This window comes from Indicator indicator, chromosome 1, assembly GCF_027791375.1.
Source record: "Indicator indicator isolate 239-I01 chromosome 1, UM_Iind_1.1, whole genome shotgun sequence".
In the NCBI taxonomy this organism is placed as follows: domain Eukaryota; kingdom Metazoa; phylum Chordata; class Aves; order Piciformes; family Indicatoridae; genus Indicator; species Indicator indicator.
The window spans coordinates 98696256-98768344 of record NC_072010.1 but is presented as its reverse complement, the minus strand read 5'-3'; the positions used below and the strand labels follow the sequence as shown (position 1 = coordinate 98768344).

The 72089-nt window shown below is 42.4% G+C and overlaps 3 protein-coding genes across 3 annotated transcripts; 1 reads left to right on the top strand and 2 right to left on the bottom strand.

The window, feature by feature from the left end:
- Positions 1–31269: 31269 nt before the first annotated feature.
- Positions 31270–39383, top strand: PDZK1 (PDZ domain containing 1). The gene is made up of 8 exons (XM_054387331.1): positions 31270–31479; positions 31780–32032; positions 32963–33099; positions 34384–34579; positions 34833–35029; positions 35540–35734; positions 36536–36835; positions 39309–39383. Exons 1-8 carry the CDS (start codon positions 31270–31272, stop codon positions 39381–39383), a joined length of 1563 nt encoding a protein of 520 aa, XP_054243306.1.
- A 1772-nt stretch (positions 39384–41155) lies between these two features.
- Positions 41156–59339, bottom strand: GPR89B (G protein-coupled receptor 89B). Its single transcript, XM_054383804.1, has 14 exons — positions 59298–59339; positions 56374–56433; positions 55470–55573; positions 53842–53948; positions 53340–53441; positions 50138–50258; positions 49820–49900; positions 46000–46109; positions 44603–44691; positions 44125–44217; positions 43682–43777; positions 42763–42852; positions 41501–41566; positions 41156–41362 (listed from the first exon to the last, which is right to left on the bottom strand). The coding sequence occupies exons 1-14, from the start codon at positions 59337–59339 to the stop codon at positions 41156–41158; spliced, it is 1368 nt and encodes a 455-aa protein (XP_054239779.1).
- An 8491-nt stretch (positions 59340–67830) lies between these two features.
- Positions 67831–69033, bottom strand: GJA8 (gap junction protein alpha 8). Its single transcript, XM_054400701.1, has one exon. The coding sequence runs from the start codon at positions 69031–69033 to the stop codon at positions 67831–67833; it is 1203 nt and encodes a 400-aa protein (XP_054256676.1).
- Between the last annotated feature and the right edge of the window lie 3056 nt (positions 69034–72089).

Below are 72089 nucleotides of genomic sequence, written 5' to 3'. Positions count from 1 at the left end.
GCAAAACTACAATCTATGATAAAACACAATGAATATGTGCAAATATACGCTATTCACAACATTTACAAATATGCACAATCAAGAGAAAAACACAACAAACACCTCTGGCCCCCCAGAGGGGCTGTGCTTTTCCCCCCACCTCCCTCATCCCCCCCTTTCCCAGAGCAGGCGAAAGGGAAGAAAGCCAAGAATCAGAGGGGTTTGCTAAACTTAGCTTGTCAAGGTCAGTATGCCAGTACGTTATCTGCAGAAAAGCAGCGCAGGACAGACAGACTGAGAGAGACTGCCCCTACTTTGTTCTGAGTACTGACTCTTAAACATTTCTATCCCTCCAATGGAAGTGTTTAGAATAATCATTATTTTGCTTTCTTACACCCAATTGTGATTTATTTACATTCTTTCACTTTTCTGTTCGAACTTTGTGAGAAAAAATTAAAGGTATAGCCCTAAAACTATCACACCTGTTCCATAATCTTGCCTGGCACTGAGGTCAGGCTGACAGGCCTGGAATTCCCTGGCTCCTACTTCCAGCTCTTCTTGTGGATGAGCATCACACTGGCCAGCTTCCAGTCATCTGGGACCTCTCCAGTGAGCCAGGACTGTTGAAAAGTGATGGAGAGTGGCTTGGTGAGCTCATCTGCCAGTTCCCTCATTACCCTAGGATGGATCCCATCGGGTCCCATAGACTTGTGGGGATCCAGGTGGCTCAGCAAATCTCTAACTGCTTCCTCCTGGATTACAGGGGTACTATACTGCTCGCTGTCTCCACCTGCCAGCTCAGACATGCTTAAAATGCATGTAAAACATCTCAGTTTGCTAAAAGTGTCTGTGCTGCAGCTGTGTCTATGTATGCATATTGCTACTTTTGTATATATCTATAAAAGTCAATGTATAGAGATACAACATTACAGAATCATAAAAGTTGGAAAAGACCTTTAAGATCATCGAGTCCAACCATAACCCAACTACCATGACCACTAAACTGTATCCTGAAGCATCACATGTACATGCTTCTCAAATGCGTCCAGGGATGGTGACTCCACCATCCCCCTGGGTAGCCTGTTCCAGTGCCTCACCACTCTCTCAGTAAAGAGGTTTTTCCTAAAGACCAGTCTAAATCTCCCCTGACACAACTTAAAACTATTTCCTCTCATTCTATTGCTAGTTGTCTGGGAGAAGAAACCAACACTGGCCTTACTACAACCTCCTTTCAGGTAGTTGTAGAGAGCAATAACATCTCTTCCCCTTAGCTTAAACAACCTTAGATCCCTCAGTCTCTTCTCATATGACATACCCTTCAAGCCTCTCACCAGACTCATTTCTTTTCTCTGAACATGCTCCAGGACCTCAATATCTTTCCCATATTGTGGCACCCAGAACTGAATACAGTACTCAAGCTGTGTCCTCACCTGGGCTGAGTACAAGGGCAGAATCACTTCCCTACTCCCACTGGACACACTGGTTTTGATACAGGCGAGGGTCCCATTGGCCTTCTTGGCCACCTGGGCATACTGCTGGCTCATGTTCAGCTGGCAGTCCCCAGATCCTTTACCACTGGGCTGCTTTCCAGCCACTCTTCCCCAAGTCTGTAGTGTTGCTTAGGGTTGTGACCAAAGTGCAGGGCAAGTAGGAAGGTGAGGCAGGCCAGGAAGGAAGTCACCTGCCTCCCCAAGCAGGGAGCTTTTTACACTCCCCGTCTTTTAGGTATTTTCCAACTGTCTGGTGGCAGGAGACAAATCTCCATCTGCCTTTGCCTCAGGCTGTGGCTCCACCAGTCTATTTCTCTGTCATACTCCCTGATATTCCTCAACTCTCTTCCAGCTCTGCCACCTGGCTGAGCAGATCATTGACCTGCTCAAGCTGCACACAGGCATCCTCTCTGCTGTCCTCTGGTACCAGAGGACGTTCCCTGCAACTGGACACTTGGATAGCTATATGTTTGGGGCAAACTCTGTTTGGGTCCCCACATTCCTCCTAGCAATGGCTTTTACCCATTGGGTCTTATTCTGGGAAGAGACCAATTACAATCAACTGATCTCAATTCTGTGCTCAGTTGCTGCCCTCCCTGAGGCTGTGGTTGTTTACGTCTCATTTAGCTGTGCCACCAGGGGGTGCTGGCTCCCATGCCACCTGAGCAGCCTGCTCACAAGGTGCCAGCACTTAGCAGAGGTGTGCCACTTTCCCAGCTTCAAAAAGCCCCCAAAAGAGCCCCTTCTTGGCCCTTTTCACTGCAATTCCCTCTCCTAGTGTGGCCACACCTTGAGTACTGTGTCCAGTTCTGGGCCCCTCAATTCAAGAGAGGTGTTGACGTACCGGAACGTGTCCAGAGAAGGGCAACAAAGCTGGTGAGGGGCCTGGAACACAAACCCTATGAGGAGAGGTTGAGGGAGCTGGGGTTGTTTAGCCTGGAGAAGAGGAGGCTCAGGGGTAACCTCATTGCTGTCTACAACTACATGAAGGGAGATTGTAGCCAGGTGGGGGTTGGTCTCTTCTCCCAGGTAACCAGCAGCAGAACAAGGGGACACAGCCTCATGTTGTGCCAGGGGAGGTATAGGCTGGAGATTAGGAGGAAGTTCTTCACAGAAAGAGTGATTGCCCATTGGAATGGGCTGCCCAGGGAGGTGGTGGAGTTGCTGTCCCTGGAGATGTTCAAGAAAAGACTGGATGAGGCACTTAGTGCCATGGTCTAGTTGACTGGATAGGGCCGGGTGATGGGTTGGACTGGATGATCTTGGAGGTCTCTTCCAACCTGGTTGATTCTATGATTTAGCTACACTGGAGCTGGTCTCCTCATCAAGACCAGCACACACTTTTAGAGCTGTTGCCCTTTAGTGATACAGTATCTAGAGATGCTCAGCTAATGAGTTTGTATCACTGATTCTATTCCATGTCCTGTATATATCTCTTGTTATAGCAGGCCTTTTCAGTAGAACAGCTGCCAGGGGTACCACTCCCCAAAAGTGCATCTTGCACAGGCAGAGGCAGCACTCCCTCACCACTGGCAGACCCCTACATATCATACAGTAGCAGGCAGCCACCAAAAAGTCATCACACGGCAGGGCATCCAGCCCCATGGTGTGGCCCAAGCTCAAATCCTCCACTGTTTTCCTGCCCTGTGGAAGAGTGGTTGGCTCCATTCCTGGGGCCCAGAGTCTAACTTTCTTCAAAATAGAGACAGAAGAGCAAAAGTGTGCTAGCAGTGTTACCTCACCAGTTTTCCTCACCTCTTTTTCTCCTCAGCTCCGTGCTTGGAGAGCCAAGAGCTGCATATCTCACAGCCCTCCTGCACAACAGGAAATGTTATTTGGCCTGTTTGCAAAATCTGCATCACTAGAAATTTGGGTTGCATATTGCTTTTACATGGTTTATTGTCAGAGGCAGTTTGTTACTTCTGTACTGAGAAATAGCTAGTGGATAAAGGAGTTTAAAAAATGCATTCAAAGGGACACACCAGAGGCATATTTGAAGTATCTAGGCTTCCAACAAGCCCCTTTCAATAGGATGATTCTCCTGAGTGAAGCAATGTGTCATGTAAAATAAGTTGACACTGACTGCAGCTTACATGGGAGTCCTTGCAACTGAACAACAAAGAAAACAACCTTGTTCTAAGTCCAGATTTAATACTTCAGAGTCCAGCACCTCTACTCAAGCAGGCTTATGGACATCTGCTACAACACCTCTACAAACCAGCTTTAGTGCAGTTCACAGGGCCATAAGGAACAGTGTGATCTCATTACACCCAGAAGGGATCCTGGATGAATGCATACTTGGACAGGTAGTTTGAAAATCAGTTTTCACTGGAAAAAAACAAACAAACAAACAAACATTATCATCTGGAAGTGCTGGATTAGCAGTCTGTCTTTCTCTATAGTGAAATACACATTTCTAGAATCCATCTGCTCAAACCTGACCTTTTTGTGTTCACAGAGGGCAGTACTGAGATGGCTACCAAACAGATTTTTGATCTTTCACCTGAAATATGTGGATGATGTTGACTTGGAAAAGAACAAGAATCAAGCACTATAGGTTTCTGATCAGCTCCTGGAAGAAAATGTAGTTCTGGCTACACTGCTGCCAAAGACAGAGAGGTCATTCTGACTTCTGAAAGAGATTTTCATTTGGAAAAATTAACATTTTTTTATTAATGAAAGGCACTTACCTCACAGAATGTCTACAGACATCCTCCATAACAGTATGTACCTCTGTAACAACTGCTGACCTTAATAGAGAGAATATACAGACATTTTAGAAACTGGAGCTTCACTAGATGTATTCATGTCCCCAGTTACCATAGATATGCATTCATGCTCTGTCTCTCAATATAAAATATCTAGTGTTTTACTACTTATAGTCCTGCTGCAGGTACCTTGTATTTATGACCCTTCAGCTCAAGCACTCATTTTCACAGCAATTACAAAGCTAATTTGTTTGAAAACAGCTTATATGCTTATATGTAGCATAGGATACTGATCTTTGAAGAGTTCAAATTCTCTTCAAGCTTAACAGAAATGCCTCTTTAAAATTCCTGCTTCATCTTCTAGTGCCTCGCAAAAATAAAACCAGAATTCTCTTTAGTCTTTTTTCAGCTATTCCTTATAGTTGCCAGGAGATGGAAACATAGCTACACCAACTTACAAGAGAAGCACAGCATCATATTGATGTGTACAGCATGTTGCCTGCTGAAGAATAGTGCTAAAAATATCTGCAATCTGAATTGGCTCAGTGGAGCCCAAAACATAGGATCATACAATGCTCTTTCTGGGCCTCCACATCTCCCTCTTCCCACAGCTAGCAAGACATCTATAGTGCTTGTTACTGCTTCTCAGGATCAAGGATGTGCTTTAAGCAGCTGTTTGTCAGATGTGACATACATGTTTATTTCAACAAGAATTCAATGAAAGAATTCCATGCCACCTTTGATGGAAAGACTCATAAAGCAGCACTTGCAGCCCTTCAGATACCTGACAAAGTGATGAGGAGATAAATGATCAATTGACTTATTTAGAAGATGTACATCTGCTTTGGCATTCAAAACCATTATACACATGCCAAAGTCCTGGTAGGGTCTCATGAGAACACAGCAGAGGGAGAGAATCACCTACCTTATCCTGCTGGTCACACTTCTTTTGACGCATCCCAGGACACAGTTGGCCTTCTGGGCTGCAAGAGCACATTGCTGGCTCATATTGAGTTTTTCATCAACTGACACTCCCAAGTCCTTCTCCTCAAGACTGCTCTCAAACCACTCCTCACCCTACCTATATTTGTGATTGGGATTGCCTCAACCCAGGTGCAGGACCTTGCACTAGGCCTTGTTAAACTTCATGAAGTTGACACAGGCCCATCTCTCCAGCCTGTCCAAATCCCTCTGGATGGCATCCCTTCCCTCCAATGTGTCAGCTGGGCCACACAGCTTGGTGTCATCCACAAACTTGCTGAGGGTGCACTCAATTCCACTGTCCATATTGCCAACAAATAGGTTACACAGCACTGGTCCCAGTACTCACCCTTGAGGGATGCCACTCTTCAAGATGTAACCATCTTCCCTTTGTCTTTTGGTACCAAATTTTAAGTCTCAAGAGAGAGCCCCTTACACAATAGGCAATTTTACATAAACACTTGGAAAAGGTGAGAGAGACATAATACTGTTAAAAGATAATGTAACCTTTCAAAATATCCCACAGGTAGGATAAAACACTGTGCCTGGTTTTGGTTCCTGTATGCAGAAACCAAAGTTTGACAAGTTTGACACTTGTCTTCATTTCTGCTTCCTGTGCATCCCCCCACTTGAGCTCATTCTGCTGATATGAATAAGGCCCTCAGATTTTCTCAGAGCAAACTGAAGAGTGCAGAGGATAGAGTAGAAATGCATTAGAAGATGTTTCAGAGGAGAGAAGAACCTAGGAGCTTCCTCTTTGCATAGAGAGCTGTAGCAGAAAGAGAAGACTTCCCTGCATGAGAAGCAGGTCTCAGAAAGTGCAGCTGGAAAAAAAAACCATCTCTTCATTTCAAAGAGCGCAATGATAAGAAATCTGGTGCCTTAGTATAGGCAAAACATGGAAGAGCTGACTTTGGATGCAAGGGAATTTCAATTCCAGGACTAGAAGAGGTGTGAAGAAATTGTTCTTCTCTGATTAGGAGGTAGATTTGGTCAACAGGTTAAGTGAATAATCCCAATGAACAGTACCAAGAAATCCAGAATAATTCTACCAAAAACTTGAGTAGTGCCATGAAACACAAAGTGAATCCCGCACATTCATCATGTGCAATAAAATGAAGTTGTTCTTACATCATCTCAGGAATATTATCTTGTTTAAGCAATGTAGCTCTGATTTCAATTTCTTCATGATACAAGTAACTGGATAGAAAAAAAGACACATACACAGAAAGGAAATCATCTACTGGTGTTTAGGAACAAAATGTATCAATCCAAATTAGCAAAACACAAGATTATTTAAAAGTGACTAATGCAAGATCACATCTCAGAGGTTATATTGAAGGATCATCTGGCAAAGAAGAGACTTTCACATATCTAAATCAACTGCCTGAGCTCAGGCTCAGTGTCTAATAATTTGCAAGATGCCTTATCCCACATTAGTAGACAACTACATATTCCCAAAACACTATAGAGGAGGCATCTGACATCCATAAAACAATGGTCTTGTGCTTATACAGTGCACTGTGCTTTGGCACAACCAGGAATTGGACAATGAACCAGGTGATTTCTGTGGATATTGGCCAGAAGCCAGCTCAGCTGCACCTTCTGCAAAATCACTCAAAACCAAACCCATTGTGAGCTAGTTGTGTTCATTTCACCTCCCTGCCTGGGAAATTTTAACCCACTAATCTCTAAGGGATTATTACAGTGGAAAAGGAGGAGTCATTAAATATGAGGGTCATGTCAGAAATCCACCTGTGAGGCTTGTGATTTTATTAAATTAACTGCAAGCTCCATCGACAGAAAAGATATGTATGGATTTTTTTTTCCTTTCATTTGACATACAGAATTAACCAGCATATCATGACCACAGCCCACATCTTCTCCAGCTCAGAATCCACTCTCATAGCTTTGTTCTCTTCCAGGTCCCCCTCTGTCTTCCCTGTGGTATAGACAAGGCTCACACCTAATAAAACAATGACCAACATGCAAATAAAAGTCTGCAGACTGCATCTTTCCTTCCTAGTGACAGAAAGGTGACTGAAGGTGTAATTTTTATTTTATTGTTAATCAAAATATGTTGGAGAAAACTTTAAGAGGTAAAAGATTCATATAATCACTACATCTTAACAAATCTCTGAGAACAGCTTAGAAAGAATACAAACTGGTTTCTCAGCCTGCCTCAGATCAGAACCCAACATGACAAAGCTCACCACAACCATCAGATGAGAGCTCTGGCTGGTTAGGCCAAACATGTACTTCCTTCTGCTGCAGTCTTGGAGATGGGGTCACTTGGCAGAGGTAGAGGACACCTTACCATACAATCAGTTAAAACCTTTAAATAATTTGATATACATGATTGCACAGGGGCATTGTCACCACATGTTTCAGCCCTCCCAGGCTTTACAGACATTTTTTTTCTACTTTTAAGTAGTGAAGCAAGAAAGAAAGAAATTCCACCACAATAAGAACAAAATCATTCACAGTGGTGGCTGCTGTATCTCAAGTCCCACTCTCTCTAAGCACCAATCCTCCCCGAAGTCTACATACACTACACAATGAATTCAAGAAGCAATAAGGCTCAGTGGTTTGTATAGACAAAGGTCTCCATCTAAGACAATGCATAGATCTCCATTTTAGAGAAAATAAGTTTACCACCTGTGAATATAGCTATGGCTATAAACCCAGAACAGGTTCTAGGTAAACTGGGATATACCTGTACCCAACACACAATTTTTCACACTGCTTTTTCCACCCAATTCCATTTGGCTCTGTCAATTGTGCTCAGAGTAGGATTCCTATGGGGAAATAGTCTCATTAGCTCAGAGAGATCCACAGTCAATCATCTAAAACAAATCTCCAACATTTTTCACATCACCTTTAGTATACACAGACAGAGGAGTATGAAACTTACTCCGTATGCCACAGTGTAGCAGCAATCTTTTTTAGTTTTACATTGTAGGAGGAGAGGATATTTCTTCATGAACACAGGTTCTGTAATGCAGAAATTTTGCTTCAGAGACAACCATGTGATCACCCAACTTCCTCTGCAAGAAAACTCCTGGAAACAAAGAGTTTACCTGCTACAGTCACTACTGCCCACATTAGTTAGGACAGTATTCTTTGTTTTGACCCTGCATTGATAGTGGCCACTGGTTGACTTTCTGAATTTTCAGAAGCAGAGAGGACATGACTTTCACCCTGAGGTCTGAGTTCTGTGAGGAGTGCAAGCTTTCCATCTCTTCTCCAAACCCAGTCTCATTTTTGCTTCTTTGCATTTTCATACCAGTGAGCCTGCATTTGTGATGACTGATCCTGTTGGTGGCTGATGAGGCAATTCAAATTCAGGGTCTCTCCTTCTTCCAGTTATTTTGTGGCAGGTACATAAATGATTTACAGCATACTGTGTTCTGTGGTGGAAGAGAGCAGACATTAACTGAACTGACCTTCGTGCCAGGCCAGCTCCCCCTCCCTTACAATACTTCTCCAGGGACCATCTTATGATCCAGATGTGCATGGAACACCCAGGATAACAGGTACCACAATAAAAACAAGACCTTTTCCCTTACGTGAGGGGAAGAAAAATCTCTGCTTCCTATTGCAGATCTTGCAGCCAAGGTATTATGTGAACAGAATATTTTCTATAAACTTTGCTGCTTTCATAAAAACAGAAGATGAGAAGAATATCCTTTCTTCAACAAGAAAACAAAAGTGTCAGGGGACAGGGATATTGGAGGGGGGATTGTTTGGATTTTTTTTTTCTCTTCAGCTTAAAGCTTTTTGCTTTCATCAAATATTGAACCATTCCATGGAAAGATAATATAAAAATACTGATTGGTTCAAAATACTGCTCTTTTGGGATCAGGTTTCACTTCCTAGCACCCTGGGCAAAATTTAACAGGCAGAAAACAGAAGTATGAAAACCAGCTGTCCTAGTTTTGAGCCACGAGCTGCCCAGGGCAAAAGGATGGAAAAGATATTTTACACTTTCCCAAGGAGTAAAATAAAAATGCTTCACACTGGATCAGAAGTTTAAATGGAAATTCTATTTACAAATATATGCAAAAGGTATCCGGGCAATACATTCAGAAATTAAGCTCGGTTCTTCACCTGGGCCTGCCAGGCCAAAACCTTCCAGAGCCTTCCAAAAACCTCCACCCCACTCAGCCTCAGCAGGCCCAAGAGCAGCCAAGCTGCCCCTTCCCCACCCTCCCTTGACCCAGACCTACCACAGGCTTCAACCGGCCCCGTGGCATAGCTGAAAATTTGCTGCCAGCCAAGGCCAGGAGAAAGCCTCTCCCCCCCAAACCATAAAGGTAACAGCAGGCACACATCCTGAGATGGAGAGGAGAGCGAGAAAATTGGCTGTACACTCCCTTAAAGAGAGATATACAGGAAAACTGCATAGAATAACAGATTACAATATCCTGGGACAAACTGCCCATCCCCCTGGGACTCTCTAGCCTCTGGAGGACTTTTCTTTATGGTTATATCAATTACCTCTTGATTTCCCTTAACCTACAACAACATCACACAGAGCATGTCCCACTAGAGGCTTACTGCAATAGATGTACTTTCTCCTTGTGCTCCAGAGCTGGATGTAGTGCTCCAGGTGGTGTCTCACAAGGGACAAGCAGAGGGGCAGAATCGCCTCCTTTGTCCTGCTAGCCATGCATCTTTTGATGCAGCCCAGGCTGCATCACTGGCTTTTGGGGCTGCCAGTGCACATTGCTGCACCCCCAAGGCCTTCTCTGCAGAGCTGTCCTCAATCCACTCATCACCCAGCCTGTGTTTGCACTTGGCATTGCCCTGATCCAGCTGCAGGACCCTGCACTTGGCCTTGTTGAACTTCATGAGATTGGCTTGGGTCCACCTTTCCAGGTCCTTCTGGATGCCATCCCTTCCCTCCAGTGTGTCAGCTGGGCCACACAGCTTGGTGTCATCTGCAAACTTGCTGAGGGTGTGCTCAATTCCATTGTCCGTATCACCAACAAATATGTTCAACAGCACTGGTCCCAGTACCAGTATCTGAGGGACTCCACTCATCACAGGTCTCCACTGGGACATTCTCTTTGAGAATGGTCATCTAGCCAATTCCTTATCCACTGAGTGGTCCATCCATCAAATCCATGTCCTTCCAATTTAGAGTCCAGAATGGCATGCGAGACGGTGTTGAATGCTTGACACAAGTCCAGGAAGGTGATGTCAATTGCTCTTCCCTTATCCACTAATGCTGTGACCCCATAATAAAAAGCCACCAAATTTGTCAAGCAGGATTTTCCCTGGTGAAGCCATGTTGGTTGCCACTAACCACCTCCTTGTTTTCCATATGCCATAGCAGAGTCTTCAGGAGGATCTGCTCCATTATCTTCCTGGGCATTGAGACTGACTGGCCTGTAGTTCCCCAGGTCTTCCTTATCTCCCATTTTGAAAATGGGTGTTATTTTTTCCCCTTTTCCAATCAGTGGGAACTTCACCCAACCACCATGACTTTTCAAACACAATGAAAAATGGCTTTCCAACTTCATCTACTAGTTGTCAGGTCTCATGGACTTATAGACCTTCAGGTTCATCACATGATCTCAAACCTGGTCATCTTCTGCAGTCTTCTGGACTGCTGATGCCTTGATGTTCTATCTAACTGATATCAGGGTGATTGACATCCCTCATGAGGAACAGGTCTTGTGCCTATTCATCCATAGAGGGCCTCATCCACTTGGTGTTCCTGATCAGGTGGCCTGTAGCAGACCCCACTGTGATAATACCTGCCTTCCCTTTGACCGTGACCCATAAACTCTCAGACAGTTCCTCATTCCCTCTACCTTGATGTAGAGGGTGACACTCCCTCCACTTCTTCTCTGCCTGTCTTTCCTAAAGAGCTTGTATCCATCCGTTCCCATGCTCCAGGCATAGGACCCATTCCACCATGTTTCAGTGATGCTGGTAGTGTCATAGCCATGTAGGCACACGTCTCTGACTCCTGTTTCTTTCCCATATTACATACATTAATATAGAGGCTTTTAAGTTTGACCCCCCCATTTTAAGTTGACTTACTGGCTCAGATTCCATTCTCATGATCTGCTACTGCTCTGTGATCCTTCTCCAGGCCCAGGGCATCTATTACTGGAACTGGCCTCAGAGTGGTGGCAGTGGGATGGATTGAAGATCCAGTCAACTATAATTTAAAGCTCTCCTTACTAAATTAGCAAGCTTGTGACCAAAGATACCCTGCCCCTTCTCTGAGAGGTGTGCTCCGTCAGCCCCCAGGAGACCAGGTTTCTCAAAGTAACCAAAGCCCTGGCTGTGGCATCACTCCATTTATTGATTTTCCAGATTTGACCAGCGCTTTCTTTCCCCCTACCTTTGACTGGGAGGACTGATGAAAAGACTACCTGTGCTCCAGAGTCCTTCACCACTTCTCCCAGTGCTTTGTAATCTTTCTTAATCATAGAATCAGTCAGGGTTGGAAGGGACCACAAGGATCATCTAGTTCCAACCCCACTGCCATGGGCAGGGACACCTCACACAAGATCAGGCTGGCCAGAGCCTCATCCAGCCTGGCCTTAAACACCTCCAGGGATGGGGCCCCAACCACCTCCCTGGACAACCCATTCCAGGCTCTCACCACTCTCATGGGGAAGAACAACTTCCTCATGTCCAGCCTGAATCTCCCCACTTCCAGCTTTATTCCATTCCTCCTAGTCCTGTCACTACCTGATATCCTAAAAAGTCCCTCCCCAGCTTTCTTGTAGGCCCCCTTCAGATATTGAAAGGCCACAATAAGGTCACCTCAGAGCCTTCTCTTCTCCAGACTGAACAGCCCCAACTCTTTCAGTCTGTCCTCACAGGAGAGGTGCTCCAGCCCTCTGATCATCCTGGTGGCCCTTCTCTGGACACGTTCCAGCATGTCCATATCCCTCTTGTAATAGGGGCTCCAGAACTGGACACAGTACTCCAGGTGGGGTCTCACCAGAGCTGAGTAGAGGGGGAGAATCACCTCCCTTGACCTGCTGGCCACACTTCTCTTGATGCAGCCCAGGATCTGGTTGGCTTTCTGGGCTGCAAGTGCACATTGACAGCTCATGTTGAGCTTCTTGTCCACTAGCCCCCCAGGTCCCTCTCCTCATGGCTGCTCTCCAGCCAATCACTGCCCAGCCTGGATTTGTGCTTGGGGTTGCCTACATTGGTGCCAGATGCAGGACCCTGCACTTGGTCTTGTTGAACCTCATGAGGTTGGCTTGTGCCCACCTCTCCAGCCTGTCAAGGTCCCTCTGGGTGGCATCCCTTCCCTCCAGCATGTCTGCTGCACCGCACAGCTTGGTGTCATCAGCAAACTTGCTGAGGGTGCACTCAATGCCTCTGTCCATGTCACCAATAGTCTTGATAGTCTTCAGATTGCTAGGAGGGCAGTGAGTCACTTGAACAAGTTGCCCATAGAAGTTGTGGACCCTTCATCCCTGTGAGTGTTTAAGTCCAGGCTGGGTGAGGCTTTGAGCAACCTGGTCAAGTGGGAGGTGTCCTTGCCCATTGCAGGGGAGCTGAAACCAGATAATCTCTATTTGAGTTGGAAAGTTCCTTCCAACTCAAGCCATTCTACATTCCTGTGATTCTTTCCCATAACCCAGGCAGCATCTCTTGGCCACAACACGTTACTCCTGGACAGTATTTTAAAAACGCCAACATCATGCTTTTCCTTCCCAGGGCTCCTCCTTACCTGATACCATCAGAGCTGCCATTTGCAACACTAGAACAGGGCTGCTTCCTCCAGCTCTAGCATGGGACACTCAATCAGTCATTTTCTGCACTAACAAAAGAAAGAGAAGAAAAAGATAGGCATTTATTCGTGAGTTCTTCTGATGGTACAGAGTTAGCATCACTTAACCTGGTACTGCAAGGTGGTCCTAGCACCTACAGAGCAGTGAAAAGTGCACAGACCTTCCCCTCACATAATGAACTTGAAAATTACAAATTTTCTCCACTTAAATAAGGTAGAGGCATGAAAGCACAAACAAAACAAATCCAAAGAAACAGCAAACCAACAAGAGGACAAGATGCCACAAACCAGAACACCCACACACACTACTATATGTAAACTCAACTTGCAAGCAACAGTCTTACTGCGGCTCAGTTAAAACAGCCAAAAGCTAGGACTTGAACCACAATCACACACTTACTGCTGCAGACTGCAATGAATTGAACTGTCAACAAATTCCTACAAGCTAGCAGAATTCCTCTGTAATTGTTTCTCCTCAAGAGGGCACCTGCATCAAGTTATTTATCTAGTACAGGCTCCCAGCAAACTGTCTAAGAACATGAAAAAAAATCACAGAATCATAGAATCAACCAGGTTGGAAGAGACTTCCAAGATCATCCAGTCCAACCTATCACCCAGCCCTATCCAATCAACTTAGACCATGGCACTAAGTGCCTCATTCAGTCTTCTCTTGAACATTTCCAGGGACAGTGACTCCACCACCTCCCTGGGCAGCCCATTCCAATGGGCAAATCACTCTCTCTATGAAGAACTTCCTCCTCACCTCCAGCCTATACCTCCCCTGGCACAACTTGAGACTGTGTCCCCTTGTTCTGCTGCTGGTTACCTGGGAGAAGAGATCAACCCCCTCCTGGCTACAACCTCCCTTTAGGTAGTTGCAGACAGAGCCTCTAGTACAGAACAAGAGGCTACTGGCACCCTTTTTTGCAATAAATTAAAAAAAAAAAAAAGCTTGCTATTACATTACTGTACTTGTATTCTAAGTAAGAGAAATTTGATGTGGGTATCAGGATAAAAGAGGGAGATTCTGAAGTTAAAAAAATAAATAAGTAAACGCTTACCACAACATCCTCTTCCAGACTACTGTTAAGAGGCAAGAGAGCTTCTTTCTGTACCTCAGAAGATAGATTTCCCTTTTCCTTAGAAAAACAAAGCTGTCTTTTGGAAATGTCTCTAAGTGCCAGACCAGTAAGTCAAACTTGGCATACTGCTGGGAGGGACAAAAGTTAGAGAGGTTGGTTTGGTCCCATTTGCTAAATGCCTTCAATGATTCCATAGTTAAATAAGTAACTAAAAATCAAAAGTTTTGGTTTGGTTTGCTTGGGGTTTGGGTGTTTTATTTTCTTCCCTTTCACCTACTGCCTTAGACCAAGGTATAGAAGAAAACCATGGCAGGACTTCTGGTCGTGCCCCCATTGTCCAGTGTTTGTATTCTTTGTGCTTGTGTAAATCAAATTGGTTGTTTGGGGTATGCTCTGATCTTTTTGTTGGTAGGGGAGGACAGCAAAACAGTGAAAACGACAACAAAGCATTTATCTGCATTTTTCTATACCACACAAAAATTTCTGTGTAGACTGTACTTGCAAGAAATTAAATGTCTGGTTGGATTCTGTGTTATTTTAACTACAATGTGTATTCTTCACTCATTCTGATCTTGGAGCTCTTTGTTGCCTTTCAAAAAGGGTCCCCATTCCCTTTCTGATGTCAGGCTTTCACTTATGGCTCAGCAACCCAGGCCCAGAAGATTTTACTGGCTTTTACCAGCTAAGGCTAGCTAAGTTAACATTTCCTCCTAGATGACCCTGTAATTTTTAGACACTTAAGACTCAAAAGAGGTTTCATTTTCAGAGTGCAGACAAGAGTTCAGTTTCTCTTCTAACAGCTTTTGAGATGCGTAGAGCATAGTGGTTAATGTAAGGGGAATAATCAGAGCTGCCAGTTCACATTCTCAGCAACTTATTAGAGCAGTCAAAATCCTTACTATGAGCAGAAAGTAGTTCAGTGTCCCAGACACATTTGCTGAAAATGTATGCTTTCTCTGTGGCAAAGCCATTCATTTCCAGAGTTGGTTCTAAAATTCCTTCAGAAGACACTGCATCTGTGAAAGGTGCTGACTTGAGAACTCAGACACAAACATTAGGCATTCACAAAGCATGCACGATTTGGAGAGCAAAGATTTTCCCTTTTTCCCTTCTCCTTCCACTTGCTCTTGTACCTCAAGCAATCACTTCTCCTGTGGAGCAAGCAATGTATTCTTTGAAGTCCATTCAGCTTCAGCTCTGTCAGTGGAGGTTAATCCCAGTTACTCAGCCTCCACAGGTGAGCTTGTGGACATAAATTCACAAGCAAAAAGCACTGAATGTGTCCCTGAAGGTTTCTCCTCAGAAACATGCCAGTGAACTGCTGTTTTATTTGAGATAGGACTAGAGAGGCTTTACACCAGCACTGTAAGTAATGCATCAACAGGCATCCAAGCTGAGTAACATAGGAAAATACTGCAGGTACAGTGGAATACCCCCCAGCACACCCACCCTGCTACTTTAGGACTTAAAAGTGGGGAAAAAAATCCCTATTTCAACCTTAAAAATAAAATAAAAGCCAGCAGCAAATTTCTGCTTGCTGAGTAAATCTGAATAGGTGCCTTACCTCTCCTCAGATGTCTCAGCATTAGTGAAAAATAAAGATGCTTTCAGCTCTTGTGTGTGTTTATGTTAAATCAAAAGAGAAAACCAGTGTTTAGATTTTAGCTATCCCAATACTTTCACCCTACTTTGTTTAACTGAAAAAAAGGAAAAAAGAAAAAAAAAAGGCAACATGGGAGAAATAAATAAGCTAAAAAAAAAAAAAATGTCCTGGGGCTACTTGGGACTATCACTTTCATATATATTTACCCACCATCATGAAAGAAAAATGTCCAGGATTTGTCTTAGTGGTATGCAAATCACATTAAGATAGCAAGAGAGTTTCCATTTCACCTAAATCATCTGTTATAAATCAAAACCAGTATAGTCATGAGGAAAAACATATACAGAAGATAACCATCTCAGAACAAGCAGTTCATAGCAAGTGATCTAAGAACTAGATGGCACTGTATCCTGTATTTGCAACAGAGGTTCCAAAAATGCGTTTCCAGAGGGCCTACCCAGTTTTCCTAGAATCAAAACCTGATGGCTCCAGCTCATGATTTCAGCTCTGTAAATGGGATAGTGGGAAATCCTGATTCTCATCATATCTGTAAGGAAGGATGTATCCTCTAGTGTTCTTTTACCACTTTGGACAGAAGTGTACCAGGAACAGGAATGACACAGCCACTGGATTTCTAATAGTCCTGCTTGTGATCTGTCCTAGATACATGTCTTTGCTCTGATCATATGGCAGGACTGCATTTTGGATGCCTTGATGCCAACCCAATGATGACCAAAAGGTACCCTTCTACCCTCCCACTTTATCTCCATTGAAGACCTACTTTGCTGGGTTTGTTTTTGTAGAATATCACTTCATCACTAACACATTTGTACAATGGCTGTAATTTTTACTTCCTTATATCTAGACTAAACAAACAAACACACCCATACCAAAAAATACATCAAAATCAAAAACCTCTATATTAAATTAAAACATAAGGCTTTTTTTCCATAGTAATCATTATTTTTATTAATCGTGCTGTGAAGCAATTTAGAACTAACTTTGAACAGAACACAAGACTTTACAGACTTTGTACTTCAAGCTGTTCTGCAACTGTAAAGAGAATAGGTCCAAGTATCAATTAAGGAAAAGATGCACCTTTTCATATTTTAAAAATCAAATTAATAAAATAAATAACATCAATCAATCAAAGGACATAAATGCAAGTATATGTAACTTCGCAGATGGAAGACAAGAGGTTCTGTCTGAACATGGGGAAAAACTTTGCTTTGAGGGTGATGGAGCACTGGAACAGGCTGTCCACAGAGGTTACGGAGTCTGCTCCTCTGGATAGATTCAAAACCTGCCTAGATGCAGTACTGGGCAACTTTATCTAGGTGAATCTGCCTTAGCAGAGGGGTTGGATTAGATGATTTCCAGAGGTGCCTTCCACCCCTTAGCATTCTGTGATTCTGTAATGTTACAGTGAATCAACAGGCTGACATTGTCAAGTGATCAAACTCTCAAACTAACATAACAGATATTACCAGTCACAAAGTTAGTCCTAAGAGAATTTAGACAATGACAAGATCTTCAGTTTCAACTCCCTATCTAATTTGTGCCCATTAACTAGTTTTTCCTTACATCTTACTGTCACTAAACACAATTACATAAGATTCTTATTCCATCTCATCATCTTCAAAAGGACACAGTGGGCTTTAAAGAAGGTATGACAGTTAAATCACATAGCAGCGTTCTAAAATACAGCCATTAACACGAGAGAATCTGACTCAGTGACAGGTTGTGGTTTAAGTTTAGGAAATCATTAAAGGACTCTTGGGAATCTCTCACACGCACAGACAAATGAAAACCAAGAGATAACAGAAATAACCCCCCTTCTGAAAAACCAAACGCACAGGAAAGCAGAATGAACTACTTTTGATTAACTTCTTGGGATCGTGTCATTAGTTACATGGCCTTGAATACTGTGCAGCTTACTGTCACACATACAAGTTTCATTCAGCCTTATGTTGGCTTCTCTAGTGACATGAATCTTTTAAATTCTTCCTCCTCTGGATGACATACCCAACCTATGTCTGTGGATAACAATTTTTCTTTATCCTTGTTTGGTCTTTACTTTCTGAGAAGGCATGTCCTGCTTGGTCCAGCTCACAACCCAGTTCAGCATTTCAGTTTCACTTAGTCTTTTAGGCACAGATATAATCATATCACTCAGGAAGGTCTTCAAGGTAGGCAACAAGCTAAGATGTTGATGAGTATTTGCTGGAAGATAACACTCAAACTTTCTATCTGAAATCAGAGACATAAGATCTGCTATCACCAAAAGCAGTTTTGCTCTTACAACCAAGCCAACCCTAGTTCTATGTATGCATTTTGGGGAGATTGATTCTGTCCTTAGGCATGGATTTCTGGTAGGATTTGTTGTTTCTTTGGGGGGAAGAGGGGATTTTAAACAAATAAATATAAGCTCATAACGAACTCTACTGGATTTTATACATATTAAAATATTTTTCTTCATATTAAAATTAATCAGATAGTGTCTAGATTTATATCCCTCCCAATAACAATGGTTTTCAATAGATACCCAGGAAAAAGGCTGCATTCTGCATTTCTGCAATGCCAAGCATAGCAGTAGCCATTTTCTTTTTGTGATAACAGATAGCAAGCTTTTCAAAGCCACAAAGGGACAGGAACTAATAAAGAGCAGGCATTACCCACCCCCACATTTCTATTAACAGTTCTATAAGCATCATATAAACCTCATCAGAGCAGAACACAAACATTCCCCAAATACAAAAGCAAATATACAGTGACCAAGAAGATGGAAACCTCTACAGGAAGTTTGTATTTCTCTTTGCCTTCAAGGCTACATTCAGAGTTTCCATTATGATTATGGAATTCAGAAAGATAAGTAAATGAATGCTGTTCCAATTTTAAACCTTCTTGTAGCAAGAGTGGGTACACCCAGTAAGAAACAGAAACGTAAAGGAAAAGTTAAGCCCTGAGCATACAGAAAAGAGTTAAAATCATTCTACTGGATTACATGAAGCAACATCATTTATATTTGCTGAGGCTAATGCACCTTATCCCTCCAGACATCAAGTTCAGCCTGAGCTTAGGCTAAGGAGATCTCAGAACAGTATCATTACTGAGTAAGTGAAATCAGATACTCGATAATATAGAGGTTAATAAAGAAATCAGGGACATTCCTTGGATGGGTTACAGACTTGGCAGGGGATGGGACAAGACAGAATACAGGCAGCAAGAAGGAGAATGAAAGATGGGAAAAGAAAGAGGTTTACACTTGCTGCTGTCAAAGCCTTGGGCCTGGATACTTCCTGTCTCAGAGATGTACTTTTGGAGTAAGAGTATATGCTTTCTATAGTGACTGTATGAACATCTCTTCCTTGTGCTCCTTGAGGAAAATAGTGAAGTAGACATAGTACTTACTATTTATACATTTCAAAAATTTAAAAGACAAGGAACAGTCAAATTCAGAAATGCATCTCCAGAGGGCAAAAAAATGCACCTCCAGAGGGCAAAAAAATGCACATGTAACTGACATCTAAGTAACTTTGTTCCTTAATAGATCAAGGGCAAAAAAAAACCAAACCAGTTTCATAAGAGTACATACCCTAGGAAAAAGAAAGCTCAATCTGCTGAATGAGAAAAGCCAGAGTAGTAGATTTATAACATTATATTTTATGTCTCAGCATCTTGCATGTCCAAAGGCTACCAAATGATGCAGCAATGAAAAGTCAGAACTCAAGAAACACATATCCAGAAAATGCCCAACAGAAGGAGCTGGGAAGAAAAGTCTTCCCACAAGTTCTGAGTGCCAGAGGAAAGATGAGCTTTCCAAAGATGCTGCCATTTAAGCAGCATTAATTAAACCAACTTAAGGTGCTGCTATCCAAACAGTCCTGCAGACAGCCTGGTTGCTGCGTGTGCTTGTGTGTATATATGCATACAGCCATTTACTGTGAACAAACACATAGCTCCACTGAAAAGCCTCCTTGGCTCACATAATTCCTCATTTTCAAAATTCTGCTACCAAAGCAATTTCCAGTTTTGAACATTGATTTCTCCCTGACATGACATCAAAAGAAGCTGCACAGACACGCCTCGCTGTTAACTCAGTAAAAAATACTGCTCCTAAAAGCCCAGATCCAGGATCAATACAGAGTATTTGTTGAATAGCTAAAGAAGAAAGCATTGTTTGTAGTTTATATTTTTCAGTATAAAGGTCACTAGGGAAGACAATTCAATATTGAAAGTAGAAAGAGCAATGCCTGGGGGAAGAGGATTGTCACTATAATTCCTCACTGACAGGTCCAGGGGATAACAGAATACATTTCTTTGCTCCAAGCACAGTATCAGTAAGTGCTTTTTCGTTTTGTTGGGGGTTTTCTCCCATTCTTTTAGGAAGATACAACCAAAACACTAGAAGGTGAGGTGTGCTCCCCTTTCTCTCTAAGCCTGCAAACTAGCAGGATTGCAGTGTTGCAATGTGATTCATTTGCTGCCTCTTTTCTCCACTCCCAGCCCCTTCTCTTTACCGTATCATGAGCACGTGATCGCCAGATGAGACAGACTTAATTACCACTTGGCTATGTGCAGGATGACTGATAAATATTCATTTAGTAGCTCAAATGGACTTTGCCTCGTGATTAAGGAGGACTTTAGTGAACCAAATATTCCTATTACCAAATCACATGGTGCTTTATATAATACTTGCCAAACTAGAGGGAAAATACTGGCACTGGCAAAATAAGGGGAAAGAGCTATACTGATTTTGAACACTTAAATACAAGAACAAATAAAATATTCCTTGATATTATTCTACTGGAGGAGATATTAAAAGAGTCCAAGGCTCTCATGCATAATCCCTGACCAACTTAACTGTGGAAAGAAAGACTTAGATGAGGAGGCCGCTGCCTCTTGGACAGGAACTGCAACTTCTTCAAGGAGCACATCTCTACCTGAGAGAGGCTGCAAATCACAGCCTTCAGCCATGGCAGTTCAGAGCCTTGCATATTAATATAAACTGAAATGGATGTTGCCTCTTGCTAATACATTGGGTTGCAGTGGCTTAGACCAGGAATACCACTCAGCTGCAGGGACATCATTTTCTGCAAGAACTAGGGGTCAGTTTTACAATTGTCCCAGCTGGAGTCAGTAGAGGACACCAATAAGCCTGTATGTTTCCCAACATGCTGCATTTGAAAATGAATTTTCATTAATTGGTTTGAATCCAAGGAAAGGGTGGCACTGCAAGGAGATTAGTGAGCTTGTGGTCAGCAAGCAGCATATAGGTAAACAAGCACTATTTAGAAATCCTTATTACATCAGTTTTTAGCAGAGGTACATGCTCCCAGACAAGAAAGTTCAGCTGTAATTGGTATAGCCACCATAAAGATTTAAGAAAGGGAATATTTTTACAGTAAAATATCCACATAAACATTTTGTCAGTAGAACAATGATGGCAGTGATACATATGATTTGAGCACAACTTTATTTTCAGAACCAAACCTATGAACAGTGTTCATCTGACTTTGGGGTTAGACTCCTTGTGCAACTGTGTTAATAGTAAAAGGTAGCTTTTAGTCAACTGACCTTTGTAACTTTACACTTGTATTATAAAAATTAAAGATCTACTTCACCAATCTTTCATTAACAGCTCTGTTTTCGACTCCTTGAACGGCCATGAAATTGGCTTCTCCACTGTTGCTTAACACAACCCTGTTGGGTTACAATATGAGGGGAAAAAAAAAAACCACAACCAAATAAACTAAAGAATCACTTATTAAAAAAAAAAATAGAAGTGATCCAGAGGCTAGCTACGTCTCTCTCTCTCTCTTTCCTTTAATTTTATTTTTTAACTCAGACATAAATCTGCATAAACTCTTCAGATGGGAATAAGTAAGTTAATTAAGGGCTATCATCCTGGCACCAATGGGCACACACTTTCCTCATGTCTGTGTCCAGAAAAGGGCCAGGAAGTGACCCAGGCCACAGTTTCTGGCAAAGAGTAAGACTGTGGTAAATAGCACTTACTGAAACTAGGTCCTGGCACAATAACAATGGTGCCAGATTTGGCCCACTCCACCCTGCAGCACTCCACCAGCACTGTGACACTCTAGAACATGACACAGGCACCCCCAGTTTCAGACTACTAGAACATGTATAGCACAGCTCTCATCTTATTTCAAATGCTAAGCAGGAAAAATACTATTACCATTACTATCATAGAATCATTAGGGTTGGAAGGGACCTCAAGGATCATCTAGTTCCAACCCCACTGCCATGGGCAGGGACACCTCACACTACATCAGGTTGCTCAGAGCCACATCCAGTCTGGCCTTAAAAACCTCCAGGGATGAGGCTTCCACCACCTCCCTGGGCAACCTGTTCCAGTGCCTCACCACCCTCATGGTGAAGAATTTCTTCCTAACATCCAGTCTGAATCTATCCATTTCTATTTTTGTTCCACTCCCCCTAGTGCTATCACTACCTGATATCCTAAAATGTCCCTCCCCAGCTTTCTTGTAGGCCCCCTTCAGATACTGGGAGGCCACAATAAGGTCTCCTTGGAGCCTTCTCTTCTCCAGACTGAACAGTCACAACTCTTTCAGTCTGTCCTCATAGGAGTGGTGCTCCAGCCCTCTGATCACCCTCGTGGCTTTTCTCTGGACATGCTCCAGCACTTCCAGATCCTTCCCTAATAGGGGCTCCAGAACTGGACACAGTACTCCAGGTATGGTCTCACCAGAGCAGAGTTGAGGGGGAGAATCACCTCCCTCAACTTATGCTATGCTTCTCTTGATGCAGCCCAGGATGTGATTGGCTTTCTGGGCTGCAAGTGCACAGTGGTGGCTCATATTGAGCTTCTCATCCACCAGCACCCCCAAGTCTTTTTCTTCAGGTCTGTTGTCAAGCCAGTCACTGCCCAGCCTGTATCGGTGCTTCAGATTGCCCCAACCCAGATGCAGGACCTTGCATTTGGTCTTGTTGAACCTCATGAGGTTGTCATGGGCCCACCTCTCCAGTCTGTCAAGGTCCCTCTGGATGCCATCCCTTCCTTCCAGCCTGTCTGCCACACCACACCACTGTCACCATTGTCCATTTGCCAGCAGAGGACACGTTCACTTCTCCTTGAAGTTAGACAGCTCTTCTGTGCTGAGGCACTTTCTGCTACTGACTGCTCAAGTCAACTTATTTAGTTACTCTTTTGACAATACCAAAAAATCTCTACAGTCAGTGCTATTATCCCAGGTGGCCTGCTAGAAGCACTAGAAAATGAGAAGCTTTTGCTTCAGGAGAAGGAGGCTAGGACTTACCAAAATCTGTGAATTTACTAAAGCCTGAAATCCTAGCAAGTACCAAAGTTAACACAGGTACTTCCCCTCCATATGCTGAGGAAACCATGTGATCACTTATTACTAGAAAATTAACTACTAGAAAATGCTTATTTCTGATAGTTTTGGCTAATACAGGTAAGTTTTACAGAATTTCTTCAAACATCAGAAAAGCTTTGTCAAAAAGAATGACTGAAAATATTTTGTAAACAGTAACCCACAGGAGAATGCAATGAGGATCAGAACAAAGGTCCTTACATTACTACAATCAGGACATAAATGAAAAGGGACACATTTTGGAGGAAGAAGACCCACCTAAGTGTAGTGCCTGTGCTAACAGAACATCACCTAAGTCAATGTGGCCAATTTCTGCAATGTAAGAATGCAGTGAATTCAGAGGGTTTCCCAGGTTTTATCACTTTTCCCAAAGTGCCAGAAGTTAAAAGTCTAATTTTTTTTTTTAAGTAGGCTTCTCACTTATGTAGCTAGATGAATATGCTTGAGAACACTCTTCCAAATGTGTCAAGAACCAGAGGCAAGCTGCCTTTACTGTGAACAGTTTTAAAATAATTATGTTGTGGGGACTGAAGTAAATACCTTCCCCCCATTATTTACTAACTTTCATAATTCGTCATGCCAGAAGCTTAAGTAGCCTGTTGACTACTAGAGTTTTCTCCCTCAACTTTCTGTTCAAAGCAAACAGCCTCCACCTCCTTCCCATTTGGAAAACGACCCTCCTGTCCCTCCTAGAAACGCAGACTGTTTCTATGTTTCACTAACATTTACATTTGTGCAGCACCTTATTGTTGAAAAAACTTACCCAGACCCAAAATGACCTCAAGTGACTATCAGAGTGGCACAACAAAACAAAACACAGGGAGAAATGCAAACAAACAAAACGAAACTAACCAAAGTTTTGTCTCCCCTCTGGAGACATTCAAGACCCACCTGAACGAGTTCCTGTGTGACCTACTCTAGGTGACCCTGCTCTGGCAGAGGGGTTGGACTCGATCTTTCGAGGTCGATTCCAATGCCTAGTGTTCTGTGATTCTGTGGGGAAAAAAAATTAAAAAAAATTTGTTTCAAATGATGTGATCTTTGTATGTGCTCTCACCTGCTTAACTGCAAAATTGCATGAGCTGCTGTGATTATATTCCTCCTCATCCACCCTTTGTTTTACTTATCTTGCAGTTGGCACACAGAGGACAGGGCAGGGTCTGATTTCTCTGGTACTTTACAACGTTGGGGCTCACTTACTCAGGTTGTTAGATGGTGTGCTATACAAAGAGGAACAGTCACAACAGGCTTGCAAATCCACTTAGAGTAAGTGGATTACAGTAAGGCTTTTACAACATCGATGACTGTTGTGTTGCAGCACATTTAGGTTATGCTTATTTCTGTTACCTTTCCTTTGAGCTAAACTTTTGGAGCAGACAGCCAAGGAAAACAGGTATAACCTGAGGCTATTACCTCTAATAATACAATTCCACAGAAAGTTAATGAGAAAAGCAAGTAACTTTGAAGCTTTCTAAAACCAAATGAGATTTTTTAACAAGAATTTCACACGGTCAATTCATTAAGTATCTTGGTACACCAAGATCTCAAATTTGGAGGCTTCCTCCCTTGTAAATTCCATCAGTTCATTTCATGTCTATAAGCATATCCTGCACATGCTTATGTCCAGTTTGATAGGGAAAGGAAAGCTGCACATGCAAGCAAAGAAAGTCAGGAGTCCATTCATAACTTTCTATCAGCAGGCAGATCTTTAGCTACTTCATGGGAAGCAACACCTCAACATGCATAACAGTTGTTTAGGAAGACCACCATCACCACAAACATCTGCCATTCTTCCTTCTTTCACTGAGCTGAGCACATCAAATGTATGTTCAGTTTGGGTCAGCTGTCTCAGCTCTGCCTCATCCCAACCACTTGCTTGTTCCCAGCCTACTTGCTTGGGAGGGCATGAGGGAGAGAAAGTCTTGAGAGGAAGCAAACACTGCTCAAGGGCTGTCAAAAATACAGTGCGCTATCAACACTGTCCTAGCCACAAATGCATAGCACAGCACCATGCAGGCTGCCATGAAGAAAGTTAGCTCCAGTCCAGCCAGATCCAGTACAGTCTCAACCCTTTAGGCCATACCATTCACGTCATGCTTAAATCACACACTGATACATCTAAGTATCCTGTCCCATTCATACAGTGTTTAATTTCAAACCTTTTCATTGTACCTATTTCTTGCTCCTGCAATTCCTTCTTACCAACACTTACAACTTCTATTACCTGCTTAAACTACATATGTGTTCAATAATCAGGTTTATATATCCTCATAAACCACTATACTTTGTCCTTTTGCAGGTATTCTCCCTGCCAATCCATGCTCCCCATCCCCAAAATGTCCATAAGAACAGCTGACAACTTTGGCCCTATCTGTCAAGATCACTCAGGACATGCAAAACAGTACATTGGATTATTGAACACCAAGACTGGGATGGGTCAGTACTGCACTCCCATGGTTACTTGTGAGGCTCATACTCTGCTGGTTCAGGTGATTCCTGCTGTATTAATTCCTATATCATACAAGTCAAATAATGGATCCTTTTCCCCCAGGCATAAATCTCCTTGAGGTACACACTAGATTACCATATCCTTCTGCACTACCCACCAAGTGCACTTGGATTTTTGAGCAAAGACAATGCCACAAATGGGCTTTCCTTCCTTTTTCCAAGGGAGAACAGCCCACACTGCCTTTCCCAGTCACTTGCCTATATGTACTATGGCTACCTAACATCCTACCACAGTATGTAGGGGCTTGCATTGGGCAGAACCAGTCAATCATTTTCTGTTAGTCAGCCAAGTGGCTTCTGCTAAATTAATGTCCCACTGCTTCTATTCCCCAGCACTCTGTGTTCTTAGCACAGTTTCTAGCAGTCCATTGTATTATTCAATCTTTCCAGAGTCTTGTGGGTGATACTGTACCTGATGCACCAAGTCAATGTTATGCTTCTTAGCCCAGGAGTTTATGAAGTTATTTTAGGAAATAATTGCACTGACTTGGTTCTTTCTGGGGCACCATGACAGAGGTGCCATGGCTTTCAAGGGTTAGGATGGTATTTCAGGCAATGGCATGGTTTACAAGATACGTGTTGTAGGATAAGGATTAATTGTAAACCCACAAAGACAAAAGTTCTCCATGGGAGGTCCTCAATCAGCAGCCCACTTTTTCATTGTATCTCTCCCAGTTATTGTCCTTATCTCAAATTCTTCAAGCTTTTTCATTCCATTTTCTCCCACTGTCCTGCAGAGGAGGGGAGTGAAAGTGGCTCACTGGGCATCTGGCTGCTGGCCAAGGTTAGCCCATCACAGTCCATTTTTTGATATCCAGCACATGACTCACAGGTTTGAACCAATAACCTCCTGATCTGCAGTCAAATGCTTAAGGCCCAGATCAATCCACCACAGTCCAACCCCACCTTTAAGACATTTCTTACAGCTGGGGAAGGCTCTTGCCCAGAGCAAAGATCAGGCTTGCCTTGAATGACCTCCTTGACTGAGTTTTTCAGCATAATTATCAGTAGAATAAAATTCAAAGCTGCTGAGATATGCATGTGATTAATGCTTCTGAAGACAAGGATAAGGCAAGCCTATCAAGATGTTGAACATATTCAGTGAAACTTGGTTAAATAGATCATCTTTTAAATCAACCTTTGCCCAATCAAAGTCCAGCCTTGCTTATAGGAACAGCCACAGGAGGGACAGCAAAAGAGAATTCCAGTGAAGGTTGCTTCCAACAGATATACAGGTAAGAAATTCCTTTTTAACTAATCCTTCTTCCCTTAGAAAATTTCTTTTTACAAATAATTTTGCATGTAAAGCTTTCAGAGATTGAAAGGAGTAGTATGCAATGCATACTTTTCTCCATTTCTAAATATGAATAATCTTTCCCATAAAAGCCTACTGTTATTTCAGCAACAGTTTTGCTTGTTAACTAGGAATTAGCACAGATTCCCAGTGTTTGCCAAAAAAAACTGCTTTGAGCTGTAGCTGCAATCAGTACAGTCAGATGTGTTCCAAACAGCGTCCAAATAACAGGACAGTCCATCCCTATAAGAAGTTAGTCCCAGTGCAACTATAGATTCAAAAAGGCACAAGGCACCTGCCAAGGGAAACAACTGAATCATGATCTGCAGGCTTCCTATCCCTGCAAGCTAAAATTCCACCTCATTCTCCAGCTTCAGTGACATCTGTGCAAACTCCCCCACCACAGACATCCATACTGTTCTATATGCTGCCCAGCTAATCTTGACAATGCACTTTCAGCTTCACTAACAAACAATCTGTAGCATGGATAGCCACCGAGGTGGCTCTGCAGTAGGCTGCTTTCATGGAAGAATCTGACTGCCAGAGGCTTCTTAAAAAGAGAAAAAGACAAAAAAAATCCATTTCCCATATACTTTAGTCCCATGGGTGATACAAAGAGAAGAAAAAACGTGGACTGAAAAAGTCTTTACATGCAATCAGATTAATTTTCTTCCTAATTAATAGGCTGTGATTAATGGCCAATTTCTGCAACACAGCTGTGGCCTTTTGACTTCTGTCAGTAGAGAGGCAGAATATTTTTTTCCCAGTAAAATACAAATTAAGTTTGCTAATTACCTGGATTTTCCAAGTGGAATCTTGTTCGCCTATCATCATGGATCTTTGGCAGGAATTCCTAAGACAGTTATCTTTCAGGCTTACTTTCAGTACATAGTGTTCCTGCTGATGATATGCATCACCCAAACCAGATTCTCATTGCATCATAAAAGCATAGAAGAGTTTAGGTTGGAATGGACTTGTGGAGGTCTTCTGGTCCAATGTCTGATACAAAATGGGGCCAACTTAGACTGAGTTGCTCAGGACCCCATCCAGGTAAGTATGTCCAAGGACAGAGATTCCATAGCCTTTGTAGGCACCAGTTCTAGTATCTGGCAGCTCCCAAGGTGAAAAGCTGTCCATATGACTGTCTAATTGTTCTCTTGATGCAGTCTGTGTCAGTTGCCTCTCATCCTGTCACTGTTAACTTCCAAGAAGAGTCTGGCTCTCTGTTCTCTACACAATACAGTTAAGCAGCTGAAGACATCTTCTCTTCCCAAGACTAAACAAACACAGCCTCCTTCACCATCATGTGCTCCAAAACCTAAATCACCTCAATGGGCTAGCCCAAAGATGTCAATTACTTGAGAAGCTCACAATTTGAAACAGTACTTACATGCAGTCTTCAAAAGTGCCCAAGAGTAGAAAACAATCCCTTCCATTGACCTGCTGGCTGCATACCACCAGGTTTACAGCTGACCTTCACCACAAAGGTACACCACTGGCTCATGTTCAACTTGGGTGCTTGAGTGCTGTGGCCAGCCAGCAGTCAGTTTGTATTGTTGTGCCTGGCATAGAGATAGATTTTTTTTCCCCCCACTTTTCTTTGTTGACATTCATGAGGTACATGTCAGCCCATTTCTGATGGCTGCTGAGGTTCCTCTAAATAGAAACCCTAACCTTCAGCCTACTGACTCCTCCCCTTCAACTTGGTATTATCTGTCAGCTTATTGAGGATGTATTTGTCTCACTGCCCATATCATAAATAAAGATGTTAAACAATATCAACCCCAGGACCAACTCTAAAGAATGCCACTAATAACCACCCGACAGCTGGATTCTATACCACTAAATCTGGTGGCCCAGACAATTTTCTGCATCATCTAGCATTCTGCTTATCCAGTACATACACCTAATTGGTTACACTCACTGTATTAGAGATGGTATCCAAGTCATTGCAAAAGTTAGGGTGACAACATCCACTGCTCTCTGCCTGTCAGAGCCAGTCCACTCATCAGGTATCATAAAAATCAATAAACGCATATTGTCTGATACCAAACACCTTCCTGTCCTTGGCATATGTGCCTTAACAGAGATTTTAGGAGGATTTGCTTCAAAATCTCCAGTTGTCACGAATTCTTTGAGAAATAATTTGAATCAAACTACTGCAATTACTTTAGCAGCCTGTCATTTCTAAATCAAATCTAATTTCATAGAATCATAGAATTGTCAGAGTTGGAAGGGACCTCAAGGATCATCTAGTTCCAACCCTGCTGCCATGGGCATGGACACCTCACATTAGATCAGGTTGTCCAGAGCCACATCCAGCCTGGCCTTAAAAACCTCCAGGAATAGGGCTTCCACCACCTCCCTGGGCAACCTGTTCCAATGTCTCACCACCCTCATGACGAAGAACTTCTTCCTAACATCTACTCTTTCCTTTCTCATAGAGTATCATGTTTTTGTACTCGTTACATCTCATGTCTTTAAGTCATCCGAGTTTGAGACAAAGTCTTAGGCAGCAAATTCAGATTTTATGGTCATTACAGGATTCCTGTGAGAACTGCAAGATGAGCACAGTGTCTCAACTCTGTTTTGTTCCACAGGGACCAGGCAGTATTAAATTACCTCTCCTGCAAGTGATTACCTGATGGTACATTCACATTGTCAGTGGGTGTATGCCTGAGTATTCCACACTTCTGTTGGATCTCATAATGTCTGCATTCATATCTTACCCAAGCCTCATATACAATAATTAGCTCTGTTAACTCCTCTTCATAACAGAATCAAAGAGTATTTAGTTAGGGCTCAAAGGCAGAGGAAGTCAGGGATAATCCCAAGAACTTTGACTCCATTAGTAACTTCAGAGGACATAAAAATAAAGCAAGTGCATCATTTTGCACGAAAACTAAGATGTAGTGATATTGAACCCACCTAGTATGGAAAAAAAAAAAAGCTTTGCAAGTGGATACCCTGGATTAGAATTAGAACAGGACTAATTCTGCTCAGTTATTTTATTTTTTAGCTCAGTCTCTAAGTAACTGCACTTTCTGAAGTTAACAGGATATTTTTGCAGACAGCAACTGCTTCTAGAAGTAATGAAGCCTGATGTTTATAGTTACTAGCAAGGACTGGTATGCAGAAAGGCTTTTGCTTGTACTTGCTCCTATAGAAACCAAGGCCACTGCTAAAACTTGCATACAACATTAGGGGTGCAGTAAGACGTTGCACCTGTGGGGAAAAGTGGACAGAACAAATTGACCAACAAGGTATTCTATACCACACTGGATATATCATATTCAGTAGAAAGCTGAGGAATCACAAGGATGAAGCTCTCTTCTTCAATGTCTGGCATCCAAAGAGGTCTGTTCAGCCTTTGATCATAATCTGTGCGTTCCTGAATCCAGCTCCAGAATCCAGTTCCTAAATCTGGTTCCCATTTGCTTGCTAAATCCAGTCTGGGATTTCCCCAGCCCTATCTCTTGACAGCAGAGACAATGGTCTTCCTAGTTCCTTTAAAGTCCTTGCTTTCTACTCTCCAATGCAAACCCTACACTTGTTAAACAATAAAATTTCAGTGTTTCCTGAAACTTGATTCTGCTCAGCTAAAATAACTAAAAACAGGAAAGCACACTCAAGACTATGAAATCCTTTCTTCCTTCATCCCACCTGCTTGTCGATATGTACAGGTGGCTCAGCAAAGTTGTAGATTCTTGATCCTTGGAGATATTCAAAAGGCTGAGAGAGCTGGGACTGTTCAACCTGGAGAAGTGAAGGCTCATTATCTGAAGGTGCAGAGAATATGGAACAAGGCTTTTTTCAGTAGCATTCAGTGACAGGACAAGAAGCAATGGACACAGACTGAAGGACAGGAAGCTCAGTCTGAATTTAAGGCCACTTTTTTACTACAAGAGTGACCTAGCAGTGGCACAGGTTGCCCAGAGAGATAATGGACATTACCTGCTCGGAGATATTCAAAAGCTGTCTGGAGCTGTCTCAACTTCATCCTAGGAAACTGGCTCTAGGTGGCCCTGCTGGAGCTGGGAGGTTGCACCACACGACTTCTGGAAGTCCCTTCCAACTCTGACTATTCTGCAATTCTGGAAAATCCTATTTTGTCACATAACTTTCCTGTCGTGTTCCTCTATTTTTGTGCTGCCATTTTTTTTCCTCTGTAAGACTCCTCTGGTAGTAAATGCTCATCTCAGTTTTCACTATCACAGGCAGGTAACTTCCTTATTCCAATTCTGCATCTCGCTTAACTACATTTGAGATAGGGAGACAAGAAAAGCAAGGAGAGAGAGGGGAAAGGGATTGGTTTCTTTTCCCTAGCATTGCTAATTTGCTTCAACTCTGCACAGTTGACTTTCTTGGAAAGTAAAACCCCAGAGAATTCCAAAGCAAACTGTCACATGTATTTAAAGGTAACATATCCAGGTAAGCTTACTGACATGTATCTTTTCCATCCTCTCTGGTAGAGATGACTTCTGTTCTCCAGCCCCGAGAATGTAAAGTGACCAAAAAACCCCAAAAGAGCTACGGATTCTGCCTGCGTATTGAGAAAGACACAGCAGGGCATCTCATCCGGAACGTGGAAAAGAACAGTCCAGCTGAAAAGGCTGGCTTGAAGGATGGAGACAGAGTCCTCAGGGTCAATGGTGTCTTTGTACACAAGGAGGAACATGCACAGGTACATCTCTGTTTTGTTTGGTATCCGCACCACTTCCCAGTTATCGAGACCCACTGCCACTGTGTGAAGCTTTCTCTTCCAGTTTTTATGGCGTCCTTGGCTAGGAAATCCTCCAAGTATCTCCCTGTATCATTCATTACCCACCATATGCATGAAATGTCTTTGAGAAGTTTCTATAGTGCATAAGCAGAGGGATAAGGCAACAAAAACAGACAGTGCAACTGCTCCTAGGTTGACTCTGCTCCTTTTAGGTCAATCACTCTAGCACCTGCTTGGCATTTCACTTTTTGTCCACTACAGGTGGTGGAAATGGTCAAAAACAGCGGGAATTCTATTGTACTTCTTGTTCTGGATGATGTATCCTATCAAAAGGCAGAGAAGGAAGGAGTGAACTTGGAAGAGCTGGGTCAAAAGGTATCAACAGGTCCGCAGCAGGCCCCGCAGTCCCCACCACCCATGGCCAATGGAGCAATCACTGCAGCTCCACAACCCCGGCTCTGCTACCTAGTGAAGGAGGAGAAAGGCTATGGCTTCTCTCTGAAAACCACAGAAGGTGAGAGCCTGAGGAGAAGAGATGGTATCTATGACAGCAAGGACAATGGGGACACACAAGCTGTTCTTGCTAATAGAAAGTGAGAAACAGCAAGTTGAGTTCAGATCTATCTTGAGTCAATTTCTGTACAGCACATGCAATGAACAGTTTTCTGAGGATCACATTTCTTACAGAGTGGAAAAAAGATGGGGGGAAAAGGGTTAATAGAATAAGCTATTTTCTGCTTGTTATTTAAGCCCAGTTAAGTAACTGCAGAAAACTGTACTTTTTCCCACTGCAAAACCAAACTTGCAGTGCATGTTCAAATACCAAACATGCACTCATGACGCTACATTGTCATGTTCCATTCTTCCAATCATCCCAAGAATCAACACACAAGGTTCTAGACAGCTGTAAGAAACACTTTCCCTGCTTTGCACGTTATTTAATTTACAAAGCAAGGGGTTCTGAATCTCTTCTACATAGGTCTTCCAAGGTCAGTCAACAGAACAGGGAAGTCTTCTGGAAAGCACCATCTCTAAAGAGGGCATTTTGGAATGCAATATTACTAGAAGGCCAAACATAGAAGCCTTCCAAACACAGGAAATTATTAATTTGTACACAAAACAACAAAAGCAGCTCCTCACTTAAACTGGAGGGAGGGGATGGGAATCAAATCCCTTGCAGCTATTTTAATCAACCCCTTTGACATTTTTGGTAGAGAAATAAAAGACTGTTTGAACTGCAGATAGCAAACAAATGCCTCCCTCCCCTACAGGACAGAGTAAGAGCTAGAGATGCGTCTGTGCAGAAGGCTTGTGGCACCATTGTAGTCTGCACATAAGCAGAGACCAGAAATCTCTATGGACATCAGTGCTGAGTTTGCTTAACCACTATATTCAGGAATATTTCTGTAACCTACCCTGTGTAATGAGTTTTCATTCATTTTAGGACAGAAGGGGTTGTTCATAGTAGAGCTTTCATCACAAGGAGCAGCTGCAAAGGCTGGTGTCCAAAATAACGATCGCCTGATTGAAATCAATGGAAACAATGTGGAAAATGACACACATGAGGAAGTGGTGGAAAAGGTACTTGTTTGTATACTTACCCATCTTCTGTTCTGGCCCACTTTCACAGTAATCTATCTGGGTTACTGAGAAGGCAGGCCTGGTTGATTTGAATGCTTCACAGTAAATCTTGGAAGCTACTCCTTTGTGTAACATCAACACAGCAGAGCAACCCTCTGCTCTGGCTCCCTTGTCAAGCAGCCTCTTGACCTGAGTCTGAATGAATGCTGCCATCAAGACAGGACAGAGAATTCTAAATAACACAAGCATACTGCTGCCAGAAATGATATTAAATAAATCATCATCTGTTCCTAGAAGTCTGGGCAGTGGTAAGAGGCTGGTTTTCAGGGCAGGAAGAGGGGAAACTCTCTGATGATACAGTTAGCATTTGAAAATTCATTATTTTAGACAGCAGTTCCTTTTTCCCATTAACAAGACCAAAACCAATGAAAATTACAGTGCAAGTAATTTCACTACCTGGCCTTAGCTGCAAAGAACATTGCTAGTGACACTTCCAGATTTCCACTATTGGCACTGCTACAATGCAGCTGGAGCAGAAGAGATTTCAGAGAGCCATGAGACAGGTAGTACACGTTCTGGCATTCCAGCATCATGATGAAACCGTGCAAGACCTGCATTTTGCTGAGCTGCTGTAACATCAGCAGTGGAGTAATATTGGTTAAATGGAGTAAAAATGGCACTCAGACTAGGAAGGAGTAAGAGAAGGATGGACTCAGAGAGGTTGAACAGAAAAACACAACAACCTAAAATCTCAGAGTCTTTGGAAGAGGACCAAAGAGGGAGAGAAACGTTACCTGCCACTGTAATCTGAAATACTGGTATAGATGGCATGGTATGTCTCTCTTGTAGGCTTCCACAACTAGATAAACCAAGCACCATCTATCAAGGCTCACTGGATTCTACTAGCACTGTGTGTCACCCTCAAGGCACTCGACAGCTAAGTACCTAGAAGTCAGGAACACAGTGTAAAAAATATAGAACACTTCCTCATATATATACTGGAACTTACATGCCTGAGATTTTGTCATCATCCAAACTTCTGACTGGAGGGAAAAAAACCCAAACCAACAACTTATAGCAGCAGAGTCTATACTTTATGAGTCATTTATCAAACACCCACACACCACTACTGAATCATAGAATTGTATGAGTTGGAAAAGACCTTTGAGGTCATCAAGTATCACTATGTTATCAGTACACCAGTGCAACACATTACCAAAGTATCTATAATTCCTACATGTTGTTGAAGGGGTGACATCTGAGACTGTGTTTGTGCTATCACAGGTAAAGAAGTCTGAAAATCGTGTTATGTTTCTCCTTTCAAATGAAGAAACAGACCACTACTACAAAAGCCAGAAGATGGTACTGAGCAAAGAGAGCGCCAGCCTAAATTTGCTTCCCCTCAAACCACGACTTATTGACATTCAGAAAGGAAAAAATGGTTATGGCTTTTATCTGCGGAAGGAAGAAAATACTGGTGGTAAGCACCAAGCTAACACAGACCCTGGCATTCGCTGTATAGTTTCTTCCCCAGCAAGGTTTGCAGGTCTCAATCTCTTCGGCTTCTTACTGGTCATCTAGAAGTTCTCTATGGATGAGTTACAAACAGGGCTACATCAAGGAAATGTTCTCAACCTGAAGTGCAGTTCTGACATGTAACCTTTGCCATGCATATCTTTGAACTTACAATAGCATATGCCTTCACATCAATTTTTTTCCCCTTCTGATCTTAGATCATGTAATCAAGGATGTTGATTCTGGGAGCCCAGCAGCCCAGGCAGGTCTCAAAGACAATGATATCTTAGTAGCTGTCAACGGTGAGCAAGTAGACGGTCTGGATCATGAAAGTGTAGTGGGAAAAATCAAGCAGTCTGAGGTAAAAACCACACTGCTGGTGGTGGATAATGAGACTGACACCATGTATAAACTGGTAAGAAGATCCAAACTACTGCTCTACTGCTACGATTTGATAACTTATCATGGAGCTATATGCAGCTACGTCAGAAACAGCCAGTCTGCTGACAGACACTTCTTCAATCTGCAGGAGATGTCTAAGATGCACCCACATTTCAGCAACTCTCCTTGCAGCTGTGCAGCAAGTCACTAAACACCTGTATTTTTGGCCTCTTTGAGATTTCTATAGACACTACTGGAATAATTCTAAATTTAAACACACCACAAGAAAGGTTAGAAATCCAAGAGAGCAAATTCAGAGCTACACAGCTGTGTAACCATTTATTAACAAAACAAGTAGCAAAATTCCCTTTTCACACAGATGAACACTGTAGTTTTCCACTCAGCTAGAAATTTATAGCAAAGAGTTCTTCACTGCAACCCAAGTCTGAGTCATTAAGGTTTCAAACATGTTGAGCATGAATGCTTAATACAGATTTCACAAATGAACATTTATGTAAACCAAGTTTTCTTTGTCACTTTTCAGGCTCAAATTTCCCCTTTCTCATACTACTACAAAACAGAGGATCCAACTCCAGCTAAAATAGAGGAAAGAGTGGAGTTGCACAGTGAGCAAAAAGAGAACCACAAGCCAAGAATCTGCAAGATGGTGAAAGGGCCCAGTGGATTTGGCTTCAGTTTAAACATGATCAAGAACAAGCCTGGACTGTTCATCAATGAGGTACTACCGTAGACTGATGAACAAGAAAAAGCTCAAGTAGCCTACTGGATTGCCTCCTCCCTTCCATCCTGCAAATGCATGCAAGAAAGGTCACAAAACAAAAGTCTCTTCTTCAGTGCTCTCAAGATAAGAGCTGCAATTGTTGAAGTCAGATTGACATTGCAGGACCAAGATAAAATAAATTAAACATCAAAAAACATTCCTCATTCTGTTAAGACATCTAAAGGGAAGAGAAATCCAGCTTCTGCATAATTTTTACTTTTGAGGCTAGCATGCTGAAATTCAAATTTTAAATCAATTTTTTGTCTGTAGAACATCTTAAATGTGAGAGACACCTATGCCTCACTCTACCCCTCCCGCCCCCCACTTTTCTTAATTCCACAGCTGGCAAAAGTCAAACCGCTACTGTCTCAAATTATGTCTATGCTTTTAGCTTTCTTAAGAGGACCCCATCACTAAGGAACCTGTGAAATGTACTAAACTTAACTTTAAAGTTACTCAACAGGGACCCTAAACAATATGGGCATTTTTTTTTCCCACCTGTCTTCACGATTCCACCAAGCTACATTTCTGTAATGAAAGTCAAAATGCATCTTAAGCCTCAAAATGATGGGTTCTGTATTTATTGTCTGGGCCTACTGCCTCTCCCAACTCATTTCTGCCCCACAAATCTCCCCTTCCCCATGCTTATCTTGCTGTCTTGTAAGGAAAGCAGTAACACAAGAGTCTAGCTAACCATTAGTTATTAACGCATCTTTCCAAGTTTTATACGAGTATCACAGTTTGAACTTGCCTTTGCAGGTACAAAACCATGGGCCAGCTGACACAGCAGGTGTAGAAAACAATGACTTTTTGGTGGAAGTAAATGGGGTGAATGTGATCAACGAATCCTATGACAAAGTGGTGGCAAGAATCCAAGGTAGTGGTGACAGACTAACGCTACTGGTGTGCAGCAAAGATGCTTACACATACTTCCAGAGCCAGAACATTCCCATCACAGCCTCTATGGCAGATCCAGTCCATGACAATTCTGAACCTCCTGCTTATACAGAAAACCAGCTGTCAGACACAGAGAGAAAGTCACCTGAACCAAGGAATAGGGTGAGTAATACTGCATTAAGTAGAATCACAGAATCAGTCAGGGTTGGAAGGGACCACAAGGATCATCTAGTTCCAACCCCACTGCCATGGGCAGGGACACCTCACACTACATCAGGCTGGCCAGAGCCTCATCCAGCCTGGCCTTAAACACCTCCAGGGACAGGGCCCCAACCACCTCCCTCCATTCCAGGCTCTCACCACTCTCATGGGGAAGAACTTCTTCCTCACATCCAGTCTGAATCTCCCCACTTCCAGCTTTATTCCATTCCCCCTAGGTCTGTCACTACCTGATAGCCTAAAAAGTTCCTCCCCAGCTTTCTTGTAGGCCCCCTTCAGATACTGGAAGGCCACAGTAAGGTCACCTCAGAGCCACCTTTTCTCCAGGCTGAACAGCCCCAACTCTTTCAGTCTGTCCTCATAGGAGAGGTGCTCCAGCCCTCTGATCATCCTGGTGGCCCTTCTCTGGACACGTTCCAGCATGTCCATATCCCTCTTGTAATAGGGGCTCCAGAACTGGACACAGTACTCCAGGTGGGGTCTCACCAGAGCTGAGTAGAGGGGGAGAATCACCTCCCTTGACCTGCTGGCCACACTTCTCCTGATGCAGCCCAGGATCTGGTTGGCTTTCTGGGCTGCAAGTGCACGTTGACAGCTCATGTTGAGGTAGTAGATTGTTGAGGGATCATCTAGGGGATAGGAAAAGAACATTTTTCAGATAGCTTGTATTCTTGAGCTAGGATTTTTACCTTAAACCTGAACTTTTACAAGTCAGTCTATGTTACTAAAAGGGAAGGTGCAATCTGATTATCATAATCACTTCTTCCTTTCCCCATGTAGAATATGTGTGACCATCTTTAAAACAAAATTACATCACAAAAAGGATGCACATACAAGAGATTTTATGGAATAAGATAATGCAAGGACAGTGATCCTCAATGAAGATGGGGAAAAGGCAATACAATCCTGAAAGTGCAGGGCTAAAAAAAAAAAAAAAAGTGCTTAAATACACCAAAAAGCATAAACTATTTTTGGGGCAATAAGATGAAATATTTTAAAAAACAGATTATTTTGTAGGGAAAGAGCAACTGATAGGTTCTTATTACATTTTCTAGGAAATGTGCTGATTTGAAATTATTTTACTTTATGCCATTAGAAAGAATCTGAAGCATGAGAGAAGTCAGAAAAGCAGGAAAGCATTTCTTCTGGAAACAGTAATTTTGAACCCTCTGTGTGGTTCGCCTTGAATATTCAAATGCTTCTCTTCTGATCATGTAAAAAGGAAAAACAGTGAAGAATGAGACCAATACTGTCTCTCCTATTCATTTAGCCTTGTCTGCAAATCACAGTATCACAGAATATATCTGGTTGGAAGAGACCTCAAAGATCACCCAGTCCAACCTTTGACCCAGCACTCAAGGGTCAACACTAAATCATGTCCCTAAGTGCCACATCCGCATGCTGCATGAACACCTCCAAGGGACGGTGACTCCACCACTGCCCAGGCAGACCGTTCCAAAGTTTGATAACCCTTTCAGAGAAGAAACATTTCCTTATATCCATCCCAAACCTCCCCTGGTTCAGCTTGTAACCAATTCTTCTAGTCCCATTCCCTCAGCCTCCTCTTCTCCAGACTGAACAACCCCAGTTCCCTCAGCTGCTCCTCACAGGTCATATGCTGCAGGCCCTTCACGAGCCTCACTGCCCTTCTTTGGACACACTCCAGCACCTCAATGTCCTTCTTATAGTGAGGGGCCCAGAACTGAACACAATACTCAAGGTGTGACCTCACCAGCGCTGGGTACAAGGGGTCATCACCTTCTTGTTCCTGCTGGCCACAGTGTTTCTAATACAAGCCAGGATGCCATTGGCCTTTTTGGCCACCTGGGCACACTGCTGACTCACGTTCAGTCAACTATCAAACAATACCCCCCAGTTCTCTCTCCAAGTTGCAGCTTTCCAACCACACATCCCCAGGTCTGTAGCTTTCCATGGCGTTATTGTGACCCAAGTGCAGGACCTGGCACTTGAAACTGTTGAACTTCATATAGTTACCCTGGACCCATTGGTCTAAATTGTCCAGACCCCACTGTAAACTTCCCTACCCTCTAGCAGATCAAGAGAGCCATGCATCTTGGTGTTATCTGTAGACTTACTGATGCTAAGCTGCAAGGGCCAGATGCAAATTTTTTCCAATGTTTCTTAGTCACCAAACCGCATTTTGCAGATCTGAAGTTAGCACCACTTGTGTGCAAATTCAGCAGACATGGGAATTAAACAATAGGAAACTGAACAAATTTCTCCCTAAATTTACTTAACTAAAAAGCGCTTTTTCAATAACAATAAATCACATTTGTGGGCTGTCACCCAAACAAGTGCATGATTAGTGCCGACGAACGTAGGAGTCCTTCACACTGCAAGGCTACCATGTTTACAAACTAAAAGTAATCAGAACATATTTGTTACTCTTCTGCAGGCAAGCTCATCTTCCTCTTCACGATCAGCTGCCTCTACAAGAACAGACAGTGACAATGATGACACAAGGCTGTGAGGAGACAAACTATGGCAAGAACAAAAAAAGAACAAATTCTCATTTTTCAGTCATTCTTTGCTACTCCACCTCCCAGAACTTGACTATTACTAGTAGTGCCATACATGTAAGGGACTTCGACCTCTTGCTGGAATGTAGCTGCCTGAAATAAACACTTCAGTGTAACTTGCATTCATTTAACACACTGCAATTGTACTTCCTTGGCTTTCTGCCTTGTAAAGCAGGCAGTTTGTCACCTCTTTAAAGGCTTAACTAAATAAATGTATATAATTAAGTATACTGCAGCAGCAGGCAGAAATGTTTTATAGATTTCTAAGCATCTTAGCCTTTTAAGGATAAGCTCTTAATAGAGAGCAAATGATTTCTTCCCATCTCCCAGGAGAGGCAGTACTCTCTCTAATCCAAGTCCATCAGCTCAGTCTCTGTGGTACCTCCTCTATGCTACGCTTATGGTAATACAATAGCTGCAAAATGGCATATGCCAATCTACTCTGTGCCTGATGCTCCTTACTCCTGCCCACCTTGCAGGAATTTCTTTCAAAAATTAGCTTCCTAACTCCAGACATTTAAGCACTATTATTGCTCCTCTGCATGCAGTTGTGATCATGATAGTTAGAACAGTGTACATAATTGAGTCATGCAGGTTTGTCTAACTCCCAAGTCAACACCATATTGTCTTGAATGTGACATAAATGGCTCTGTAACACTGCTGCTGTATACTTTGCCTCCTTGCTGTACACTGAAGACAACACAGAAATAAATTGTTTAGAATGACTGTTTTCTCCCCATAGAGTCTTACTGTTCCCACCTATGATTTATGTTCTGGAACAGTTTTCAAACAAAGCCTAAGAGAGTGGTTATGGGAAGCTACAAGTTTAAGTTTGACTTAAAGGAATAAAGGAATAAAATTTACTTTTACGCCTTGAATTAAATCAAGAAGGGGAAATGTGCCATTGCAAAATACACAGTAGAGTGGAACACCACAGCTGTGGCAAATACCAAATTTACAGCAATTAAGATAAACACATTTGTAACACAGAAGGTAAGCAAGTAAAAGTTGTGCTCTTTGACTTGACACTGAACTCTAGCAAGGAGAAGTTCCATTTAGGCAGGGAAAGAAAACAAAGTTGAGATCCGGGAACAGAAAGCTAATCTCCAACTCCTAAGCACAGTAGATTCTAGTGATACACACTCCATACAGAAACGGAGTAGCATTCTCTCCGCTTCACTTCTGCCAGGCAGCAAGTACTAGCCACATTCTAGCTCACTTCCAGCCAAATCTTTGGGGCTGACAAACAAACAAACATGATGCTTGTATGAGATATTACAAAAGCTTATTTAATTCCACAGACTCAAATATTCCACTTCAGAACTGCCATTCTCTGAATTCCAATAACCAGTTGATTTTCAAAAGAAAAATCACATTTCCTTGGTGCCTTCTGTGAAGATGTCCTTCTAACAGTAGGAGGTCTTACCTCAGACAGCCTACTATGCAAGTTCCAATGTCCCTAGATATTGGTGTACCAAGCAGTGCTCTATTCCTCGTCAATGAACTATCTCACATTCAATTCATGCATCCCTTTTTCCTTCAAGCTGTGGCTTGAACCATAACAAAATAAGCCACAGAGCTTGATGATGACACTTGCAGAAGTTCAAAGAGGCAGTTACACTGCTGGAACACACTGAACAGTCCTGGCCCTCTTCAAGTGTTACAGTCCACAGGAGTTCATCAGTTGAAAGGACACAGAGCAGCATGTGACAGCAGTCCTTACTCAGAGGGCCATATGTTTTTCTGGGGCTTGTTTGTGTGCTAAATAGAGAAAGAGGATACTGGACAGTGCACTGACTAGGAATATCACATCAAACCAACGATGATAAAAGTTGAACTGGAGCTCTCCCAGCACTTCTGTGATAATAATGCGATACTCCGGAGGCATACTCATGCGGATCAGGAGCACCGACGACACGAAGTACATACCCTGTAAATCACAGAAGAGAAAGTAATTATCATTGCACAGTAGGTTGTGTGGCTAACATGGGTCAGCAAACAAAGATGTTACTGTGGGTACGTACGTACACGTCCACGAACACGCATGCCCGTGGTCCTACATACTCACCATTATCTGTGCTAAAAGCAGAACAATAACATTGGAGGATTTGCTGCTGGAAATGGCATAGAAAAACTAGAAAAAGGGGAAAAAAAAAGGGAAAAAAAAGTCAGGTAAGTCTGATGTGCCTTTAGGGATAGCATGCAAGGGACATACCACTCAGTAGTGTTCCATTAAAAATAAAAAGTATACTCTCTGGAGAAGTGCCTGTACTCTACTTTCAGAAACCTGCAGTTTCAGTCTTAAACATGAACCTGCCTAAGCCAGTGGTACCATGAGGTAAAAGTCATATAACATTAACTGAATGTGGCAGTTTAGGCTGAGTGCCTCCTGTTACTGCCACATAAGCTACACCTCCAGTGTCCTGAGTGTGCAACCCAGTAAGGTTGCGTATTTCTACCTATAAATCCTGCGCCCTACAAATCCATCTGCAAAGCCATTCTCTTCCTCTTTCTTCCCTCTCTGCTCCCATGGGAGATACTCTCTATTGGGTAATGGTGGGGTAGTATCTCAAGGCCTCTTAGGCCTGTCTAGGCCTAATGCCAGGAGGAGAAAGGAGGGGCAGTCTCACCCCTGGCCAGCCTGAGACTAGCCTAGCAGTGGGGGGGGAAGAAAGAGCCCTGGGGGTTTTGTGTAGACCCTCAGGTGGGGAGAAGGGAAGAGCTGGGAGGCCTTTGGGTGTTTTATTAGAGACTCTGTACACTTTGGGTTATTCTTTGCCACTATGCTTGTAGTTATTTGTAGTTTCACCAATTGCTTTTCCATTTAAACTTTCCATCACTCTTCAATACGTTTGTGTGAGTGTCATTCTTTTGCCCCTCTCAGGACAAGAGAGGATCTGTCTGACCTCAAACCAGCACACTGAATTTTAAGGTTAGGTACCAGAAGCAAGGTCAAGTCACACGTCTCTTGAGTTAATGCCTTTCCATTTCTACCAGCAGCTCAAAGAAAGCAATCCAAATTCCTTTAATCACATCTCATGAACTTACTAGTTAGTCCTTGCTACAGCACCATTCTGAACCCTTGCTTACATGTAACATTGCATTCAACACCTACATCTTGTTACAACAGCAAGAAAAAGAGAGATCGAGTGAAGAAAAGATAACTGTGGAAGGTATTTTTCCTCCCTTCCTCCCTCTGTAAGTACTTATAGTCAGGCATTTCAAATAAAAATGTATACTGAAGGTTCATACAGTATCTGTCCCACCCAAAATTAAAGATATGTGAACAATTATCCTAGCCCAGAACCACATAAGATTTATGGCTCTTACCTTTGTAAGTGTGATTAACAATCCTCTGATAGAGGTAACAATGATTATTCCAACAAGAATAAAGGAAATGTGCTGAGACCAGAATTTCACCTGCATCGAAAAGAAAAACACAGTTAAAACACAGAATCACAGAACTGTTTTGGTTGGAAAAGACCTTTAAGACCATCAAGTCCAACCATTATCTAACTACCAAGTATGGTGCTAAGCCATGTCCCTTAGTACCACATCCTGCCTTGTCTGCTGGGGGAGGGGGAAAAGAGGGCAAGGAAATCAATCAGCACAGCTACTGCAGAATAGGTTATTAATTTGTAGACACTCTAAGGAATCCCCTGGATGAACAAGCTATCCTGGTATTTCAATGAAGGTCCAATTTGAACTGTCACATTGAAATAGCTGAGAAGCAAAGCTAACCTCATTTACACATTAGCTGCCATTTCTTCAGGATCTTTGTATTTCCTAATTGTACAGACAGCCATTGAAGACAGGTTTATATAACAGACACCTTCTCAAATGTATCAGCAATTGTTCAAACACATGAGAACAACAGGTTTAGGTTACATCATTCACAAAGAGCCCTGTACTCACAGGGATACATTTAAAACGAACACCTCTGTGCATGAGGAAACAACTACTTTGCAGTTAAAAGCATTAAGCTATGCAAGTTGATTATTGCATTTCCATTTGCTTAAAACAAACAAGCAAATCACTACATCTCTGGCAAGACCACAATGCCATCCCAACATAAAATTAGAGCAAAAGCAAGTTCATAGTGTATTTTCCCTTCTTCCTCAACAGGTCAGAAGTCAAAGACACTCACATGCTCACAAAGAAGGCTCTACCACTCCCTCCCTATCAACAGCATGATCTTATGTAGATAAGACAGGAATTGCTGAAAAGGCTGTAAGAATTAAAGTCTCACATCAAACTGGATTCCCAGATAATTTACGGTGATCTCAATTCCTCTTGTGACTGGATCAGTCTTCCCCACACGGTCAAATACAATATTGATGGTTGCCTGCAAGAGAGGGATGGATTTGCATTCAAACCAGAAAACAAAAGCATGCCTCACTGTTACACCTGAGATAGGTGTGACTCTTACTTTGTATCACACCAAGGAAGGCGACAGGGAGTGGTCAGATTGTCTCAGAAGGTGCAAAACACACCCATTTAAGAATTGCTTGTCTAATGCTCTATACAAAAAGATCAGTCCAGAGCTTTAGTTCAATGAAAGGTCTGTTTCTTTCATAATTTCCACATGCAGGACTTTAAGGCAACTGGAGCATTACCTGATGAACTGCATACTCTATGCAGGGTGTGACATTCACATGTGTACACATAAAATGCATTAAAACAGTTACATACCATGAAGATTTTCCAGACACAATAAATGGAGAAAAAATAACCCAAAAAATTAAAGTATTTTCCCTGGAAAGTTTTGGAGTACTCTATTCTCTCCTGGAAATACAAAAGCAGGGAGGGGGAACAGAACATACAAAAAAAATATATCATTACCACAATCACCCACAGCATAGAATTTTAATGGAGCACTAACAGTAGCAAACACAGGCTTATCCTTCTACACCTCTTAATTAAAACACTTCCTGACTCAGAAGCTAAAATTCAAAAGCTTCTGAATGGCTTTAGAGACATGGGGCATACTCCAGTATGCATCTGAACTGGGGAGAAACCGGACCACAAAGAAAAATATCTTCATTCCACTGCATTACAACTTTTCACCTTTTATGTGTTGAACATTTCTTCAATTTCTTGCAAGACAAAATCTCTCTCAAATTACTCTGGCCTCTCAACACCCATCTGGGCCAGTTACTTTACTATGTACCTTTGTTGCGTGCAAGTCAGCAGTTTCCAGAAAAAGCTGCCGACTCAGCTCTTCTAGGGCATCCACCTCTTGCTGGATAAGGGACAGATCTGGCAAACCAGCATAGTCAAGGCCAGAATATGTCACCCATTCGTAATGAAAACATTCCCCTCCCAATGGCCACATCTAATGGTTTGACTGCTTTTATGATCCAGATAATTTTCTTTATTCAATCCTAATCAATAATTCTTTATTCAATCCTCCTTGTCAATAATGCACCCAAAGAAATCTCAAGGATATGCATATTGCACACTACTCCATTTTAAGAAGATAGGCAGCACACAGTGTTTAGGCAGTCATGCAACAAGCTCTTTATTCCTCTGCCTGGAAAGCACATCACAGAATAGAACCACAGCTCTTGAAGAGTGCAGGTCCACTTTGATCAGTGTCCCTTGTCACTGGAATGCATCTCACACTATGTCACTCTCACGCCATCTTCATAAACAAAACTGCTGAGTAACTGCTCCAAGAGATCAGTGATTATTATGAAGAGTCTTGTCAAACAGCCAAATACTAAATATAATATACTGAATTTAACAGCTGTGGGACAGGAGAGGAAGAAATGTTCTCAGCCTTAAATATGCAAACTGCGCACTTGAGGTAGTCTGGCAGAAATTGTTGGTAAGGAACTGCAAGACAGAGAAATACAGATCCTTATAATTCCCAACAGATTCGTCCTACCCCTTTCAAATGAGCAGAATAATTTCTGTTCACCTTTTCCTATTCATACTTTCTGGTCATACTGCTATAGCACCAGTGGTTAGCCTGTACCATGAGAACGATTTATGTGGTCAATAAGTTGCTTCCTGTCCTTTTTCTCATGGCTTTCCAACATAGTCTGAAAGTCAACTATAGGCTAGGTAAATTGTTTCAGCACCTCAGCCAACTCCGTTGTTTTGCACAAGTTCATCACTTGGTTCTCCATCCTGGAAGATCATATTTCAAGTTACAAAGAAAAAATGCATGCAGGTCAGTCATATGAGCATTGGATGCATTAGAATAGAAAGCTGCCTCCCACATCAGTGATGTGATGGGGTAGACATCTGCAATGTGAAACCATAAGTGTGCACATCTGTCCTGCAATCTGCTGTACACCTCAACCACAGTGAAGCAACTGCAGATTTAAAAGGGAAAGCAGCAACATGCTGTGTCACAGTAAAAATATGTGTCCTAGCCCTGGGAAGAAGGTCAGACAGTACAGTGCTAGAGAACAAACTTCCCAGGAAACATTACTCAGACAGCTGAAACATATTGAACCTCAAATGCTTTGTAGCTGTCCCTACTAATGCTCTTCCTTTCAAAACAAGAAAGCTGGAGCCAGCTCCTTAGGCAGGTGCCAGCATGCAGATGAAGGATACTTTCACTTCCTGAAACAGATGTTGTAACACTTTTTATCATTCCCCAGAAGCCAGTGGGTTTGTTATGCACTTCTCCTCTCTGGAACATTGTCCTATGGGCCACTGCTATCCTGAAAGAACAGAAAACACAAGTCCTTAGGAATAAAGTATTTTTATTTAAAAAAAATCTAAACAAAACAAAACAATCAACCACCCACCCACCCAAAAAAACACCACACAAACCCACCGAAAACCAGTTCCTTAGAAGACGATGTTAAACTGAATTCATTTCAAACTGATGCCCTCTTTTTTTTGCCCTTAAGTACCTATCTTGTTTTGTAACATTATCTTGATTAGCTCTGGAGTAGAGCCCAGACCTAATCAACCAAGATTCAGTGAGATACTTCCCAAGACTTTCATTCAGGATTCTGCTTGAATCCTGAATCTTTATAGGTATTTAAACTGAATATAAAAGAAAAATTCAATTTGATTTCTCAGTCATATGACTAGTTGCTTTCTTTTCCCTTAACACCTGACAGTGCCATATGAAGTTCAGGAATGAGAGGACATCTCATGGTCCTCTCTCCCCTTCGAACACTTTGTCACTGCACATCCACCTTCTCCCCAGAACTGTGAATGCTGGATGGTATGCAGCAGTACTCTGATATGCTGTCACTCGCTACTGGGCTGCATGACAAGCTGTTATGAAGCACAAACACATAAATCTATTACTGGACTGAATGACTGGATGCTTCAGGCAATGTGAACATGATTCCTAAACCTCATCCAAACACTGCAGCAGCAGCTGCATATTGTCCCTCACACTCCCATGTGCACCACAGCATTAATTCCCACGAGCAGTGCTGGCTTCTGGCCTCGTTCCTTCACATTTCTGCCCACTGAAATTTGTGTGCAAGACACACTCCTAAACTGAAAACTATTCATAGTATTGTCAAGGCAAACCACAACTTCACAGTGTTGAGGCCCTTTCTTGTATTGCTGCCCTTCACATCCAACAAAAGCCCCTTGGGGCACCTCACATAACACACACAAAAGCACCTATGGCCACAGGCTACAAGTAACACATCCCAGACCAATTCAATTCATCGTGATAGTCACCCAACCCAAGAACTGCACTTTTAATCCTTGCTTTCTTCCCAGCACTCGATTCAGAGGGTCCATCCCAAACGATCCACAGCCTTGTAGCAAAAGTGCAGCTATGTCAAGATGAAGCGCAAGGGTTTAGGTCTACAAAGGTGAATCTTCTTTTGAGAGGTGAATGGGATCTCTGTACTCAGTAGTCAGGAGTTCTGGAGACGTCACAGAAATAATTCACAGGCAAAAGCCACACACTTTGTCTGTGTGGATACATGATACACCGGTATCAGATATGCTGATTTAACTCTAACATGAAGCAAAATGAAGTAATGGCATCACAGAATCTGGGCATTTTAACCCTGAGGCCTAGTTACATCATACCTACAAGGATGGGTATAAAGAACCTGCCAACTCTAGAGGCGAGCTTGCCTAAGGCTTTACTTGATTACAGTCAAGAAAGAAAGAACAATTATTCCTGAGCAAAAAGCATATAGGAAAACAACTTCCAACAACTGCCTCCTACTGACAAAGGAGCCAGTACAAGAAAGTGTTGGTATAAGAAGAAATGTCAAGTTCAGCAAAGAACACAAAAAACGCTTTATGTTCTATAAACCCTGTCAGCATTGATCAGTTCAGAGTTATCAGTAGTACTGCAAGACAGGCAGTAAGTAATTGACAATTTATGGAACTACAGGATTTACCCTACACTGTAAAATACCCCTATTCCCACTTATTGTGCCAAATTATTTGGATTGCATTTGGACTGATACAAATCTGACTTCCAAAGAGCTGCTTTACATGAGCAAATATTCTAATTACACAACCCACTGGTTCCTGTCAAAGTAAAAACAGAAAGAAAGCAGGTGCTCAAGTTCTGTAGATGTTTCTTACGTGTCTCTGAGACCACCTAGTTTTGGGTGGGTTTTTCTGAGTTGATATTTTTTATGAAAACATAAATACATGCACTTCAGTATAATTCCCAAGCAATTAGCACACTTTACATGGCTCCTCATAATAGTTAGAAAATTGCTGCTACATTCAGATTTCCTGACCATAAGAAGGCAAAAAGTGCTTGTCAGTTAACAAGTCCCAAACATCATTTCTACCTTCTACCCCACATTACGCTCACTGGACCAGAGGTCCAAAAAGGCTGTACAAAAGAACACAGAGCCAGAGGCAGCACTACACACACTACACAGCATCTTTTAACTTCAAAGCCACCATTTTAGCATGCTCCTAGTCAGTTAAACCAATTAAACCTGAGTAATTAAATTCTCTCACTACTTACCATCCCACAGATGACTAGAAATACTGAGTTAACATTTGTTCACCACTTAACATTTTCCAAAGGGAAAAAAAAAGTTGCACTTCAACTACACTTTCCATATGCTAATACTGATCATCAGATACACATGCTGGTGACTAAGTCAGCAAGGTTTGACGACCTGAAAGTTCACATCATACATTAAAAGGTTCTATTAAAACATTAACACACCAAAAGTGACGTCTGGGGGAACTGTTATGAGAATTCAATGTCAGACAGTCCAACCTTTGAAGTGACTGTGGTAGTTGTATTTATTCTGCACAATTAGTAAGGCATATAATTTGTAATTTGTAACAGCAGACAAAAATCTTTTCAGTGTAAATGAAATCACATGGTTTCCAAAAGTAGCTTTTTCGCTTGAGGTACATGGAAGACAAACCAGCAAAAGCAGAGTTCTGCAGGCTTGTGCACTACACTGTTTACATTACCAATGTTCCAGAGCACAGGGAACTCCTTGAAAGAGTGCAGGATAGTGTCACAAAAATGATTAAGGGATTGGAACACCTTCCTTATGAGGGGAGACTGAGGGATCTGAGGCTCTTTAGCTTAGAGAAGACTGAGGAGTGACCTCATTCATGTTTATAAATATATGAAGGGTGAATACCAAGAGGATGGAGTCAGGCTCTTCTCAGTGATGTGCAAAGAAAGGAAAAGGGGCAATGGGTGGAAGCTGAGGCACAGGAAGTTCCAAGAAATACAAGGAAAATTTTTTTCACTGTGAGGGTGACAGAACACTGGAACAGGCTGCCCAGGGGGATTGTGGAGTCTCCCTCTCTGGAGATATTCAAGACCCACCTGAATGAGTTCCTGTGTGACCTGGTATAGGTGATCCTGCTATTCATGGAGGTTGGACTAGATGATCTTTCAAGGTCCCTTCCAGCCCCCAACATTCTGTTATTCTGTGTTTTACAATTCTGCAAAACCTAAGTAATGTAAACCTTGCCATTTGCAAGATGTGCCATTAGCTGTGCCCACCCCAGATCACTAGCCTGCTTCAGGTTTGACCAAGAAACACCAGATTCACACAGCAGGAGAGCACTCAGTATGTGTGAACCAATTTCTGTACCAAAATCACCAGTAAGAGCAGTGGTGGCATAAGGGTCACTTGCTCATCAAGAGAGAAAGACACCAATCTTACACGCTAGTCAAGCTGCCATCAGAAAGCTACAACTTGCCTTGGAATTATAATCCATGCCACAACAGCAGGAAAGGGTACTACTGAGAGCATGACTAGGAGAAAACCAAATTTGTGTATCAGGACAGAATGAAACACAGCTCAACCCAACCCAATCACTTGTTTCACTGGAACACATAGCCCTGACAGGACTAATAATTTTTGGTAATTTCAAGAACCATCTTATACCACACTAACTCAAAATCCTTTAAATAAATCATGTCATGCTACTGTGGCCTTCTCACCTTTTTTTCTTGCTAATAATCATGTCCATAGTCTGAAGGAGCCTTCGCTCCAAAGCCAGGATATCCGCATCTGTGACATTCCTGCAAAACAAAGACAATCCATTAGGCCTCCTATCCCATCTCAGAGGAAGCATACAGGTGTACATGAAACAAAGAAGAGAGAAACCTGTGTAAGGAGAACATGCTTCAACAATGGAAATGGTCCTAGCATGCAAACATGGCAATATTAAAAAAAAAAAAAAAAGAATTAATGCCATAGGAAAAGCAGAAGAATAATCTCAAAAAGGTGGACAAAATATTTTTCAAGGCTGCAGTTACCTGAGAAAGTAGGACATGTAAGTGTATGGACAGTTGACAGCCCCAAATCCTGACAGCAAAGCCATGAGTGTCACACCAATCACACCTACACGGCTGATAAGCTGTTCTATGGACAGGATACCTAAGAGACAAAAACCACAGTATTAGTAACCTTGCCCTCTTCACTCTGCTCCATACTTGGTGACTTCCTATCACATACATACAGAGCTGCTTTATACATGTGACTGCCTTCCAGAAGTAATATGAAGTGCAGGCAAGGACTGTGAAAAGATAGGTAGAAAGCCTCCCTCAGAAGGAGCGTAACCATGCTTAGAAATGGGGTGGATAACTCTAGCTATGAAGAAGCTTAAAACCAATCTGGAGAAGACTAACAGTCAATATTTTGGTTCTAAATTAATAAACCATTAGTGATTAAGCTTTGCAGAGGTGGGAAGACAAATTATCCATCAGGCACTATAAAGGAAGCCTCTTCTGCAATAAACAGGATAGAGTTACCAGTGAGTCTGTCAAACTATTCCAAAAATGTCTGAACCATAAAGAGGAAGTCCTATCCTGTCAATTGCCATGACAAGCGACCCCTCTCCAGATCAGACACAATTTGTGCTTATAGGACAGTGAAGTTATCACAGTGTGGGAAGCTCATGCTGCTCCTGGCTGTTCAGTATTCATCTTGTGGGCAAACACATATTGTTGGGGTGACCACCAGCAAGGCATTCCACCTGAGCACCAAGTGGACTCTGAAACGTTTATTCATGCAATATAACACAAACATAAAGCCTGGGCTGTAATTAACACCAAGCACTGAACTTGCATTTATTCTTCTCCACCATTAAACACAGATCTCAACCTGTCTTCTCAGGATACTGTGCCATGTGCTACTAAACATCACTCACTTTTTAGGGAGCTAGTTATAGAGCAGCTGCCACACACAGCACATTTGGAGCTTACATGATTGCAAAGCTGAGATGGCCAAGCGCCAAGCCGCATTTCATGCTTCAGAGAAGTGGAATAAATGATGAAAACGAAGCAAAAAGACTTGACAAAGGGAGACAGAGACACTCAGTCATGTGCAGCTGCACAGAGATTTACACGAGCTACAGAATGTGCTACAATACACTGGCTTTTTGCCCCACGCGCTGTTAGCAGCAGTTACAAGAGAGATGCCTTCAAAACGACATGACATTCCACTGGTTAAAGCAATGCTCCCCCCTAACACTTGCAGCAACCCTGGTCTTGTGATCAGGTCAGAGAAAAAGAATGGTCTATTAACTCAGATAAAGATAAGACTTTTATTGGAATACTAGTAGGTAACTGAATACAGTATAGCTTACTTCCAGTACAGGCTCCCTCAGGTCTATTAAACAATCTGCAAACCAACCAGGAACCCCGACCTGGAGCCTTTGACTGATAGTGCATTTCACAAGTGCAGCACACTGCCACCACCAACTTCAGGCAAGGCACCCTCCAACACAGGATGCCAGCACAGGTACTTGAAAGGGCCCCTCTAAGCAGCACATTGCCCAACTGCAGCACACCACCCTACATACAGGTGAACAGGGTGAGGCACACTAAGACAGACACTAGAAATAATGTACTGCAGTGTGAAGGGCTCACTGAGCACGGCTTTCTGTCACATCTTCCTCCACAACAAGATGCCACGTGTTTGAATTGGGACACAGCCATGGGACAAAGCCCTCCAGAAACCTTGCCTGTACATGCAGAACAGGACCACCCCAGCAGCATGGTAGGAAAAAAATGCTGCAGAATCTATTGCTCTAACCTTATGTCTGACCTGACAAGAGAAGGCACTGTAGAGCTGTTAAGTGGAGGTATCATCCTATAAAGCAGAATTTAAAAATAGAAAACATCCCACTACCAGTTCTGGAAATCTGTTATGCAGCTTCACAGAACCTTTTCAGTGATCAGAAGAGGATTACATAAAGCCCCTGGCTAAGTTCCTATTGGGTCATTATGTTCTGGCAACTCAAGTACCATCTGCAATGCAAAGAGGGCACACATTTTTCTTGGCAATGAAACACTGAGCGATGGGATCCGGACTTGACACTAGCTGTTGTATTTCAGTGTCAAATGATACAGTTACAAAACATGCATAAGCACTTTCTCTAAAGATTAAATTTTAAGATCACAGATGAAAGGGTGAGCATATCCCACAGCACTTGGTATCCTTCAATTTTTCTCTTACAGATTACAATAAAGTAGCTTCCTAAAGAACATCAAGATTAAGCTGATTGATATCGACGCAGGCAGATATATTCTCCAATTTGAGTGAAACTGACTGAATTTCACCTGCTGAGAACTGTATATAATTTTCCAGTACAGGGGTTAAAGGCAGCCTAAGTCACAAAGGAGACCCAGGTGACCCAGTCTGGTTCTACAATGTTATAATCCTTCTGCACTTAGGTGCCTGAAGTATTCAGTAGTTAAGCACATGCTAACAAGTTCAGTTGGACCCAAACTAGCACTCAATATCTTCACACTGCTAAGTATTCTTGCTTCCACAGCTGCAATGCTGATACACCCAAGCTAATTCTGCACATAAATATCTCTGAAGGCCAGCAGGACTTACCTACTCACTTTCTAGTACCACGCAACTGTACTGCCTCTGGATTCAGGCAGTGCACAAAGCTGTACCGAAGCTAGCACGTACTGCCAGATGTGGTTGCTGGCTACAGCCAGTATGGCTGTGATGCTTAGGCACTCTGCCACGTTTTGCCACCTATGCTAAACTGATCTGATTGCAGTCACAAGAAACAAAAATCTGACTGAAAAGAAGTCAGATGAAGGATTCATTATTAATCCTCCTCTTAAACACATTAGCTTTAGTCTCCACAAGAAAATAGATGTGTTAGTAAGAATTGTGATCAACTTATTGTGGGGATCAAGTATTGTATCCTCAAAAGTACACTGTGTTCTTACATAGCCCAGGTTCAGTTAGAACTCACTCATTCACTTGTCTGAAGTTTTCTCATGGTATGGGAAGAAAACTAATGCAAGTAATATAAATGTATCCACCCATTTCTGTGAGTTTGACAACCTTAAGATTGCAGATCTCGAAGCAGAGCAGATGCAAGAACTATTTTCTACAGTCCTGACTGTAGAAACATAGTATAACATGACATAGCAGTAATTCCAAGATAAAAGCCTATTTATAAGAGAGAAAGAACAAGAATATGAAACTCACCATGTTTTGGGCTGAGGATAGGAAATGGATCCCCCAGTTTCCAGAAGAAATACATGAATGTCAGCCACAGAACACATGCAAAAAGCAGTTTCTGTCTGTGCACTAATGGAGGTGGGGGGGGGAAAAAAAGCATTTTAAAGGCATTCTTCCTTCGGTGCTTTTTCAAGTTCAAAAAACTCATGCACTGGTCAAAAGGCTGCTTTGACCACAGGCAGTCAAAACATTACAAACCAACAGAGCTACAGCTAGCAGTCATGTACTAAACTGTGCATAAGAAACAAATTCCAGTAATATTGCTCTAAAGTGCTCAACTTCGTTGAAACCCACAAAGAAAAGCCACATTTATTTGGGTCAGGTAAAGTATCTCCTAACAGTTCAATAAATGGTTCACACTAAAGCACAAGGAGTTATCTAGTCAGAACAAAGCCAGAGGAAGGAGGTGACCAACACACCTCTCTTTCTCAGAAGAGCACAGCCCTATTGTCATAAATCAAGTACTCACATAATCTGATATTGCTCACAACAAAGTAACCAATGTAGAAGGGTACCATGAAGACTAGGATGAGCAAAATGACACACAGGTTCAGCTTCCAATGAAAATAGCGAGAGCTAAAATAAAGTCAAAATACTGATTAGCAAGCTACAATAATACAACGAATTTCTCAAAGAGAATTGCATGTCAATGCAATCCTTTTAACTAGATCAAGCACTGGATAATATTGGCCTAGTATGTAGACTATTCTAGATTGGGCTTGTGGTTTGCACTGAGGAGGGAGGGTTGTTTGTTTTGGGGCTTTTTGTTTTGGGGTTCTTTATTTTATTACAGAGCTCAAGAATGTGTATTTCAAAATTAAAAACTATCTGGAAAAACACGTTGAGCTATTTTATCAAATATTGTCTTTTCTACGGTGGCTAACACAAATTGCAGCATGATACATTTGATTTAATGCCCATCTAGTTGAACAGTAAATCAAAAGTATGTACAGGCAGTAAATAATTCTGCAATGAGTGGCTGAGTCAAAAAGGTTAATTCAAATTGGAAAGATTAAAAATTTAATGTTCATACTTGAACATCTTTTACTTAAAGTGAGTTGTCTCATCTGTGAGACATCACAAAGAAAGAAATTTAAAATACACACACATACCACAGTAATCAGTATTGCTCTAGCCAAAGGAAATTTGTTAAATGCAGGTGAGATTCATCTTGGTTGAACTGACTTTCCACTTAGTTTCAACAGAAAAATACATGTCCCGTTCCCAATTGTAGTTCATATCCCCTTTATGCCTCATGGAAGGAGAAATTACAAGGATTCTTGTCACTTTTTCCTAGCTTAGTCAGAGGCAAACATTTTCATCTATATTGATGTCCACCCTTGTACTGAAGCTTGTGAAAGTGTTCTCCTCAGCAATCTCTCTGGCTGCAAGCTCTACAGATTAATAACATACAGTCAGAACTAACTCTACCTTTTATTGGTTTTGTACTTCTTGCCTTTCAACTCCTTTGTGACTGCCCTCTTATATTAGTACGATGAGAGCTAGTCTCTATGTGTTGCTGCTCTATCTTCTCTCTCCTACAGTCTTCTGAAGTAGACACTTTTTAACATTCCCTTTATATGTAAGTCCTCAGCCTATGTCAAGGGAGGACGTGCCTTTGATTCACAAATATTGTATTACTAAAGAAGTAGTTTTCACTCCACAATTAGCTTCACATCTTATTCACTGTTCTGATCACTACAGAAAAACTAGTGCTTTTAGTTTCTATAGTCCTGAACATTTGAAAAGTGCTCTTCAGCATGATCTGAAGCTTTAAAATACTCCTGTTTCTTTTTTACAATACTACTGTTTCTTTTAACTTCACAAATGGAGAAAGTCAAAGACTAAAGCCTTGCCCTAAGAACCAAGCCCACACTAAGAGCAACTGCATGGGAAATTGGTAGCTTATGGCTTCTAGTCTCATGTCCCATTAAATAAACAAACTGTGCTGCTGGTGCTCTTAAAACACCTTCAAGCTACTCACCATTTTCTCACACAATTTCCACAATCCAAGACTAACCCATTAATTTAGAAGTCAGACTCAAAATGCTGCAGAACACAAGGCAGAGTAGTCCTTGAGTAAGCTCCCAGACTCACCTGCTGTTTAGCACTCCCAAAATCTCAAATATGATGAGTTCAAACATGGTACAAGAGAAGGCAAAAGTCACAGAGAAGATCACCTGGACCACATACTGTCGCACCTGCAACGGAGAAAACAAACCACTCCTAGAATGGCATCCTGATATCCCTTAGGTAACAAAAACAAATCACAAAATACAATAGCAAGCAACTTGCTTCAAAGTACCTTACCCTTTATTTAAATAGGGAAAAAACAACAGCCTGTAAGAAACCAGAGGGCAAACTAGTAAGTTGCTCAGTATTACTCTGGTTGCAGCTATGGGCACATGTTAACAGAAACATGAAGTAGGCAATAATCTATGTCAACTTCACTAATGACAGACCTTTCCTAAAAGACCTCTTTGCTCTTAAAAATAAAATCCACCTCAGAAAAACATTTGAGGTCTGAATCTGGCTCACACTTAGGCTACTTCTGACCTAGACTCTATATTCTCTCATACCCCTCTAGGGATAAGACAACACAGCCATCTTATCCCACCCAATCCTCACAAACAAATCAGCTGCAACAAACACATCTGAGTTTAGACACTGAATTTGACTTTGTCTCAAAAATTTAACAATTGCCTAAGATAGTCTTACTTAAGCAAAAGTTTCCTATTAGCCCTGTACTTGTTCAATTTATTTTATTTAACAGTAGACAATAGAGAAACTTTCACTGGCCCCAGAACAACCCATTTCCTCAGGTCTCTAGGAGTCTTTCAAATAGAACTATAAGAAGAAATAAAAAATAAAGTAGCCTTAGAAACAAATAAAAATAAGAGGGCTTAAAGTGAGGGAAAACTCCAAATGCTGTTTTAGAAATATTTCTATAATCAGGAGTAATTTTTAAGATACAGAGTTGTAATGAAAGGTCCCTTCTCACCTCATAATCCTTGAAGAGCTTACGCATGAAGAATAGCCACCCAAATCCAAAGAACAGCACCTGCAGAAGAGATGAAGCACCTAACATTTGTATCTAGCAACTTGCAAAATACAAAGCCACGTCACTATGAAACACATGGAGAAGCGCTGGGCCAAAGTACCCAAAATCCACAAAAGATTAAAACCTGCCAAGGTACTATGGAGGGAATATTTTACATATTCAAATGTAGCAGACAAAGAAGGAAGATCCAGTCAAAGACAGCCCAGTTCTGTATTCCTGAGTTCTCAGAATTCTTCAGTTCCTAGCCTGCCAGAACCCTCTGCAGCGCTGTTTCTAGTTTCACTCTTCTGATCTACCAAATTAAAGCTTACAGTTTTCACAAGAAACATGGTGGTAATGGAAGCCAAGTGAACACCTGAATGTCCACATACTCTAGGGATGAGTAAATTTTATTAAAATACCTGCTGTTTCTTTATGATTAAACGTGCATTTGAGTTTTCTGGAGTAGTCTTTACACTAAATCCATTTACACACTGACACAATGTGGGTGAAAGGTGTGAGAAATTCTCTCTCTAAGGTAAGGAAAAGGCAGTACTGAGTGCCTCCAACCAGTATCTGGAGTTGCAGAAAGACACACGGGCAAGGTAGGTGAAGCAGTACAAGCCAATAATGCCTTGTACTTCAGTAGCTCTCTAAAGTGATATACAGACAAGGAATAGCTGGAATGCTGAGCAAGTAAGATCAAATACATTTGCCTTGAAAGAAGAACTGAAATAGGATTGGTAACACCTGGCAAAACCTGTTCGAGGAGGACTTCAGACTTTAAAGTAATTGACAGCAAAAAGAAAAAAATGTAAGAATTTCATAAGCCTCCTATCTACAGGTCATAACTTAGAGAAGTATGATAAGCAAATAGTATTTACACAATGAAATTCCACATTTAACAGCAGAAAGAATAAAAAAAGGTAAGAAAATTTTCAAAAATAAATAAGAAAGCAAAAGAAAAGAGATGAGGACGGTCAAGTACAATAATAACAGAGGAAGTTACATACGAAGATTAAACTTTCATTGTGTTAGGGATTGTATAAAAGTATAGAAGGACATTATGTGACATGTTAAGCTAGAAAGCATTTAGCAATTACATGCCACAATTTAAATATCTAAATTGATACTTTTGACGATAACACGCAAAATTGCCATCACAAATGAAAGAAAAGTAATTAGAGAAGTTAGATCTTCCAACTCAAAACAATTCTATGATTTTATCTTAGAATCCAATGCAAATAATGGGGAAGTTTTGTTCTGCATGAATTGTTAACTATCAAAGCTACTCCACTCAAGGGGCTGACAATGAAAAAGCATGTTAGGAGCCAAAACCAAAGCAGTTATCAAGTAGGAGACCAGTATGCCTCCAAGAAACAGCCAAAAGCTGTTCTGAAAACGGTTCTGAAACTACAGAGCTGTGCATGAAAATCTGTGTAAGACAATTAACTGGTGTTGAGAGAGGAAAGGTTCTATTTTCTCATTTCATCCCTCTTCATTACAGAACAAAAATTTCGCACCAGGCTGGAAGCTGATCAGATAGATCCCTCTGATCCAGTTAAACTCATTTAACCAAATATTGGAGTGAATATAAGTCAGACAGTGAGACTATACCAGCAAAATGGAAGCAGAGGGAGCAGAATCTTCCCCTTTTGGCAGAAGCAGGTGAACCACCTTAGCTACCAGAGGGGCAGACAGGAAAAGAAAAGGGCTTCTTGAGGAGGGAGCAGGGTAGCAAGCAGGAGACAAAAGGTCTAAGAGAATATAATGACAACACAAATTACCAGCAAATGAGGCTAATGAAGAAGGTATTTCCTCCCACAAAATAACAGGGCAGTTTCAACTATGTTAAGACCACAAACCACTTCATAATGATAAATACAGGAAGACATAAGAAGGTTTAAAGGGCTTTCTAAGGGAATTGTTAGTGTAAAACAGAAACTAATTGAAAGATTACTTCAATGGCAGCAGCAAGTAAAAGCTGAAGGAAATGCTGTATCACAGAGCTGAATGAATGCGAAAATGAGACATTTAAAATAAAATAGTGGTGTAATTTTTAATTCTTTAAAGCAGACAATGAAAAATCTTCCAAAGCTGTAAACAAGCATATTCCTCAGGGGCAAAATGGGAATAGAATAGCACAGAACAGAACAGAACTGCTTCAGCTGGAAGGGCCCAAGAGTTGTCATTTGATCCAACCGCCTAGGATTAGCCTTGTTGAAGAATACCAGAAACAAAGTACTAAATAGTGCATAGCAAGATGGCCTTCCCTGCCTGCCCAACTAAGAAAAACTAAGTTTATCGAAGTTATGCAGTATTACAAAAGCTGCATTCCCTACAACCTCATTCACTGCATCTTTTTGAGTTACACTCCGATTTGGCATGTCTATGAGAGCAACGGTCACTGTGACACGTAATGAAGGAGTCTAAAGATGCACAGAGCTTATCTTCTCCTGCAACAGGAGCTTTGGCGACAGAAAAGGGCGGGGAGCCACAACGTGACAGAACAGCAGCTGTAACACCGCTGAATTTGCAGCATCGAGGTTTTATTCCACTGTTGCTGCTGAGCATGGGCTAGTGACCAAGTTCAGGACCGGAGCCGTTCCCCTTCCTATCAGCGTGGCCTGGGGGGGGGGGCTAGGCAGCGACGGGAACAAGGCGAGACGCACTACACCATGACCCGCGGCGAGCCCGCCACGGGCCCCCGCGCACCTCGCAGGCGGGACGGGCGCATGCGCGGAAGCAGGCACCGCCTTCACCCCCTAAGAAGGGCCCCTTCGGGGGGGACGGCGGATGAGCCAGACCGCAGCGAGACCCACCTCGCCCCCGCCCCCGTCTCATCCCTCTGGGGCGGGGGACCGCGCCGCGCAGCAGCGGAATACCTGGGAGGTGACCATGATGCTGGAGTCAATGAGGAAGCTCATGGCAGCCACTACCGCCGCCCGCCCCGGGCACGCCTCTGCCTGCAGTGCGCAGGCGCCTGCCGCTGCCGGTCGTGCCGCCAGGGGCGGAGCCGAGACGGCGGAAGAAGAGGCTGAGGTTCAGCGTTAGTGCGGAGGTGGGATTGGTGGTGTTTGTTCCGAGTTACCTTGCAGCGACGGAGTCTGGCCCTGTTAGGGGAATCTCGAGTCTGGCGCAGCTAGTTTGCTAAGGGGGAGCTGTTGGGGAAACCTGAGCCCTTTTCCTGTCCCTTTCCAGACTCGGCAGGTAGTGCCTCTCTGACTGCACAGGCGAGCCTGGGAAGGGGAACCCGCTCTTTCCACCCGCCCCCTGCGGTCAGAACCGGGCTGGGGGAGGCCTTGGCCAGAAGGGAAAGAAAAGTTCAAACAGGAAATTTACTGATGGCTATCGGTGTGAGATCCAATCCTTCACAGCACTGTCATGTCCCCAGTTGAACTTAGCGGCATCTGTCTCTTTTTTTGCCTCCTCAACACACCTAGCTTTTGCCACTCAAAACGGTGTTTGGGATAATATATAGGAAACTTGGGATTCAGTGGGGGTTAGTTGGGAGTTTTAACAAAGCATGGAGACTCTGCTGGTTGAAAATCAGGAACTTTTATTCATTACAACTCATTTCACTAGGAAAACGAATCTATGTTTGGTTGCGTTGAGGCACTGGATTAGTTTCTGTCTTTGGCTTTCTGTCTTGCTGTCAGTCATCTTGGTTTGAAATTCTACAGCATTGCAAAGAGAAAACAATATTCAGCTTTCATGGGAGCATGTTATCATATCTGATCTGAGGCTTTTTTTTTTTTCTTTTAACAGCATCTGCTATTGCTGCCAGTTAATGGAGAGCTGAGAACAAGACTTCGCTGATCTTCTGTTCTGTATCTGCTACTTAGAAACTGATTATTCCTAAAGAGCTGAGATTAGGAGTTTGGAGGGATTTGTGGTTGTTTTGTTCTGCACGGGTGGGCTGTGGGGAAGATTAGTTGTTGGTTGCTTTTTAAAGAGATAAGTTGACAGGCAATCCTTTAAAAATATTTTTTACAAAGCCATATTCTGCTCCTGTTTATACCTTGGCAACTCCACTCACTTCAACACAGAATTAAAATAGAAGGCAGAGTTTACTCATAGCTCTTTACATTTTCTTCTTTGCATGTTTTACATGTTTTACGTGTTTACAAATAGGCTTGTAATATGCCTCTGCTTAGCTGTAAATTAACTGATCGCTGAGCCTTAGGAGAAACACATAGAGAAGATAATTCCTACTGGAAAAACTCGGATCCAGCCCCAGGACTTCTCCTTTAGGAAAGACAAAGTGTGAAAAGATGGGAAATGTATTCTGTATTGTTCCTCTTTGGATAGCCACTGATGTCTCTCCGTGGGGAGAAGGGCCCATGGTGCTCCACATGTATGGAAGCAACTTCTACATTGTGAGAGGCTGGTAGTTTCATCACACAGAATGCAGATGAAGGTGACCAGTGACCAGAGAGGCAGCACATGAGGAAGAAGGGACTGGTCAATACAGTAGCAGATTTCCTCTCAGTCCCATATTTTATTCTTCCACATACTAAAGTGTGAATGTGGCTGTTTTATGTTCAGCTTGAAGAGGGAACTAAAATCTTTCAGGTGAAGTGGAAAGGTGGAGCATATTGCATTATTTGTTTTTTTGTTTGTTGGCCAAGAGTGTATTTAGAAATAGCACAGGTTTCCAGAAGGTGCTACAGGGCACATTCATGACAAACAGGCTTAGCTGGCAGCTGGCCATCCATTTTCTTTAGAGGTTTTTTCATAAACAGAAGCTCTGAAGCTGGGGGTAATTTGCCATCATTCTGATTTTTCAATTTCTGGTTATTTGTCGGGAGTTCAGATGGTGATGCTCACTGGCAATAGATCAATTCCTTTATGGAGTTGTCTCTGACTTTTCTTTGAACTAACCTATATATTGAGAAACTTACCTTAACATCTATGTCTCAGTAATTTGTCTTAGGTAGAAGGACTGGGGGAAGAGCTTTGCCTTGCTAGTTCTGGTATCAATTCTACCAGGTAAACAGAGGAACCAGTGCATAAAAGTTCAATTAAATTATTTTTAAGTTGCTGACCTTCCAGAAATACCAGATTTGGTAACAGGCTGGATTTCATTCCTGTCTCAGGTTGGCTTGCGTTGTCCTTACAATGAGGTATGCAGCCAATGAGTTTGCCACCAGCTGGAGTGCTGCACCAGCACCTGGGACTCTCTGCTGCCTTCCTGTGCAGACTCTGCCCTACAACTGCCTGTAATCCAGCATTTTTAGGTATGCTCCTTTGCAGCTGGGTTTCTTGATCCATTCTTCAATACAACTCTCCCCTGAGCTGCTGGGAAACATGATAGGAGCCTGTTTAATGTATAAACACAAATTCTTTGTGTTGACTTTAAAGTTTTTCGGTAGGTTACTCCATGTCTTTTCTAAGCAATTTAGCCTTTCCTGCTCAGAAACCAATAAATGGCTTCTTTTGCTTTTACTGGGCCAGGCTGGATCTAGCAAGGTGAAGGCCAACAGTCTTTGAGTTGGTTTTTTGTTTTGGTTTGGTTTGGGTTTTTTCAAAATATTCTATCAGTAGCTCTGTAATCACAATTTCTATTCTGCTCTGCTTCACCACAGGTGAAGCATGCTTTAAAGCACACAGGTTTTTGTTGGCAGAACATTAAAATGAAGTCCTCTGCACTTTCAGATGGATTTGAAGGCATGCTTGACACTGAAATTAAAGGCAGATAGAAAAACCTAAGGCCCTTACATATCTGTGACTTTTTTCTGTTGACAAACATACACTTTTCTATTTTTATTTTTTTTTTTTGGTAATGCTCTTTCCAAACCGGTTACACAACACATGATTGTGGCCTCAAGCAGCTTTCATAGCTGCCAAACATCAGCCTCTGCTGCAGTGCCTGGTTAGTTGGTGTTGCTGGATGGAAGCAAGCTCTACCAGAACAGCCCAGAGAGGCAGAAAGTGCCCCACACCTGTTGTTCCATACAGTGGATGCACTGAGCTTTCAGCCTCCCATGGCATGGATATTTGAGGCTGGAAGGGACCAGCTGGTCTGACATTCAGCTCAATGCAGGGTCAACATCAAAGTCAGACCAGGTTGCTTAATGCTTTTCCCAGTCACGCTTTGTCCTCCAAGGTTGGAGATCCTACCATGTTTCTGAGCACCCATGTTAGTGCTGAACCACTCTCCATTTGAACAATTTGTTGCTTTGTCAGAGATTTTTAGTCAAAATTTCCCTGGCTTTTCTTTTTGATCATTGTCTTTGATCTTTTGCTGTGCACCTCTGTTGAGAGCCTGGCTCCATCTCCCCTGTAACTCCCCATTAGATACCTAAAGTGAGCAGTTAGACCTCCCCATCCCCTTAGCCCCACCTGCCTAGGTTTGACAAACCTTCAATGTCTCTTTGTACATCAAGCTGCTGAGAAACAAAAAATGAATTGTTGACAGATACATGAGTCTTGCTGGTTCTACTGAAATAGATGTATGCCAGGCTAGTTGCAAAGAAAGGACTGTGTGCAGGCTACATCTTGGCAAATTAACATACATTTATTTGCCATGGTTACTACTTAATTGCTTAAGCACATTTGGTGTTGGCAAAAAGCCTTTCCTGAGCCATATTAAAAGGCGTAGCCTAAGAGCCTAAGATGTGGTAGCATGATTCTGTCAGGGAAAAAAATTATTCCAATACTTAGACAAGTCCCCTGATTTTGGTAGGCTTATACGATCCTGGGCCTCAGGAAATCTGGCACCATTTTATCACAACTGCCTCAGGCTTATAGGAAGGCTTTAGTCCAGTTCTCATGGATGTTCCTGTCTTTGCTAAACAAAACTACGCCTAGGCTAGGATTACTTTCAGTTGTCAGCCTGAAAAGCCATTTTCTATACAAAACCGCAAACTGCCACTTTTTTTTTCCCCTGCATTGTGTGACAGGGCTGGTCTTTAAATGTAAAACTGCACAGTCAGTGAGTTACTGAGTGGCAGTAGAGACTGTGCTTTCCTCCCTCAGTAAGTATATTTCATGCCCACATAGGTAGAGAGTAGAGATCCCCCCCAAATCTCTCCCCTCCTGCAGGCAGAGGAATCTCTGCCTCACTGTGTTTCAGTACTAGGAGATTATTCGTATCTATCTCACTTAAAGGAAGGAGTCAGTATAACATGGTACTCTGTGGATTTGCATTTACGAAGGGTGGATTTTTTCCTGTGTGCCATAGGCAATTGTAAAGTCTTCCATGGAGACTGGAAAATTTACCTGAAGTTTGTACTGACTGGTTTAAATCTGAAGCCCAGCAACACTGTGCATTATACAGCCCTCTCCCATATGCTTTGCAAGGCTCTTAAAATCATTAGCACTCCACCAATCTGCACCCCCCAGCCCTTCAGAACTGTCTTACTTAAGTTTAAATGCTGCCTCAGAATAGATGCTGGGGCTGGAGAAGAGGGGTCCATATAACCACACAGTCACCGCTGCTTCAGACAGCCAGGTCAAAGCTACACTAGGAGAGAGAGGTTGGGGGATCAGTGGAGTCTTTTTCACTCCTGGTAAATCCACATCTCTGTTGATATTTTCAGTGAAGAGCAGTGTTTACATTTTCAAACTACTGCCTTTCTGGTCAAGGAGTCATGCATTAACCAAGATAGCAGTTCTGCCAGGAAATAACAAGGATACCATGTGTTTCAGCAGTGCTTTTCATCAGATCATTCCTACTTACTTTACAAACAGAATTAAGGAAGCCTCACAACATCCCTGTGAGGTAGGTGGAAATTCTTACACCTCTTTTACAGGTGGAGAAAAACAGGCACCGAGAGGTAAAGTGATTATCACAGCAAGTCAGAAGCAGAGCTGGAAGTAAATCTAAGATTATTATCCTAGGTCCACTGCTCTAGACACTAGAGAACGCCAACTCCCACATGCTATTGTATGCTAAGACACTATCTTTCTCTTCTACTTTCACCTCCTTTGGTGATTTTGACACTTGCATGTCATGCTCCTTGCAGAGAGCCAGTTTGTAATTTATTTGCACAGGGAGCTGAGGGGTACATACCCCTTTAAATGATCCAGGCATGGCTCTCATTGTCCAGTGACTTCCCCCTTGCCAAGAAGATAATATTCCTCATCCTTTACATTTTTATCTGTTTTGCTTAATATTTTTTTTAGTAGAATCATACACTGAATCCACAGCTCTGAGGCTGTTATGCAACTTCACTAGGAATTCCTTGAAAATATCATTACATTTGTCTCATTGAGAGGGAATCAAACACATTTATATGCTATCACATCCAGAAATAGCAATAATCCTTTGCTCGCCTGTAGGCCTTCCATCCAAGGACCTCCCATTTTATTGCTAACACAATATATCAAGCCTCACATCATCTTTGCGAGGTAGAAAATTATTCCCAGTTGTACGAGAAGGAAGAATGACTTGCTGACAGTCCCACAGTGATTTCATCACAGAGATGAGGCTGAATGCCAGAAGACCAGACTGTTAGTTCCCTGCCCAGCTTGCCAAGAAGTGCTGTCTTCATGCTGTGGCTCGTACTTGGTGGCTACAGATTTGCTAGCAGTCTGGCAGGGTACTTGAAAACTGGCTTGAAAAAGAATCAAGGAGCAGTTGACTGGGTGCAGGAGGAAAATGCTGGTTTTGTCATGCTGTCATGACCCAGAGGAGGAAATGAGCTTTGCTGCAGCAGCTCTGAAAGAACTACAAAGTGTCCATTGAGTACACTGCATATAGTGCATTGTACTGAGGCAGTCAGTCCAGTGAAAAAGAATGACATAGTTAACACCTGATGATTGAAGACTAGACTGCCTGACAGCCATATGGTGAACCATATACCTCTGATGAATAAGCACTCCTTTTAGTTAGTCCAGTGTTCTAATGAAGGTATGCATGTCAGAGGTCAGGAACAGAGATGGTTATTAAAGGTATTTCATATGCGAAAGGACTGCATGAAGAAGGGAGGGGGTGATTCATGTAATTGATTGCTATCTGGAAGCCTCAGATGTGCTGAAGGTGGAAGATACCTCATTGAACTGTTACAGGTATATGTATTCTTTTTATCTACAGGAAAGTGTGCTTCCAGCCCTCTTCAATGAGTGGGATGGTTTATGCTTAGAACCATTAAAACCTTCTTACATCTTCTTGTGATGAAAATAAAAAGTAATAGATCCCATCTCACATAAGTTTTGCCATTCATCTGAATCTTTGTCCTGGCTTGAATTCTAGTACAGTAATAGGGCATAGTGGACCCTTTTCCTGCTGCAAAACATTCTCTTTCCTCAGCTGACTTTCATTTTTGTTAACTGTTCTCCTGTTTCCATATTAAGAGAGTGGATAAATGGTAGCCTCCAGATTCTCTCTCTGCTGTTCCTTTGCATGTGTTGCTTTATCATACTTGCAAAACTGAGATACCTTCCAGTCTTCAACCTAACAGCCTTTGTCCAGGGAGCAAAGATTTTGACTGCATGCTGCAAACCTTGGGAAAATACACCGGCCCAAGAGGAGCAAAAGGATTAATAGTATAAAAATCTTAACAATATGTGGCACCACTGTGGTGCTAAAGAACCCCAATGCACCCTACAAACTTTCTACATATGTACAGCTTACTTCACTCAGCAGTGAAGTCTAGCTGCCGTGGAGTTTGTACAGGGCAGCTTCCTAACAGGGCAAGAGGACTCCACCAAACAGCAAATGCCAGAATTGACTGTATTGGTGGCTGCCTGGCCTGGGATGATGGGCAGCAGGACTGGAGGTGTGAGCCCAAGCCTACCCAGACACCCATTTGACTTCAATGGGCTTGGAGTCAGCCCTGCTACAATGGGAGATCGAAGGGGGTCTTTTCTAGCTAATGGCAGGATGGGTTTTATGCATTATGCCAAAGACCCTTTTTTTCTGACCTGGATTAGAGCCTGCCCTGGGAACAATGAGATGGGCTGCAGCCCAGCAGAAAGAATTTGCTGAGCTAGCAGTGTCTGAGGTTTGCAGAGCAGAGCAGATGAGAGTGCATACCTGCACTTTTCTGGCATGAGGCTCAGTTTTGGGGGGCATAGCTGTTAACCTGAAGTTTTTGAATGCATTGCTCCACTGTCCCAGCCAAAAGGTGCTGCTGTAGTCCTAAAATGAGAAATCCACAGACATTTAAACATTTGCAAGAACATGCTTTTCTGCCTTTTGTAACCAAAAAAAAAAAAAAAAAAGATTTTGCTTTGGTTCTGAGAGTTCTGTACAGATCTGTTGACGCAAAAGGTCTAAATTATCTTTTGAAAGGCCTTATTTTACTTGAGACTTTGGCATTTAATAGAGAAATAGACCACTGATGGCTCCTGTCTGACAAATTAAAACCAAAAGGTATCAAAAACTATGATCATATCAGACTTTTCAAAATTTAACAACTGGTTTTGTACTTCAGAGTTACCTAGACCCCTGGTTAAGGTTCACACGTGCCTTCAGGACTCTGTACCTGAGATCTGCTGAGTGCCTGTAGGTCTGGGAGCTCCAGAAACTGAGCACATACCAGGATCATGCCATGAAGGTATTTGGTTTCATTCTCTGGAGGCTGTAGCCATTTCGTCCTTTCATAGAAGCCTTCCCATGCTTGCTTTGCTAAATTGAGTTTTAAATCTTTAAGTCAGAAGACTACAAGTGAAAAATATAACTTGAATTTATTCTTCACAGTGCTCTGAAGTAGGCCTGGGGCTAGATGAACCTCTTGGGAACAAACATTCCATCTGTGGACATCTACTAAATCCTAATAGAGAGCTACTGTTAACCTTGCCCATTGTCAATGTCACTTGAAAAGCAGAAATATTTTGGACAAAGGGAAAATATTTTTACCTAAATCAGATTTGCATTCAAAGAGAAATATGGGGTATTTTGGCCTTTATTTTCTGAACAGAGAGGTGAAATAGTGCTTACCATTTTAGTGTGTTGATGCTAAGCACAGAATTCACTTTGTGAGTTAAATGATTGCAATTCCATGCTGACAGCGAAGGGGAGATCTGCTCAGCATGCCATGGGTGGAAACATAGAAGTACTAGGTACAGTTGTTGATTAGTCTTCCTCCTCAATGGCTGAAGAGACAGATCCTCCCCATGTTCCTAAAGAAATGTGGAACACAAAGCTTCCAGTAAATATGTTCACAGAGGTGACATTTGGGTTTCACTGACACATTAGGTTTTAAAAGACATAGTTCTATGTACAGTGTAGATATTACTGTAAGGACTGAGCTGGCATGTGGAAACAGGGAAAACCTTCCTTTGCAATACATACAGGGCAAATAAGGCACAGTTACCATGATAGTACCTTTCCAGTTGAGAATCTCAAGAGGAAATAATATTCAAATGGCCATTTTATCACTTTGCTTAAAAATCTTTTTAGACTCATTCTCTCTCTCTCCTTTTCTTTTCAACCTTTTCCCTTTCATGTGCTCCCCATATCCTGCACCTTCATACAGTCAAATCATCTGACCTGGCCCGGCTGCTGGCTTTACTTAGCCTGCTGAGGGGTCTTATATCAGTGGCAAGTTCAGCGGGTGCTGAAGGCCCTTCCACTTCATCGCTCACCACCTCCTCCTCTGCTTTCTTCACCCCTGGCTCTTCCTGAGGTCCTGGCTGCTCGTCTCCTTGTTCTTCCTCCTCCTCTGCTCTTACCTTCTCTTCTTCCGGTTCCCTTGCTTGTGCATACGATGGTAATCTCTCATCGAATGCCCTGGAGAGATCTTCCAATGGCCCCATCCCAATCTTCTCCTCAAACTCATTGAAGGCTGATGGAAGAGGACTGGGCTCCACCCCTACTTCCGTGAGAGGGAAATAGTGGGACACTGGCTTCTCTTCTTCCAGCAGCTTATAGCCTTTGGCCTTTGGGATGGAGGGCACTGTGATGGCAGGGAGTGGCTTCTCTGGGACCTCCCCAAGCTGTTCCTCTGCTGGTCTTCTCAGAGCCCTCCGAATCCTTTTCAGGATCAAGTGACTGATCTCCACCAGGTTGAGGAAGAGGGACACAGAAGCTACCACCAGCATGAACATAATAAAGATGGTCTTCTCTGTGGGCCTGGAGACAAAACAGTCCACAAGATTGGGACAGGGCCACCGTCCACAGCGGTAGAGGGGAAGAATTCGGAAGCCGTACAAGAAGTACTGACCTACTATGAATCCTACCTCAAAGAGGGTTTTGAAAATTATGTGCAAGATGTAGGTTCTCAGGAGGGTACCCTCCAGGCGAAACTTCTTGGTCCCATCAGGGTTATTGCCTTTGCTTTGATTGGGAGCCAGGGGCAACTTTTCTTCATCCACCTCAGCTTGCTGACGCCTCTCAGCTTCCTCTCTCTCTCTCCTTTTCTCCTCCATGCGGACATGATGCACTGCATGCCCAAAGTACATTAGTGAAGGCGTGGATACAAAAATGATCTGCAGGACCCAGAGCCGGATGTGGGAGATGGGGAAAGCCTCATCATAGCAGACGTTCTCGCAACCAGGTTGCTGGGTGTTGCACACAAAGTCTGACTGTTCATCTCCCCACACTAGCTCAGCAGCTGTTCCCAAGATCAGGATGCGGAATATGAAGAGCACTGTGAGCCAAACTCTCCCGATGACAGTGGATTGCTCGTTCACCTGCTCTAAAATGTTTCCCAAGAAACTCCAGTCACCCATTTCTTACTGTCTAAGGAAACAAAAGAAAAAAGAACAGAATGACCAAAAATTATGCTAAATGTAAAAGATTTCAGGTTTTCCCACTGATTTCTTTTGTTGCTTTCAAACAGTAAGTATTTATCTGATATGATTTGAGAATAGAAAGACAGTGGCTTGCCTGCTTATTTGCCTGATCACAATGATTTATTAGCAGGAGAAGGGCTAGAAAACTAGAGCTAACTGCTTGCTAAATTCTTTCTTCCCTGGATCTAAATGGGCAATTGTTTTTCAGCCAGAGACTATATTTAACTCCTTTTTCCAGGTAACAGTCTTCTGTGGTGCCTTGTAGGCTCAGTTGTGTAAGCCTGCTTAGGTTTTGTACACATACAAACACTCACCAGCAGTACAGTAGAACAGATTCGTCAGCATGTGGCTGCAGTGGTTAGAAAAAAGAATGAAGCTTTCAAGCACCTGAGCTTTTCTGCACCAGAACCACACACAGGTCAAACAGATCTCAAATTGGTGCCCACTTGCACTTGCACAAACCTGAATTTTCTCTGGGTTGCATATATTGAATCTACATTAGAAATTGCTCTGTTAGGTAAGAATAGCAATTGCAATGCCATTACTATGTTAGTAATACTGTATAAGTAATATTTAATAACTACCATATATACTAGTTTTGTTATATATTATATAAAACATAATTATTTGGAGTTACTTGGGCTATTCTTTGTATCCTCTTCTAAAGTCAGTTGAGAGACTGGCATTTTCTCTCTCTAAAATGTCAGTGTTGCTGTCTCAGGTTAATGCAGATCTGGAAGCCAGCTGCAGATATCCTAATGGAAAGCTAAGAAAGAGTCCATTTTCAAGTAATGCAAGTCAAATATTACATCTGTCGTTCCTGCATGACGAGAAGGCCAGGACTTCATCCTACATATCCGAAACTTCCTACTATATAATTTTAAGCAAGGAAGTAAAGAGGAAACATGTTTTGGATGGGGTAATTTAACACATCACAGCAGTCTAAAGTCTCTGAGGAATGCTGAATATTACAGTGATCTAGAAACACCAACTTGTGGACCATGACAATTGAAACTCATAAAATAGCTGTTCACATGGATCTAGAAGTTCATCTCTTAGATACTACCTCAGCCTATAGTTTGCTAAATGCAGACATCTATACACAAGTGCTGGGAAAAAGAAGGCACAGTCAACAGCATGGAAACTGCGTATCTAAACTTCCCTCCTTCTTCAGATACCACTGGGATATATTTGTAGTGCCATGTGTTACGACACACCAACACATACCAGCTTGTTTCAACTGCTGTGTGTAGGTATTCACACAGAGACAAACACACAAAATACTGAGAGTTCTGTGGCTCTGGGGAATTTCACAAATTTTCAACCAAAAAAAAAAAAAAATCCTTCTGATGCCATTTTTCTAAATCAAGATGGACTCATTTTGCCCGCCTTCAAACCTTGTAAAATTGTAACCCCAGATACTCATGTTAGACAACAAGAAGCAGAATGCAGTCCTTCAGCTTGCACAAACCTTGCATGCATAAGCGGCAAATGTGTAATTTAATCACCAAAGAAAATTGCTACTTTCTCAGTCATTAAAGTTGTGTAAAAGACTGTGCTAATGTCAACACTTACATTAACAAGTCTAGCAGAAGATTATGCTGTTTACATACATTATCTAAACTGATTTAAACATTCTCTTTCTGCAAAGTACGCACAACAGTTGCCGATCATGTGCAAGTCTGTAAAAACATGACTACACACAATATAAACTTCGTTGTCCACCAGCCACCACGGTTAACCCCATCCCTTTCTTTCTTTGTGAGTCACGCTGATATCCACAGCTACCATTTGAACATTCCCACTGCAGCATGCACAAGCAACATTCTAGATGTGATAAACCTTACTATACAGAAAACTCACTGTACAAGAGAAGGAAAAATGTTGCCTATCTAACTCCATCAAATGTCTTGCTTGCAGCTTAATACATTTGACTAAACTCTTTCTGAGATCACTTCCAGACCATCTTCTCTATTTTCTGCAAAGGAAGTGATTCAAGGTTGCTCAGGCAGTTGCAAGGAGCAATTTTCATTGGACTGAAGATGAGTGGTACAACCAGTTCCAATGGCTGTAAGCAGACAGCCCCTCAAGTCTCAGAAAAGGTGCAAGCAATGAATTTAGGTAGTCACCTTTTCCCTTAAATTGCCTATCATGAGGAAAGAACAGAAGACTGCCTAAGCCCACGCAGAGTCAACAGACTTGTGTTCTTAACTCACATGGGCTTGTTGCAAACTCCCACCCTGCACTTCCAGATGCTGCAACCTGAGCATGCTACCAGCAAAAAAAGACTGTATAGGTTAAGGATGTTGAGCAAGCAACTTGCCGCTGTGAAAGGCTCCACCGAAGAAATGTGTCCCCCTCCTCTCTTGGCACTCTGCAGGGAAGAGTGAACTTTTGTCTCTCTTCTTCCCTACCCTAAAAGTCCCAATCTTGTCGCACGACTGAACAGATATGACTGAATTGGCTCTGATGGTGGGTTTTAGTTGCCCTGCAATATTTAAGCTCTGAGCCAGACAGCTTTATGAAGTGAGTGACAGTTAGTGACGTGGGGAACAATAGGGAGAAAAAAAATAGAGAAAGAGAGGCAGAGACACAGAGAGGAGAATCCACTGAACATGAAAAGCAGAGGGGGGAGAGGAACAGGCGTCAGGCAGTGAAAACCTAATACATGCATAAATTGGAGTTTGCACAGTTAAGCAGGTACAGAAGCATCTCTGCAGTTCTGCTATGCTTAGGCACAGCTCTGTGTGTGTCCTCACTTGCTGGTCTTTAGGTGCTGTGATGTGGCAGGTGAAAAGGGAGTGCCAACATCTCTGATAGTGGCAGAACTAATTGAATTAATTTATTACCCTATTCCCAGTTCTAACAGCCAAGTAAGTGTTGTTGATCTTCAGCACAGACATGCACTGAGGTACTGGGTCCATGTTTGGCATTGTCAGATACTTTGGCTGCTCTTTAACATCTTTTACCTGGGAAAAGAAGCAGTATGAGAA

Coding starts and splice junctions, on each gene's coding strand:
- PDZK1 (XM_054387331.1), top strand. CDS start 31,270: ATGACTTCTGTTCTCCAGCCCCGAGAATGTAAAGTGACCAAAAAACCC. Junction 33,100..34,383: donor ATGAGGAAGTGGTGGAAAAG/GTACTTGTTTGT, acceptor GTGCTATCACAG/GTAAAGAAGTCTGAAAATCG. Junction 35,030..35,539: donor CTGACACCATGTATAAACTG/GTAAGAAGATCC, acceptor GTCACTTTTCAG/GCTCAAATTTCCCCTTTCTC.
- GPR89B (XM_054383804.1), bottom strand. CDS start 59,339: ATGAGCTTCCTCATTGACTCCAGCATCATGGTCACCTCCCAG. Junction 50,259..53,339: donor TATCCTCAGCCCAAAACATG/GTGAGTTTCATA, acceptor TTTGTCTCTTAG/GTATCCTGTCCATAGAACAG. Junction 42,853..43,681: donor ATCTGGGAATCCAGTTTGAT/GTGAGACTTTAA, acceptor TTTTCGATGCAG/GTGAAATTCTGGTCTCAGCA.
- GJA8 (XM_054400701.1), bottom strand. CDS start 69,033: ATGGGTGACTGGAGTTTCTTGGGAAACATTTTAGAGCAGGTGAACGAG.